At 31.6% G+C, this 72,089-nt stretch overlaps 4 protein-coding genes and 1 long non-coding RNA gene across 5 annotated transcripts; all 5 read left to right on the top strand.

The window, feature by feature from the left end:
- Window positions 1-29,773: 29,773 nt before the first annotated feature.
- Window positions 29,774-35,660, top strand: LOC132749763 (ras-related protein Rab-20-like). The gene is made up of 5 exons (XM_060739658.1): window positions 29,774-29,938; window positions 31,254-31,347; window positions 32,272-32,328; window positions 33,233-33,345; window positions 35,555-35,660. Exons 1-5 carry the CDS (start codon window positions 29,907-29,909, stop codon window positions 35,658-35,660), a joined length of 402 nt encoding a protein of 133 aa, XP_060595641.1. The 5' UTR covers window positions 29,774-29,906.
- A 9,452-nt stretch (window positions 35,661-45,112) lies between these two features.
- On the top strand, window positions 45,113-47,966 carry LOC132749757 (tenascin-like). The gene is made up of 3 exons (XM_060739651.1): window positions 45,113-45,272; window positions 46,166-46,282; window positions 47,773-47,966. The coding sequence occupies exons 1-3, from the start codon at window positions 45,233-45,235 to the stop codon at window positions 47,895-47,897; spliced, it is 282 nt and encodes a 93-aa protein (XP_060595634.1). The 5' UTR covers window positions 45,113-45,232; the 3' UTR covers window positions 47,898-47,966.
- A 5,020-nt stretch (window positions 47,967-52,986) lies between these two features.
- On the top strand, window positions 52,987-55,810 carry LOC132749756 (serine protease inhibitor Cvsi-2-like). The gene is made up of 3 exons (XM_060739650.1): window positions 52,987-53,075; window positions 54,155-54,283; window positions 55,673-55,810. Exons 1-3 carry the CDS (start codon window positions 53,033-53,035, stop codon window positions 55,759-55,761), a joined length of 261 nt encoding a protein of 86 aa, XP_060595633.1. The 5' UTR covers window positions 52,987-53,032; the 3' UTR covers window positions 55,762-55,810.
- A 5,947-nt stretch (window positions 55,811-61,757) lies between these two features.
- LOC132749755 (serine protease inhibitor Cvsi-2-like) lies at window positions 61,758-63,869 on the top strand. Its single transcript, XM_060739649.1, has 3 exons — window positions 61,758-61,877; window positions 63,277-63,402; window positions 63,715-63,869. Exons 1-3 carry the CDS (start codon window positions 61,838-61,840, stop codon window positions 63,801-63,803), a joined length of 255 nt encoding a protein of 84 aa, XP_060595632.1. The 5' UTR covers window positions 61,758-61,837; the 3' UTR covers window positions 63,804-63,869.
- Window positions 63,870-70,148: 6,279 nt separating this feature from the next.
- LOC132749754 (uncharacterized) lies at window positions 70,149-70,768 on the top strand. Its single transcript, XR_009628464.1, has 2 exons — window positions 70,149-70,275; window positions 70,612-70,768. It is a non-coding gene; the product is annotated as an uncharacterized LOC132749754 (long non-coding RNA).
- The last annotated feature ends 1,321 nt before the right edge of the window (window positions 70,769-72,089 follow it).

Below are 72,089 nucleotides of genomic sequence, written 5' to 3'. Positions count from 1 at the left end.
TTGTTTTATAAATTATATTTATCCTTGAGATATGCCTCCTTTCAAACCACAGTCCATTGTAACTTGCAGTTTCGTCGTCAGTTTTTTAAGATTTTTAACTTCCTCTAATTTAGTGTAAAAGAAATCATGGCATTTCCTTCTGAACAAACCTAAACATGGTTTGTTTATGTATTGTTTGATAAGTGATTTTGTTTTTCCTCGTTTATTTCTTATTTTCCTTGAAAATATGTTTGTTGTGATACGGAAGGGTTAGGGTACGATAAATACAGAACCAAATTATACTTGAAACGAAGAAGTACAAATGATGGAAAAGATTTTACGCAAAAAGAACCCGGGAAAAGGCGTTTTTTATTCTCATGCATTGTTTAAATTAAAAAAAATCTTCTGTATTCAGCTGTGAATCAACACAAATTGACTGTCAGTTTCAATGAACAGTATTCTTTTTAAGAATGAGACATATCCTTGACATATGTTTTATTATCAAACTCTGCTTATCTAATCTTTAATGAATAAACATTTTTAGAATATCTAGCGCCGTTCTGTTGTTGTGCCATGGCGATCGTAATTAAAGGAAAACGAAATGTCACGCGAAATGTAGTTGTCCAACTTTATAATATGTAGATTACATGTTACCTTGTTGATTCAATTTAAGTTTTTTTCTTATCTAGCCAGACGGAATAATAATTATGTTAGGAAACGCCATATATGTATTATATGAAAGCGCTAGAAATAGTTTATTAAATCAATTTGGTATTTTTTCCTAATACACAATAGATTATATACCATTTATAATTTAACAGGCGCGGATTTTAACAATGTGGTTGCACAGTGTCTATAAGAGTAATGGATATTCTATAAAAGGTTTGGCATTTTGCTTGTTTTCCTGGTATTGTAAAAGTTTTTGTGGCTTTTTCTTAACAAATATGTACATTGATATCCAAATTTTATATGACCCCCAACACACCCTCCCCGCTACAAACAAAAAATCTTTCCCTACTGAATTGATACAATGGAACTGTACTGCTTTAATTTTGTCATATTTCATTGGTTGAATTTGGGCTTTAACCTTAACATGATGAATTTCTTTTTGGTCTTGTCAGCCTTCTATCATTGGAACTGTCCATTATCAGTTTTAGTGATATCTATAATAAAGATTTCAGGTTGGTTAGCCAACATTACAAAGATTTGTCACACTGTATGAACTTGCGGGTTGGCCTGGTTCCATATCGTTGGCAAAGACTTTTCACTATTAGTTCAGGTAAATACTTATAGAAGTCTGCTTTCTTATGTTGAGATTAAATAGGTGGCTTTGGCAGGTTGTTTTCACCGTCCCGTGAGTTTTTAAATGGTTAAAACTGTGTGAAGATTGAGAAAGAAAATCTTAGATGAGTATAGAAAACTAGTTAAACTGTGCCTTTGACTATTTGAATATTTGGCAATAAACACTGAATGTAAAAACCTGTTGTAGCGCTGTAGATAATGCAAAATAGGAAATCATAAAAACCGACAAGGATGTTAAAGAAGATAAATAATCTAAAGGCAAACAAATGAATACGTCATACAACTCTCGTATTATTTGATAGTACGATGGTAAAGCAGTAAAAGAAGCGTATATTAACATAGGTTTCTTAAATTATTTTTAAAAAATGACTGTTTAAGTTATAAAGCGTAATATTATACCTCGTAATGAAGTCATGCGATAAATTACGTCTGAAATAAAATCATGCTTTGTTGAATAATGAATTTCAATTAACTCTCGATAATAGTGTCAAATGTGATTTTTCTGAAAACAAAATAATGCTCCATCATGAAATCTCTTCGTTCACTTTCTTCTTGTTTCTTTAATATTTTTTTTCTTTTCGGTTTTTAATTTTGAGATAATGTGCTTTTTTTCAGTTAGTTTGTCAGTCAGTTTTTATCAAACTAGTATGATTTCGATGTTTGATTGAAAGCATCACGAATTTAATTAAACAAGCACGTGCAATATCACATTTAATTCAATATTTTAATTGTATGGCTGTTATCTTATTTCTACTGATTCTGAATAACTGCCAACTCTTTACAAAATGAAAAACGTTTTCAGAATCGAACAAGATTACAAACATTAAAGTTGCATTCTAAATACAATTTCTTACTATATGCACATAAAACTGAGATATGGTTGAAATAAACATTTGAGAACATTAAAAATATACTATGCTCATCATTATGTAAAATATCTTTATTTGCAAAACTTTAAATAAATGTATGAAATTCTTACTAATTATGTTTAAATTTAAACACGAGAATGCACAAACTATGTTTGAAAAGTTGCATTTCATTAAACTGGTCCATTTAATCGGTCTCTTCTTTTAAAAAAGAAAAATGACACTATGTATTTATACTGAGTTTAGCTATAGTGTGTAGTGTTTAAAAACATAACAATCATATCTCTATGTGTGTATCCAAACGATGTTTATTTTACAACTAAAAAGAAACTAAAAAGAAACTGTATTGAAATCATATCAGTATCACTGCGGATGATCACTTGAGCAAAATCGTACATCGGGCTCATAAAATGGCGACATGAACGCTCGGTTAAAGCAGTAAAATTAAGGTAAGCATACAGTTAACATTAAATTTGTATGTTAAAGTAGGCCGCATGGAACCTCTGTATAAAAACCACGTACTGTTCTGTTATTAGTTACTTTGTTGCTCTCTCTGTTTAGGCCTGAAAGTGGAAAAAAGTTGTTTTGGGTGATGAGTTCACTGGGGGAACAGGTACTAAAATGCATTGTTTTTCAGTAAAAGAAAAGAATTTTGAGCAAAAACTGGCAATGACATATTGTGCACAATTGTAAGTTTGCCCGTGATGAACAATTTCGATCCTTTGTAAAGTTGCAGAACGAAGATGTACATATTTTTTAAAAAAAAACGAGTATAATGGTGGAACCAAATTTAACCAGAGCCATTTTAACATGGCCATCCCCAGCCGAAATGTGTTGCACATTGGAAGAATGTATGTTCCCTGACATATATCAAGGCCTTGAAATGCTTCAAGTTAAAGACAAGTGTTCGAAAATAACAACAAAAATGGGTAGCGAACAAAAATAAAAATAAAGAAAACAAGGCAACTAGTTTCATCAGGTAAAATACGTATTGCCCTAACCTGAGGCACAGAGAAAAACTGTATATATATACCATGTATACAGCCAAGTTGTAGAACACAAGTTGTAAGATATATTATTTGTATTTTTATGAACGTCAATTCAGAATTGCGCGAGTTATATCAAATGCCTATGCCCCCAAATCACCGGTTTACTCAAGAATGCACACAGTGTAACCTCGATTATTAGCAAAGGGTAGGCAATAGGTAATTATTCTACTGTTAAATGCAAGCATTCATTCTTTAAGAAGAAAGCTCTTCGAATTATAAAGATTTCCTAGTTCATGGTTTTTCTTTTTTAAAACAAATATCTCAAATGAAAATCGCTAAATAAAGATTTTAGTCCACGATGTCCGTTATTAATAAAAAAAAAGTTCCTGAAGTAAATCGAGAAAACGTTATCCCATTTGTATACTTTTCTCAATTATAGTCATTTTTGTAATAATTTCAGTGGTTGAAAAATTTTTGTAATTATTCAGAAATATTCTGTCTGTAATTAGAGTCAGATTTTTTGTCAAATATCTAAATTGTTTACATTATATGAAACAAAAATGCATGCATTCCATATAGATGTTTGGATTTAATCAAGGTTTTTTGTTTATCGGATGGAATTTCATTTGACAATCCTGTCTCAAAGACAAGCTCAAAATCTTTGTTTTTAAAGGCATGAAGATTCTCGCAATTCTTAGTAAAGTTTATCTTCTTTTTGTTTTTTTATTAAATTAACATTAAATAGTATATATTCCACCTCCCGATTTTACTTTGATCAAGAAATGACATTAAAAGCTCCAAAAGGTTAGAGATATTTTAAGAGGCTATATTAATGTTAGCAGAAGTTATCAAGAAAGTTCTATTTCTTTCAGGGCGAAAATTGCTTTTAGATACGACTTGTCGCTAACAAACAAGATGATTTGAAAGTAAAAATTTTCCGAAATGGTGAATAAAAAGTAAAAAGTTTGCAAAAATGCCACGTTTTTTTCCTTTTTTTTTTTTGAAAAATCAAAAGGGTATTTTTCTCAGAAATTTAAGAAACTGGACGTCCCCCCCTTTTGGAAAATTATTCCTTTTTGTATTAAAAAATATATCGATCTTTTTAAAAGGATACTTGTTATATCTTAATTTGATATTTTTTAAAAGTTAACAATTTTTTGAAAATTATAATTTCATAGAAAATGTTTAAAAAAGCTGTTGTTCGACAGCGAATATGAATGTTTATTTTGTAGAATCTTATTAACGATATTTTCACAAACAGAACATTAAATTGTTTTTTTTATCACCCATCCCCACGTAGTAGTAATGCATTTTAAAAGGTCTCGATGAATTCCAGTCAATGCAGGCAGAAAAAATATATTTTGATAACTTTCGTAAAAAAAGGAATAGGCACATTTTAATCAATTTGTAATGGCTCTTTTTACATAATCAAATTTTGAATTTAGATTCAATAAATATATGATAGTATGTAATTATGGTAAGTTTTCATTATTATTGTATTATTATTGTTGTTGTTGTTGTTGTTGATATTTTTGTTGAAAATATATTCATGAAAGGACGGAAATATATAAAAGACAAGAGCCCGGTTTGAGCCGGGTGATGCTCCCCGAATAGGTTTTGGACACAGGAAAGTACACCTCTTGTAGTTTTAGAGTTATGTCCCTGGAAAAGTTCAAAAGTGCAATAATTCCAAAAAATTAGGCAAGGCAGAGTTTAACTGTTCTTTGCAACTGCACTTCTAAACAAATGTGATTATCAACCAAAAGTTTCTTGATGATTCTTCTTATGATTTCCCGGAGTTATGTCCCGGACAACTTGTCAAAAAGTAAAAATAAAAACAAAGGGCAATAACTCCAGAATTAGGCCAAGGCAGAGTTAATGATTCTTAGTGGCATTGTACATCTACCGCTATCAAGATATATCTACTTACAAAGTTTTTCATGTTGATATCTCTTATAGTTTTTACAGCTATGTCCTGGACAAGATTTTTCTAAAAGGAGAGATAATTCAAAAATGAGGGCTTAACAGAGTTTATGGTTCTTTTGCACTGCACCTCTACTCAATGAGATCTATCTACCTACAATGTTTCATCTTGATATCTCTTATAGTTTTAGAGTTATGTTCCGGACAAAGTTCAAAGTGTTAAATTAACAAACGGCAATAACTTCCAAAATTAGGATCAAAAAGAGTTATTATTCTTATGCACTGCATATTTAAACCCATTGAGATCTATTCACCTACAAAGTTTCATGTTGATATCTCTTATAGTTTAGAATTATGCCCGGACAAGATTTTTCTATAAGGGGAGATAATTCAAAAAACCGGGCAAAAATAGAGTTATGGTTCTTTGCACACTGCACTCCCCTCAATGCCCTCTACCACTGTATGAAGTTTCAACAAATTTTATCTCCCAAGGGTTTCCAAGTTATGCTCCCGGACTCGACAACGGACGGACAGACAGACGTTCTCACAGGACAGTAATTATGTGGCTACTCTATTGTTTCTCTATATTGTTCTTTTTAGCCACCAAAAGAAAAATAGCCACATAAAAGCATTGCGGAATGAATGACATCAAAGAGAAAGAACAGTTACCTATTGTCCCTCATAGCCACATAATTTACTGTCCTGTGAGTGCGGACAGACGGAACGGGACGGACAGGCGGACAAGGCGCCGAACTATATGCTCCCCCGAAATTTTTCGGGGGGCATAAAAATAGTCAAATAATTTGTCACCAACGAAGATCTTAGTCTTTTAATATATGAAAGACGATAACTCGTGGCCTCTAATTCAAACCAGAAACCAAATGTAATCCGGATCTCAAAATATGAACTTTTCCAAGCTAATGCCCCGGTACAAACATAATTTTACCGTTGAAGCTGTTCACAACCCATCCCCACGTGGTAGTAAAATGCAAATTTAAAAAAGGGTCCTGCCGCGAATTCCAGTCAATGAAAAGGCACGGCAAAAATTACTCATTTTGAAAAAACTTTCGTATAAAAGGGAAATTAGGCACATTTAATCAAATTTGTAACTGGCTCTTTTTACATAATACAAATTTGATTTAGTTTCAATAAATATATTATAGTATGTAATTATGGTAAGTTTTCATTATTATTGTTGTTGTTGTTGTTGTTGTTGTTGATATTTTTTGTTGAAAATATTCATAGAAGGACGTAAATATATAAAAGAAAACAGTCAAATAATTTTGTCACCAACGAAGTTATTAGTCTAATTGATATATGACAGAGAATAACTCGTGGCCATCTCGCTTATACCAGAAACCAAATGTAGTCCGGATTTCAAAATATGAAAATTTTCCAAGCTAATCACCGGTACAAACAAACTTTACCGTTGACAACAAGATAAGTAAACATGTTGCGCTTATTTTCTGAGTTGTAAATATTAAAATTTCGTCGGTGCCCCCCCCCGGATTAGCTTAGAACCCCCCCCCCCCCCAAAAAAAAAAAAAAAAAAAAACCAGAAAAATCTTAGTTTGTGGAGCAATTCTATTCTGTAAATTAAAGTTAGGTTATTTGAAATTGGTTTAATATAATTCCAATAGACGAAATGCCGTTGAGATGACACAGAATACGTATGTACATTGGATATGGCGTTAAATTATTGAACTACACTAATGTATTACAATACTAAAAACATTGTGTTGTGTAAATGTGGGGTTTCAACAGCCAACCCGTAGGTACAAAAAAACATTTTACCTTTATAGCTGAAACGGTGTACTACCCTTCACAATAGATTTAGTCAACCTGTTGCGCTTTATTTTCCAAAAGCCTGTTTCATTAAGATCAATCAACTTCTTATTTCTTAATTCAATATCTTTAGAAACAAAATAATGCTCCATCATGAAATCTCTTCGTTCACTTTCTTCTTGTTTCTTTAATATTTTTTTTCTTTTCGGTTTTTAATTTTGAGATAATGTGCTTTTTTTCAGTTAGTTTGTCAGTCAGTTTTTATCAAACTAGTATGATTTCGATGTTTGATTGAAAGCATCACGAATTTAATTAAACAAGCACGTGCAATATCACATTTTAATTCAATATTTTAATTGTATGGCTGTTATCTTATTTCTACTGATTCTGAATAACTGCCAACTCTTTACAAAATGAAAACGTTTTCAGAATCGAACAAGATTACAAACATTAAAGTTGCATTCTAATACAATTTCTTACTATATGCACATAAAACTGAGATATGGTTGAAATAAACATTTGAGAACATTAAAAATATACTATGCTCATCATTATGTAAAATATCTTTATTTGCAAAACTTTAAATAAATGTATGAAATTCTTACTAATTATGTTTAATTTAAACACGAGAATGCACAAACTATGTTTGAAAAGTTGCATTTCATTAAACTGGTCCATTTAATCGGTCTCTTCTTTTAAAAAAGAACAATGACACTATGTATTTATACTGAGTTTAGCTATAGTGTGTAGTGTTTAAAACATAACAATCATATCTCTATGTGTGTATCCAAACGATGTTTATTTTACAACTAAAAAGAAACTAAAAAGAAACTGTATTGAAATCATATCAGTATCACTGCGGATGATCACTTGAGCAAAATCGTACATCGGGCTCATAAAATGGCGACATGAACGCTCGGTTAAAGCAGTAAAATTAAGGTAAGCATACAGTTAACATTAAATTTGTATGTTAAAGTAGGCCGCATGGAACCTCTGTATAAAAACCACGTACTGTTCTGTTATTAGTTACTTTGTTGCTCTCTCTGTTTAGGCCTGAAAGTGGAAAAAGTTGTTTTGGGTGATGAGTTCACTGGGGGAACAGGTACTAAAATGCATTGTTTTCAGTAAAAGAAAAGAATTTTGAGCAAAACTGGCAATGACATATTGTGCACAATTGTAAGTTTGCCCGTGATGAACAATTTCGATCCTTTGTAAAGTTGCAGAACGAAGTTGTACATATTTTTTAAAAAAAACGAGTATAATGGTGGAACCAAATTTAACCAGAGCCATTTTAACATGGCCATCCCCAGCCGAATGTGTTTGCACATTGGAAGAATGTATGTTCCCTGACATATATCAAGGCCTTGAAATGCTTCAAGTTAAAGACAAGTGTTCGAAAATAACAAAAAAATGGGTATAATGTCATAGGTGAGAACAAAATAAAAATAAAGAAAACAGGCAACTAGTTCATCGGGTAAAATACGTATTGCCTAACCTTAGGCACAGAGAAAAACTGTATATATATACCATGTATACAGCCAAGTTGTAGAACACAAGTTGTAAGATATATTATTTGTATTTTTATGAACGTCAATTCAGAATTGCGCGAGTTATATCAAATGCCTATGCCCCAAATCACCGGTTTACTCAAGAATGCACACAGTGTAACCTCGATTATTACCACAGGGTAGGCAATAGGTAATTTATTCTACTGTTAAATGCAAGCATTCATTCTTAAGAAGAAAGCTCTTCGATTATAAAGATTTCTAGTTCATGGTTTTCTTTTTAAAACAAATATCTCAAATGAATCGCTAAATAAAGATTTTTAGTCCACGATGTCCGTTATTATCAAAAAAAGTTCCTGAAGTAAATCGAGAAACGTTATCCCATTTGTATACTTTTCTCAATTATAGTCATTTTTGTAATAATTTCAGTGGTTGAAAAATTTGTAATTATTCAGAAATATTCTGTCTGTAATTAGAGTCAGATTTTGTCAAATATCTAAATTGTTTACATTATATGAAACACAAATGCATGCATTCCATATATATGTTGGATTTAATCAAGGTTTGTTTATCGGATGGAATTCATTTGACAATCCTGTCTCAGACAGCTCAAATCTGTTTTAAGGCATGAAGATCTCGCAATTCTTAGTAAAGTCTTATCTCTTTTTGTTGTTTATTACATTAACATTAATAGTAACATATTCCCTCCCGCATTATACTTGATCAGAAATGACATTAAGTCCAAAAGGTTACCGGGATATTTTAGGGGCTATATTAATGTAGCAGAAGTTATCAGAAAGTCTATTTCTCGGGGCGAAAATTGCTTTTAGATACAGACTGTCGCTAACAAACAAGGTGATTTGAAGTAAAAGTTCCGATGGTGAATAAAAAAGTATAAGTGCAAATAATGTTCACGTGCTTTTTACTTTGTTGAAAATCAAGTATTTCAGAAATTAAGAAACTGACGTCCTTTTGGAAATTATCCTTTTGTATTAAAAAATATATCGATCTTTTTAAAAGGATACTTGTTATATTCTTAATTTGATATTTTTTAAAGTTAACAATTTTTGAATTATAATTTCATAGAAATATGTTTAAAAAGCTGTTGTTCGACAGCGAATATGAATGTTTATTTTGTAGAATCTTATTAACGATATTTTCACAACAGAACATTAAATTGTTTGTTATCAACCCATCCCCACGTAGTAGTAATGCATTTTAAAAGGTCTCGATGAATTCCAGTCAATGCAGGCAGAAAAATATATTTTGATAACTTTCGTAAAAAGGAATAGGCACATTTAATCAAATTTGTAACTGGCTCTTTTTACATAATACAAATTTGATTTAGATTCAATAAATATATTATAGTATGTAATTATGGTAAGTTTTCATTATTATTGTATTATTATTGTTGTTGTTGTTGTTGTTGAAAAAAAAAAAAAAAAAAACCCCCCCAAAAAATTGATATATGACAGAGAATACTCGCTGCCTCTCCTTAAAAAAAAATGTATCCGGATTTCAAAATATGAAATTTTCCAAAGCTAATGCCACCGGTACAAACAACTTTAACCGTTGGACAACAGATAAGTAAAATGTTGCGCTTTATTTTCTGAGTTGGTAAATATTACAATTCGTAAAAAAAAAAAAAAAAAAAAAAAAACTCCAGAAAATCTTAGTTGTGGAGCAATTCTATTCTGTAAATTAAGTTAGGTTATTTGAAAATTGTTTAATATAATTCAATAAGACGAAATGCCGTTGAGATGACCACAGAATACGTATGTACATTGGATATGGCGTTAAATTATTGAACTACACTATGTATTACAATACTAAACATTGTGTTGTGTAAATGTGGGGTTTCAACAGCCAACCCGTAGGTACAAACAAACATTTACCTTTATAGCTGAACGGTGTACTACCCTTCACAATAGATTAGTCAACCTGTTGCGCTTATTTTCAAAGCTGTTTCATTAAGATCAATCAACTTCTTATTTCTTAATTCAATATCTTTAGAATATCATTTCATTGATAATTAGATTATGACTGCTTTGCTTGAAGTTCGGATTTACTGTCACTTTTCCAATTAAAGGACTTGGTGGCGGGAAACATTAAAGTCGCAGCAGCTGTTTAAGATAAATCGGATAAATCTTGGCAAATGTGTTATGTTTACAGAAACGGAGTCTGGTAAATTATTTTCGAGTATAATTACAGTTTGGAACATTATGATTCCGGGAAGGAAAGCAAGTAAATTAAACATTTTGTTATTTGTTATGCATAAAAGGGATATGTCAGATACCGACAATTAAACCTTTAAAAGTATAAAATGTATTTTCCAACTACAAATTTCCTTAATTATCTTAGTTTTAGTTTTATTAATTTTTTGTATACATTATGTTAATTTATCCCTCAATCCAAAATACACACGATTTATTTATTGGTAGTCAAAGGAAAATGATCTCGAAAAGCTCGCATTGCATCGTGGATTTTTGGGTCTCCTATTTGTTCTTTGGGCATAGAAAATGAATTAATGTTCATCAAAACATACCACTGTCTACAGCCAACCGTTAAAACACCATTTGTCTGATTCCGTTGCCGATTCATTTTTGCATTAGTCTGGACATTTTATAAGGCAATATAAAGCGCAAGGTTATTACGCAAGAAAAGAGGCCCATATATTTTTTATGATTATTATTTGGAGGGGTTAGTGGGTGACGATTTTTGTTTCTGTACATCCTAAAATCGTTTGAAACTTTCGCAAGCGTTCTCATGTAGACGGAATCTTTCTGAAACCAATACCTTATTACTTTTGAATTGGTACAAAACAGTTGTGTACTTCATGATACATGATTAAACGGTATGTGAAATAAACGTGCGCTCGATAGAGCATATTATTACGGGCATTGATGTAATGCACAGTGCCTCATGGTAAAATAGACGCCACGTGCTAAAAATTAATTAAGTAGTGATACAGTGCAATGTATTTTTGGCGGATTTTACAGCAATTTAAAACTTAAAGCTCTTACGGAAGGTAAAATTGCGCGTGAGTCCTACGTTGTACGATCACCTTTTGAACCGACAATTTGTAGATCCAACATTTATTAATTTTAGTTCCGTAGCTTCATTGCATTAGCTTTGAGGTTATTCTTTAACTCAATATAAGGCACAAAGCTGTTACCGACCCCCCTCCGCCAGGAAAATGGCTTAAAGATGTCCACGTGCCATGGTCATTCTTTTATCCTCGATTTGTTTTTCATCTACATAATTATATATAAAGTGTAAGAATTTTCGCAGAAACCATCATACTCTGATGACAACGTTAAAGCACGATTTGCCTTGTATTGTTGAGTATTAATTAGCCCTTGCATTAGTTTGGAGGTTAACCTTTACATCAATATAATGAACATAACTCTTACAAGAAGAGCCTCGAGAAGCCCACATTGAATGCCTCTTTGTGGTATATCTTTGTGTCTTATATTTCTGCAAAGACGAACTTTCAGCTATAATCCAAGAGAAATGGTACGAAACAGTGGTCTTACAACTGCATAAAATCGTGAGAAAATGGTTTGTGACATACGTAAACGAGCGCGTCAGGGCACTTATTAAAGTTATTTACGTCATGCAAAGTGCGTTATGGTAAAATGTTCGTTACGTATTTAAAAAATAGTTTCTCTTTAGATGAAAGCCACGTTTGTCACACATGATTTAATTTTATCCTGGTTCCGCAATACAAAGTCTCGGTAAAGTACCCTAATTACCTGAAATCAGACAGTTGTACAGCCCGTTATTTGTATAAATAAAAATTATACTTTAAAAAAATAATATATATATATATATTGAATTAGATCAGAAGAGACTCCTAAAATATCTGCCATACGAAGGTTTTGCGTTGTTTTGTTTTTGTTGTTTTTTACAGAAAGTTACATTTTGTCAACAAAATAAAATATTATGTCATCGCAAAACCTGGATGAATTTTAATGACTTAAACACGAAACAGAGACTTAATATGAAAATAAAGCATGCGCTTGAACGCCGTAAAACAGAGCCAACAAATCATCTTTTAGGAAACTTAATTCATGTAACGTCTTGAATAGTATCTCAAAAAAATCACTAGACTAGGTACAAATATCACGATCTTACACTATAGAGTATAGAGTATGAATAAGTGCCTTTAAGATGCGCGTTTTATGTCTATTTGTGTCAAAATCAATTAAATATTGTGTGCAAAGATAATAATTTGTTATATAATTATATTTATCTTGAGATATGCCTCATTTCAACCACAGTCATTGTACTTGCAATTCGTAGATAGTCGTCAGTTTTTTAAGATTTTAACTTCCTCTAATTTAGTGTAACAAGAATCATGGCATTTCTTTGACAAACCTAAATATGTTTGTTATGTATGTGTTTGATAAGTGATTTTGTTTTCCTCGTTATTTCTTATTTCCTTGAAATATGTTGTTGTGATACGGAACAATAATTGTGAGGTAAGATAGAATACAGACCATTATACTGGACAAGAAGTAGTACAAATAGATGGAAATGATTTTACGAAAAAGAACCGGGAAAGAGCAATGTTTATTCATTGCATTGGAGTTTTAAAATTCAGCTGTCAATCAACACAAATTGACTGTCAGTTTCAATGAACAGTATTCTTTAAGATGAGACATATCCTTGACATATGTTATTATCAAACTGCAATCTAATCTTAATGTATAAACATTTTTAGAATATCTAGCGCCGTTCTGTTGTTGTGCCATGGCAAATGCAATTAAAGGAAAACGAAATGTCACGCGAAATGTAGTTGTTCAACTTTATAATATGTAGATTACATGTTACTTTGTTGATTCAATTTAAGTTTTTCTTATCTAGCCAGACGGAATAATAATTGTGTTAGCAAACGCCATATTAGTATCATATGAAAGAGCTAGAAATAGTTAATTAAATCAATTTGGCTTTTTTTCCTAATACACAATAGATTATATACCATTTATAATTTAACAGGCGCGGATTTTAACAATGTGGTTGCACAGTGTCTATAAGAGTAATGGATATTCTATAAAAGGTTTGGCATTTTGCTTGTTTTCCTGGTATTGTAAAACTTTTTGTGGCTTTCACTAAACAAATATGTACATTGATATCCAAATTTCACAGGAAGTTATCTTTCTTGTCAGAGCCTAAGAGGGTCATATGACCGCTTAACAAGCCCTTCCCCGTTACAAACGAAATCTCGTTCACTGCTGAATTGATACAACGGACGGACTTGTACTGCTTTAACTTTGTCATATTTCATTGGTAGTATTTGGGCTTTATCCTTGCATGATGAATTTCTTGATTGGACTTGTCAGCCTTCTATCATTGGAACTGTCCATTATCAATTTTAGTGATTTCAGGTTGGACTACCAATATTTTAAAGCTTGGTCACACTGTATGGACTTGCAGGTTGGTCTCGTTCCATACTGGTGGCAAAGGCTTACCACTATTGGTTCCATCAGGTTTAGACTTATACAAGTCTACTTTCTTATGTAGAGATTGAATGGGTGACTTTTGCTGCTTATTATTACCGTATAACAAGTTGTTTTTTTAAATGGTTAAAATTGTGTAAAGATTGAAAAGAATCTTAGTTGGGTAAAGCAAAACCAGTTGAGCTGTGACTTTGATTATTTGAATATTTGGCAATAAACACTGAATGACAAAACCAGTTGTAGCGATCCTCTAATAGAATGGATTTTACTCATTAGCAATCAATGAACGCAGCTGTCCAGCTCCAAATGTTTAATGCATTTAGAAGGGTGATTAACTTAATTGTAGACAAAATATGAAAACAAAAGATGAACAAGGATGAGCGACATTCAGTAATCGCATCCTTCATCACCAAGTAACGCAGGATTACGGGCAAGGAGCCCAGCAGGACACTAAATAAAAACAGAAGACGGCAAAAGGGCACACAACTTTATATAATACAAAATAGGAAATCATAAAAACCGACAAGGATATTGAATAAGATAAATAATCTAAAGGCAAACAAAAGAGTACGTCGTACTAGACTCGTATTATTTGATAGTATGATGGTAAAGCAGTAAAAGAAGCTTACATTATCATAAGTTTCTTGGAGAATAACTAAGGTATATCTCGTAATGTAATATCATTGCGATAAATTACGCCTGAACTAAAATCATGCTTTGTTGAATAATGAATTTCAATTAACTCTCGATAATAGTATCAAACATGATTTTTCTGAAAACAAAATGGAAATGGAAGTAATATTTCATCATGAAATTTCTCCGCTCACTTTCTTCATGTTCGTTCTTCTTTTTTTCCTTTTCTTTTTTTAATTTTGAGATAATGTGCTTTTTTCAGTTAGTTTGTCAGCCAGTTTTTATCAAACGAGTATGATTTTCGCTGTTTGATTAAAAACATCACGAATTTAATTAAACAAGCACGTGCAATATCACATTTTAATTCAATATTTTAATTGTAAAGTGCTCTCTTTTTTCTACAGATTCTGAATAACTGTCAACGGATTACGAAATGAAAACGTTTCTTTTTTTGGAGAAATTTATTAAAATGTGTGTTTGAATATGTTTAATTTAAATTAGACAATGCACAAACTAAGTTTGAAAAATTGCATTTTCTATAACTGGTCAAATTCATCGGGTTTTTTTTTTAAAAAGAAGCGCGAGTTTTTTAATGGCACTGTGTATTTAGACACAGACACTTGGGGTTTGGAGCTCAAAACGCCTTTAAAATCCAAATAAAATGCATATTTGTCAATCCCAGCACATGTACTGATCATATATATCAAAAAAAACTTAAAATAAGCGGATTTTTTCCGGCGAAATTTTTATCTTGTGTATTATTATAGATGTTGAAATATGAATTTTTTTCAAAACGGCTTATTTTAATATTTTATTGTATATTTTGTACATGATAAATTTACACAATCTAATAGCATTATCTAAAGCATACATATAATGTACATACAAAAGGATTGGACCAAAAGTTTTACCAACATTATCTAGGGTCCTCCCCTATAGGTCTTTCTTGTTGGCTTAATTGTAACATAGTAACTGTGTTTTTTAGAAATTTTGAGATATTTATATGATAAGCGATACGAGTTATTATATCTTAACTGGTAAAAAAGAAATCGCTTATTATATAACCTAAAAAAAAACAAAGAAAATTACAAAATGATTTAATGAGATTAAATGGAAAAAAAATATGCCATTAACAATTTGCCACTAGAATAAACGCACCAAACCTTGATTTGTAACAGTATTTTAATAAAAATAAATATGAAAATAAATAAAGTATATGTGTAAGCAAAATTAGGTAAATCTTTTACTACTTTTGATGAAATTTTGCACTTCTCGATATGGTCTTATGTTTTCGGCTGCTGCAAGTCCATCAATACCGTGTAATAATTGTCTTACTACTGAGGGGATGGCATGACCTGGTATTCAAAATAGTATACGTCTTTGCATAGTATATAATTTACATCGGAAAAAAAATATCAATAAAATTGATATCTTAAATGAATTGGTAAATAAAGATTGAATAAGTCTTAAATATTCGTTATTATTAAAATAGATTTCTCAAATAAATCGACAAACGAGAAACGTTATCTAAGATATGACCTTTTTGAACCCGAGCCATTTTTGTTATAATTTCAGTGTTTGAAGGGCTTTCAATTATTCGAAAATGTTCTACCAGATATATATTCTAATATCACATTGAATGTTGTGTTGTTTACATTTTATTAAACAAAAATGCATGATTTCCGTATAGATGTTGGATTAAGTCAAGGTTTGTTTATCGGATGGTATTCATTTGACAATCCTGTCTTAGACAGCTCAAATCTGTTTTTAAGGCATGAAAATCTCGCAATTTTCAGTAAAGTCTCATCTCTTTTTGTTGTTTATTACATTAACATTACTAATACACATGATATTCCCTCCCGTATTAAGCTTGATCAGAAATGGCAATAAGTCCAAAAGGTTACCGAGATATTTTAGAGGCTACATTAATGTAGGAGGAGTTATCAGAAAGTCTATTTCCCAGGGCGAAAATTGCTTTTAGATAAAGACTGTCGCTAACAAACAAGATGATTTGAAGTAAAGAGTTCCGATGGTGAATAGAAAAGTATAAGTGCAAATAATGCTCACCTGCTTTTTAATTTGTTGAAAAACAAGTATTTCAGAAATTAAGAAACTGACATCCTTTTTGGAAATTATCCTTTTGTAATAAAATATATTGATATTTTTTAAAGGATAATTGTTATATTCTTAATTTGATATTTTTTAAAGTTAATAATTTTCGAATTATAATTTTATAAAAATATGTTTAAAAGGCTGTTGTTCGACAGCGAAAAATGAATGTTTATTTTGTAGAATCTTACTAACGATATTTTCACCACAGAACATTAATTTTTTTGTTATCAACCAATCCCCACGTGGAAGTAATGCATTTTAAAAGGTCTCGACGAATTCAAGTCAATATCCGTAGGTACAAACAAACCTTTACCTTTAAAGCTTAACGGTGCACTACCCGTCGCAATATATTAGTCAACCTGTTGCGCTAATTTTCAAAGCTGTAGCTGTAAAAGTTTATTAATTGTTCCTACGGATTAGCTGGGAAAACCCAAAATATTCTTAATTCCTGAGCTAGTCTATTTTAAAGTTCTGTCATAAACATGACTTAATAATTTCATTAAGATCACTCAACTTCTATTTCTTAATTGAATATCTTTAGAATATCATTTCATTAATAATTAGATTATGTCTGCTCCGCTTGAAAATTCGGATTAACTGTCACTCCTGAAATTAAAGACCTTGGTGGCGGGAAATAGTTATGTCGCAGCAGCTGCTAAAGATTAATCGAATAAATCTTGGCAAATTTGTAATGTTTACGGAAACGGAGCCTGGTAAACTATTTTCAAGTATAATTACAGTTAAGAACATTATAATACCCGGAAGAAAGTAAATTAAGAGTTGTGTTATTTGTTATGAACAAAGGGATCTGTCAGATACCGACAATTTAACCTTTTAAAGTATAAAATGTATTTTCCAACTACAAAATTACCTAAATTATCGATGTTATACATCAAACATCTCCTAGATGATGATGATGATAGTGACGATGATGATGATGATGATGATGATGATGTTAATGATTATTATTATTATTATTATTATTATTATTATTATTATTATTATTATTATTATTATTATTATTATTATTATTATTATTATTATTAAAAAGCCGAATTTTTAGCTTGATTTGAATTTCGAGCCAACTCGAATTCAAAATTTAAAAAACTGAATTTCGAGCTGTCGTTAAATTTCGAGACAGCTCGAAGATCGAAATTCAGAATTTTCAAAACCGAATTTCGAATTGGAGTTGAATTTCGAGCCAGCTCGAAGACTTATATTCAAAATTTTCAAAACCCGAATTTTGAGCTAGAGTTGAATTTCGAGCCAGCTCGAAGATCGAAATTCAAAATTTTCAACACCCGAATTTCGAGCTGGAGTTGAATTTCGAGCCAGCTCGAAGATTGAAATTCATGATTTTCAACACCCGAATTTCGAGCTGGAGTTGAATTTCGAGCCAGCTCGAAGACTGATATTCAAAATTTCCAAAACCCGAATTTCGAGCTGGAGTTGAATTTCGAGCCAGCTCGAAGATCGAAATTCAAAATTTTCAAAAGGCGAATTTCGAGCAGGATATGAATTTCGAGCCAGCTTTAAGCTGGCAGTTCGTGTCTTTTGCGTAAATTATTTACTATTTTCTCTTCCATTTCTGAAGTTTCTCTTGTTATAAGTTATGAAAATGTGTGGCAGTTAATATGATTCCATATTGGATACTTGCATACATTATCCGCTAGGCTTGGATAACTTGTACACAAACGTTTATTTCCTGTAATATAACATGTCAACAGTCTTCATTTTACCCCCCCCCCCCCAAAAAAAAAAGATAGATAAAATAAAGATATAAATAAAACACATGGCTTATTTTATTGATTGACAAAAGTCATTAGACTTCTTTTTTCCTATGAACTAATAGCCGCCCGGTCAGCTCGCTAGGTAGAGCTTTTCATTTTAAATCAGGCGACCCGGGTTCGATTCCCGGGCGGCGCACTCTCGTTTTGATCCGTATCGATATTTCCAATCAAATTTCATTTCATTTATATCATTAGTAATCATAAAATACCCTGTCTTGAATATGTGATATATTGTCCTAGTGTTTATAGTACCCCTGTTGTATATTGTTTTAGTGATACATGTATATACAATGTTTTAATACATGCCTAAAGTTTCCTTGTTAATCTTAATGTGCTCTGATCTGATCAATCACACACCATTATATTACACCCATTCTTTAGACTGTGGAACATTTTTTTTGCATTTTATTATATCTCAATTCTTTTACTTCTGTTTTTTTAAGTGTTTTTAATATGATTAGCAAGGATACTTTGAGTTATATTATCTGTATCATATCATTATATATATATAAAAGGGAAATACATATTTTTCTTGTTGTGTAGTTAAAGGGGGACAAATCTACAGTGCATGAAATACTCCTGTTTTATGGTCTAGAGAGTTGTCACCCTTAGAAGTGAAAAAACAGTCTCCTGTAATTCTATTTTAGAATGGTTATACATGTATTTTATGTTCGTATTGTGTATTTTTAATAAAATGTTTACATTGATAGATGAAACTCAAATAAATAAATAAATAAATAAATAAATAAATAAATAAATAAATAAATAAATAAATAAATAAATAAATAAATAAATAAAAAATAAATAAATAAATAAATAAATAAAATATATATATCTGATGCAAAATGTGCCATAAATCTGTTTAAATCGTTTAATATCTTTTTTTATTATGCTTTATATCTAATCACCTTTATGTCCCCGTTCACATTCCTTACAAGTATGTGTTCAAATACTTGTTACATTTCAGAGAAATCTGATATTCACAGACAATATCAAAATAATACAATAATCAGGAAATAAGAATTCTATACAACTAGCAAACATATTTGCACCTGTGCAGCTCACGTTATGAATAACGTCGTGAACGATACAAGATATGGTACCAACGTATCACTTATAACGAGAGCAATACCGTGGCCCATATCAACTCCGGGCAAATTTCTTATAGTGCAGCACCATTCTGCATCAAGAACGAAGGGAATGGCTTAATTTAATATTGTAATAACTTGTTGCCTTACCCATTTGCATTTTGATATATACTCATTATTTTTATGATACATGTATGATGGTAAACATGTATTTAATGCTATAAAACTTATTTAAACTAACGCACGAATTTGACAAGTTCAACTGCCAATGGCACGAGATATACGACCTCTTCCATCATTGCTGCAAACGGTTAATCTTCCCTCTTTTTATAAATTATACATTTTGTATCTTTCGGTGCTATTTACACTCATCAACAAAATATGTCTGTTGTTCAAACAGTAAAAAACTGGGGGGGGGGGGGAAGCTGAAAAACTACCAATGCACATTTTAAAGCATTTTACGTCGTCATAGAAAAGTGACATACTGATATAATATTTACGTTTTCTACACATTTATAGATACAATTATATTTATTAAGAATATAAACGATTTTGATGTCCTGTGCTACTATAAAGTCAAGTACGACTTAACAGATAGGATACTAATCATATATATAGAAAATATCTTTAAAAAAATACAAGTTCCCAAAATATCAGGAAATATTAAAACGAACCTTTTCTCGTTTATCAAGCAAGGGTTATATAAACTCATTTGGTAGATTAAAAAAAAGCCATGTGACTTTATTTTTATTTAAAAACTGAGATTGATATTACAAAAGAAATCTTCAAAGCCTATAATGAAAAAGAAAGAAAATGTCATGTTTGCACTAATAAACCTAGTCCTGAGGTAAAAGTCAGATTTTTAAATTTGGGCTTTTCAATGCCCTGTTATGAACACAGCGACTGTATATATCTTGGGCAATTGTGGTGTTTGGATAAAAGTAAACCATCGACTCATGAGAAACGGTGCACCGTCAAAATGACACAGTCGTAAAAAATAAAAATGACATACGCCTTTAGCTTTTATGAAAGTTAAATGGGCATTACGTTTTTCTGTTTAAAGTCATAGAGAGTTTCAAATAAATATCTTAGAATATATTATATTAAGTTAAGAGATTGTCGGTCTTTCCTTTAAATACTGTAAATGATACGAACAAGCGCTCATCGTTAGTAGGATTTCTTATCGGAATGTACTAGTAACAGGGGATAAAACGTCTAAATTGTGTCTGTGCTAATCAAGTCTTCCTGAAAGCTTCCATACTGTAAAGGTAATAATGAACGGAAGTAGCAGTTGCTTGTTATTGTATAACATGGTATACATTGAAGTATATATGCTTGCAGGACAAGATACAAAAATTGTCTTTATCCACAGAAAAATAGCTTTGAAATTCGATCAAGCTTTAATATTTTGGTCCAACAACTTCAAGCTTGATTTGAATTTCTATTTAACTTAAAATCAAAGGTCACGATTTTTCCAACTGGATTGATTATTGTTAATATTATAACTATAAGCTGATTAAATGATAATATAAATAAATTTCTCGGGCTGTGTTCCGTTTATACAGTGGAGAACGGAAACGCGCACACATAACATGACTTCCTACATTGTAGACTGTTAAAACTAGATTATTGCATTTTCTTATTTTTATGTCAAAATTACGGTATATTCCGGAGGTTTCAGCGGGTTTATACATGACTCGTTGGTTATGTTTATGTCCCAAAATATACATGAACATTTCCTTCTTGTTTGAATGCCATTACAAAATACAGAGTTAGCTTGATGAAAACAAAATTTATTCCATATATTTTTCAACACTTCTTGTATTTCTGAATTACTCTAAGTCTTACCTATTGATACCAGCCGGGACAGAGGGGAATTTAGCGCAATTACTCTGAAGTCGCTTTCATTTGCTATTGGGGGGAAAACCCGAAGAGAAAAAATAATAGTATCTAAAATAAATTATACGCGGTCTTAGATAACATGTATGACGTGTATAAGTTAAATTGAAATCACATTAAAACCAAGTAAAAAATATAATGTCTAATTCTAACATGTTAGAAAAAAAGCCTTAGTTAGCTGGACGCCAATTTGAAACTCTTGGACTGGTTCTATTTTTGATCTGTAATTAGATTTCAAGACCATTTTGAAAAAAAAACATGTTGTAAAGCGCCAACAAAATTCAGACTGTTGCTAGTGGCATTCTTCTGTCCTGAAGAAGACTTCCGGTAGAAGTATAATGTAGAAAATCAGTAAATAAATATTATAATCATTTAGAAGAACTGGAGTAACGATGATGAACATAAGAAATTACTTTTTAAAATCCATTTTAATAAATCATCACGTTTAAATAAATGTAAATAAAAAACTACTATGCTTAGAGGTTAACAAAAAATGGCGGATGAGATATTCGGAAACACTCGGAATACTTCCATGATAGGTTGAACATCAACTATTTATTCGTATCTTAACATTTACTCATTATTTGACAGGTCTTGTGTATATATTGAACACTTTATGCTCGATATTAAATCACAAGGGCTTTTTCGCGTCATAGGTAGCTCCTTATTTCATATTACAATTGTATGAGTGTCACGGTTCAGAACTGTTCACTAATTAGGGAAAAAAGATGTGTAAGCGGCCGGATAGCTCAGTCGGAAGAGCCGCGGAACGGTATTCCGAGGGTCCCGGGTTCGAGTCCAGGTCATTCTGCACATTTTCTCACCGTGTGACATTTGAAGATAATTTGAAGATAATTAATGACATAACGTGTCAATAAATCAACAACAGCAACTTACACTGACCAAAAAAAAATAATATTAAGGGTACTTTGTTACTTGAAATGCTATTCCAAATGAAAATAGATAAACTCAAAGTAATACTTATGCGCAAGATGCCATACATTGTACACCATACACTAATATGGCAACTCTAGTTTGTAATGGTAATAAGTATATCCAGCGGAATTTGCACGCCAGATGACTTTAATTTACCAAAGACGATTTAGGCCTTCGGTAAATGAATAATTAAATCACACCAAAATGATGTCCCATATTGTACACCATAGAAATTACAAACAAAATAAATAACACATAAATTAAACTTTCAAATTTGCAGCTTTTATGTGCACCAATTAAATGTCTGTAAATGCAATCACTAAACCAATATTTAATGCTGGTAATTTCTTTACACTGTACTAACTTCTATAGTTTTCCAATGTGAGAATGTATGCACTATATAAATATCAAGTGCAGTACTGTATTTAACTTGTAATAAAATTATATGGATTACAACTTCCAAACAATTTACAAGGGAAATTAAAAAACAATGAAGACAATTATAAGCACACGCTACTTTCATATGACTGCTATACCCAAATGTCTTCAATAATCACTTGGTTTAATTCAAACTAGAGCACAATGTTTCATGTACTTTCCAGGCTAAACCAGTACTGTATTATTCACAACAACAAGTACCACACTATAATACCTGATCCAAAATAGTTGCAGAAAATTACTTCAATTTCCAATCTTCTCTCGTTAACTGCATTCAAAATCCCGAGTAAAGTCTAAACAAAATACAATTGTCACTGCACGTACACCGCAATTGTAAAATGTTTTTGTTTTTATTTCAAAAACAGTTCACTTTTAAACAAACTGATTAATTTTTATGCTCGGTCAAGAATATTTAAGTAAAATAAGGAATTTTATCAAAGGAGTATATATTCCCTGTGATAAAATGTCAAGTACTTTCAGTATTTCTTGTATTTAAATATTAATTAGGCTTTCACTGTCATGACAGAAGAACCAACAGTTGATCTAAATTATCATTACACTACAAGACTACATTACTGGTTCTTTCATATTCAGGCACCTACATGTACTATAAATACTACAAAATATTTTCCAAAGTCACAAATAAATTTTATGAATATTGTAAGAGAGCCGCCAAAAAGATTAATAAATTAATAGAGCTGTCAAAATTAAATTTCTTCCAAAGATATTTTTTTTTTCAATTATAGGAGAGTAATTAAAATAATTTGAAAACATACGAGATACACGTATAAGAAAAGATCTATTTCAGATACTTTAGGTAGATATTTATGGAATATATGATTGGTTTCGAGCTTTATCGAGCCAAGACTCACTTTCGTAAGGACCAGGACAAACCTCCGATCCGCAACATTAACCATATATTCGAATAATCCTTTTAGCCTAGTTTTATCATGTTTTTTATATAATTTTGATGGTACTGGTCAGACAAAACAGTTTCAATTTGTAATTTAAGTTTGTCGCATTATCGCCCATATTTAAAGAAGATATTGCTCCGCGAAAGAAAAGAGTTCAAGTAATTTCCTTAAATAAACATTTTTTCTTCCACAAATACTAAAATTAATTTCAACCAAACAATTTATTTTCACATTATAATATAAACTACAGCCAACAAGTAACACAAGAAACAATTAAGGTAGAACGTGACACTTTGTGAACTTTAAGTAGCGTCTTGAAATTTGACATGTAATATAACGACGTATTTCAAATTAGATTCCGTTGATTTTTTAATAGTTTTAGCCTTTTTTTGTACACGACCTCAAAGTTGACCAACAAAGACCGTTCGCTGCGTATCTTTGGCAACTGTTACGGGTACAACCACACTACCGGCTAACACATTATCTAAAATGCTACTGTATTCGACGGACATTGTTTTTTTTTTCTCTTCTTTATGCTGATATAAATTTTTGTGTAAAAATTCCTCTATAAATGACATTATGACCACTGCAGATACACGGAAATGTACGGAATTCTACATAAATAATTATAATTACGTCGGAATAGGTGTCAGGGCAATACGTACATGACTAATATTCCGTAGTTCGTACATTTACGGCATATATAATATACGGCAACTTTGTTGTATACGAAGTCCGTACTTTACTTAGATACGGTTCTTTTTATTTAAAAAATGTTCACTCGTGTTGGACGCTGGACGGCAAGATCTTCTATAAAGAGTACGAAGAAGGTAAACGTAGACCAGTGAAATAGAGAACTTTGTGCCTGACCCAGACTCAGAAAACCATTTTCAGGTGATGGTTGAAAATTCCTGGAAGGATTTGTGAAAATCAATGTGCCCACAAGTAAGTGATTGAAACTATAAAGTGCAGACAACTAACGCCGCAGAATTCTTGAACATACTGATCATACATAAGTTATTTGGAATGAACAGCAAGTACTTCTTTTGCACAAATTTATGTGACTTTTCCATCTTGCCTTTTAAACTTTAACCGATAAAGGGACATGACGGGACTTGAAATATTTTTTTGTGATTATTACTCCATTTGATGTAGATCTACACTAATAACTTATGTGCAAAATTTCAGATCATTCGCTCAGAATAATTATTATAATAGTGAAAAATGACCCAAAATTGAAAAGCGTTTATACTCGGACTAAGAATAGCACAAACATATGAATTTCAATGTATTTTTTATATATTTCTTTGTTATATTTAGTTTCTATTTCTGTTTAAAGTGCTTATGTTTATCTATGTGAAAAATTAAATTGTTATGTTTTTAGACTTATAATCCTCAGTGGAGTTCCTTTAACAACATATTGTAATTAAGTGCTAATGCACTCACCTTGTCAATCTCCAACGCAGTGATCTCCCCTTACAGGATTAGAGGCCGTAGCGTAACCGGTGCGAGGTGTTTGTCACGTTGTGTGTTCCTATAAGCCCTGTTTATAATCCATATACATGTAACCCTTGATATTTCACTACAACTTCGCGCAGCAATGTTATTTTACTCTACAATCCAATACTTTTTTCCCCAACAAAATTCATTAAAACACTATTTCGGGAAACACACCTTGTAAAAATTTGTCAACAAATCAAAATTATTGTTGCAAACTACTAAGCCATTCAAACAGAAGTTGTACACTTTAAAACACTTAAAAAATTACTATGGAATTTCAATGATAAAATCCCAATTGACACGTGCAAATCGTGACTGTGCATGGTATTCAAATCAGTCTACTAATTTGTTATTTTTAGAAATGTGTATTGATTTCGATTGTATACAGTGTTTATATGTTTGTGTACATGGAACGTTTTCATTTTATTATATTAAAATGTAATAATGTTAATCTTACAATGCTATTTCATCTTTGAAATAAAGATATTTTATAGCAATAAGATATACTCCAATATATGCGTTTATTATATACTTAATATCTTATTTTTCGTTTATTATATACTTATCTTTTTTTCGAAATACGTACGTCTAAAATAACATAACAACAATAGCATAATTTTTATTCGACATTAAAATTGTAAAAACAAAATTATAGTCGATTTACATCAAATAGTGTTAAAGTAAGACACATTATTTCCTAACCTAGAAAATTAGAAATATATATATATGTTTACCGAGAAGTTCACAACAATATGTATTTGGTAATTATATGTAGATGCACAATTATCACAAATGTATTGTCGGGGCGAGAACTCTGCAAGTGTAAATAGGTTATTTTTGTGCGAGTTGCCTCCCTTTCCTTGCAACCGCTTATAATGTAAAGTCAAAACATGCGCCAAATTAGTACCACTAAGTATTGTGATTTTCAGCTATAAACATTACCTTTACTGCTTTTATTTACTTTATCTAAAGCCATACAGAGCTTATTGATACAATTCTTATGATTCACTCAGGAGCATGTTATCTTGACGAAAACAGTTCGAAAGTCAAGGTATTTTAAGATATGAAAAATTGGTTCTATATCTCGAGATGATCGACCAATCTATGTCAGCCTTTCGAAGATTTCAAAACTAAAGACTGACAATATAGGTCTATGGTGATTGTTACTATATGTTACCTGCTTATTGCTAATATTACGACTAGCTTTACACATGTTTCACAGATTAAGATTAAGTCACATACAAAAACAATGTGCATGATTAAACAGTACAAATTATTATAAGGCATGTAACATACAATTACAATGTACAACATCATACAAATGATACAAAGCAGGTCTATGCTGTAACCCTTCAAAATTAACCTCGCTCTATACTGTAACATTGTTTATTTTTTCAAACGCATTTAACGAACAGGAAAATAGGTTCAACTGGTCATTTACTTTTAAAAACGTTTCCTAACACAAAGGACTAACGTTTTGTAGATTTACTTTATCAAAGCATGCTTAAATAATGTCGAAATGGGAGAAAAACTCGTTGGTCTCTCGATTCAAATTTTTAAACCGTCAAATCTTCACATTTATGAGACAATATAGAGATAAATCTGCGGTGCAGGGTCTGGAGAAATATATGACTAGATACCGGATTCTGTTCCTTACAAGCAAAGCACAAAAACATCTTTTAGAAACTAAACTACTAGTAGTATGGACCTAAATAAAAATCACCTACCTCTCTTCCCATAAATAATCCTCCATCTTGAAAATTCTATACTGTAACCGAAAAACGCGATACTGTAACATGTTCCCTACGGTGTTATATTATTATTAGTTACTCGTGGCCACGACAAAGTATCTCGTGCGCACGAGATTAATAAAAACGCACAAATGTCACCTTGTTATATTAAGATAAGGTCAATATGGTGCGATAAAAGCGGGAAATATACCGTTCGTCGGGTAAATTCTACAACCCCGTAACTCGATTTTTGGCAAAATTGAGATTTTTATATCATTATTTTCGTCTCTGTGAGCTCTTCACAGTGAATATACTTATGTAGTTGTAGAACTAACATAAATATGTTTATTTCCAATTCCACAAACCCGTAACTCGCTTTTTACATCAAACTTTAATTCTAGACTCCAGTAACTTCTCGTCCAATCAAACAGTCTGATTTTGTACCACGTGATACATGACACATCTGTAATGGCTGCCTACTTTATCACAACCAACTATTTCAACAACCTTTAGATAGTGATTTATTTAAAGATAATCATAGTATATTGCCCGACTGTAATAAACATATATTGATGATTTGGTTTTTATAGCTCTAGCATCATTTTGAATTATATAGTAAATGTCTTGAAAAGATAAATATGTAAATACTACATTTATTCGGATGATTACCATTTCGGACAGCCTTGATGAGTTCTATATTTTTTTTGTTTCCCGAAAGGTTCTTATTTTCAAGTTCATACACTTTTTGAAAGGGTACTCATTAATTGGCTTTATAACTGAACCCTTTTTTCCATTTGCATTTTGATCATCCATGAAGTTTTAGTTATTAGATATTCTTGAATGGAAGACAAAATATCACTTTGTTTACATCTAGATGCTATCAGGACAAATTGTTTCAGATTCAACGCTGTTTTCTAAAGCACGAAAAGCATCTACTTGATGTACACTCTAAATCAAAAATTGAAACATTATTCCCTGCGGTCTGGAGACCGCAGGGTATTGGTACGCGTTTAACTTTTGACATGTTTGAGGCATGGAGGAGCACGTGACCTGTTTTCGGTACATGGAGGAGCATGTGATCTGTAAACCGTACACGATTGGTTAATTGACCTTTTCGAAAACCTGGCTGAATACCGTTTGTCGGTACGTTACGGAATTACCTCTAGGGAATTAGTCAGAATTACACCTAATTAAGAACCAAAAACTATTACGTGATATTTCTAATTTTCTATAATTATTTTACCGTTTAAGGTGGAAAAACTTGAATGATGTATTTTAAAATTATCATTGTTTCTTTAATATATGTATCTCAAATTTTACAAACAATAAATTGTTTATACTGAAAATCTACAAAATTAAAATATTCGTAGTGGCATCAGTCATAATAAATAGAGATATTTTCTGCGTAAACTTGTGTGTTTACTTTATTTATTTTTTTTGCTTGGAATTATTCATAAAATGGTAGGCCTATTTAATCATTTTCTTAAAAAGAAATAATTGTTTTATGTTCGACCTTCTCCGGTCATCAACGGTCACCAGTTTCCAAAGACCTTCTTCTATATTGATCGATTATTGTCAACTATATTCCTGATACAAACGTTTATTTATTCCCCTCTCCCAAATAGTTAAATGAAATATCTTTATATCATTAAAAATGTTCCCCGCAGGAAACCATTTTACTTGTACAACATAGGTATGTGACAGAAACGCATCGTTGGATACCCACGGTTGATAAACATGTTGCATAACAAGTGCATACTTTTGAAAAATTGATGTTGATATCATTTGATAGTAGCATTGATTTTCAAACAGACGTGTAAAATTTTACACAGTAGGAGAAGTTAATGAGATTTTTTTCTTGAATTGTTGCTATGTTTCTAGCCGAAAATTATTACAATTTTGCTTATTTAAAATGTTTCACTAAGAACCCCGTATGTCGCTTTAATGGTGTAGAAATGACCTGAATGTTTTACCAACAACCCAGTATCTCCTGAATGGGGTTTTAGAATTCAGAATATGTATGTGTTTTCTTATTTATTATGAAAAATTGAAATAAATTATTTGAGATTTTAGCTTTAAAATTGTATGCACAGAAATAAAATTTGGTATATATGTATAACATACAGATTCCTAAATTCACTGAAAATTTTATCTTGATACGGTTTATCATTTCAAAGTTATTACAGTTCAAACTTTCAAATGCGATTTTCTAAAAATGACAAAAAATGACATACGGGTTTGTAGTATTAAGCCAACGCGTTGGAACCAGTAATTTGAAAATCTTGAACATGGTGTATTTATTATTCAAATATTGCAAGATTAGCGGTGATCAGGTGGATATCATTGAATTTTATTTATACTCAGATCATATTTTTGTAAGTTAACAAAAATTGTTAGGCTTTATTATAAAACTTTGATGTAATCTACGTATAAAGATGAACTATTTAAATAAATACGACCACCTTTTATTCGAAATTGAGTAGGCCTATAGATATATATATATATAAGTATACATTCATATCGTATAAAATATTGATTATGAATATATGGTTTTTATGTATTATTTCGATTGTACCCTTTACAAAATTTAATACAAACATTGTATAATGCATATGCATATGTGTTTACCGAGAAAATCAGCGTGTATTTAGCCATTTAAGTTGAAAATACTCGATTAATGTTTCCACTCAATTTATTTTTTGTAATGTTTAGGTACTGTAGACACTATTGCAAATTCAATTGCGAAGATATCATCATTTAGCGGTTAGTTGTCATAGCCATACAGAGCATGCTGTGAGAATTAGACTAAGAATGGATTATTTAGTTACATTTTAACAAATTAATATATAGTTTTGTGTCGGTAAATAAAAAAAGAACATATTCTTTGTCCAGATCAAAATTTTAATCGAGTAAACTGTTTTGTTTACAATTACTTCCGGGTTGTGGGTGGAGTGGATGACGAATTTTGTTGTGATTATTAGCGAATTATTTTACCTATAAATAATGTTAGAATAATTTCATAATTACATTTTGGACCTGTCCTTTCTCTTAAATAATGTCAGGCTCAGCTGCCAATAAGAGGAAAGCGTAAGAATCATATTTTATATTTTGTTTTGACTTTTTTTTCAAAATATTATGCACTTCTTTGTACGAATTTGACATTTTTAGAAATTTATTATTATAACATGTTTTATGGATTATTTAGAAATCCACTTGTATTCAGTAACCTTTAATAATAAGTTTTTTGGTTATTAATTGAATGTCCAATTGAAGGCTAAGAAAAAAAATGGTTTTAAAAAATGAGGTGAGTAAATTAAAAATTATGAGTTTGTACATGTACTGTAGCTACTGGAAGATACTTAGACTTAAGTTGAGTTAAAAACTAGATTAATAATCATGAAGGGAATTGCAAATCATGAGCAGTAACAACTGACAAGTGTATAATGATGATAAAAATTTGACTTTAACATAAATGTGTGCATACATGTATACATATTTTTGACGCGCAGACATGTTTACGTCCGCGCGACTGGTTTGACATAACTGGAAGATATATACATAGTGTACTATACTTAGAAGTTAGATTGTCTGTTGAAAGTAAAGTTTATCGAGCTTTTACTTCTTTTTCAACATGATTAAATAATTTACAAATCATTTATGAATGTAATTTAAATTGTTGTTAATAATAATATGAAATAAGGCAAAGCCAATGAACGCATTGAACGGGAAGTCAGTAAAAAAAATGTTGCGATTGTTCGTTAATGGAATACCCCCCCCCCCCCCCACCCCCTCTCCCCCACCTGCCCTATTATCATTAAATTACATTGAAAATGGCAGCACAAGATTAATTAGAACTGACACTGAAAATTTCATTGATAGATATAGAATTCTATATATTCTTTAATTGTCTTTATTTGATTTTCTTTTAAATATACATGTGTAGTCTATAGCTTGGCAAGCCAAAGCCTGGGCCAGCTTGGCAGTCCCGGTCTATGACTTCCCTGTATTAATATATTATTAAAATACACAATGTAGGATTTATTGGTAAAAATTACCAATTGTAATTTTTAAACATGTGTAAAATTCTTGTTTACAAATGACCAATTGACAACCTGTCTACAACCAATATCACCAATAAGCAAGAGATCAGTTAAGAGTAACTTTAGATTTATCACCTTCAGAAAAAAATAAACACAATTAAAATGTGCCATTTCTTCTGTTGAACACTTGTCAATAACCAATTGCTGTTTCTGATCAAAACAGCCAGTGAATTTAAAATTAAATAACAAATTGCAGACCGACTGCCTGTGTAACTGGGGTATAATGACCTTTGATACAGATGTATACCACAGCTCTACTTTGCATTGTTTGTATGATGATTGTTGTTGTTGTTTATTTACAGTGATGCCAAGGTGATTATATTAGGAGATTACAATGTTGGTAAAACGTGTCTCATCAGTAGATACATTGATGGTACGTTCGGACCACATGAATCAGTATGTATCAATATCTATGTTTTATTGTGTACTTACTGTTTGTTTGTAATGTTGCTGTTTGTAACATTGCTTTTCATTGGATAATCATAACATTTATATAATTGATATACCTGTACAGGGCTGCTGTAATGTTACTGTATTATAAGTAAAGACTTTTTGACAGGCAATATGGCCCGCGACATATAGTACAGTTGTTTGGATTGTAACCCTCACCAAAATGCTTGGATTGTATCAACTTACAACTCTTTACCAGGTCATATAAAGATGTCAAAAATATACTGCTAATAATGCTTAGCAAACCTTCACTTTTTTAAAATCTGTGTGCGTGTTTTATATCTTAAATTCATTCAAATAATATAAAATATTTAAGTTTATGGCTTAAGTAAAATTTTCCTATTTTCATCCACCCTGTTTGTTTGGGGGTGGGGGGAGGGGGATATTGAACACAATGCCCATTAGAAGACTGACAAAATAGTGGAATGTTAGGGCATCCATGTTTCTAGTTCCTCATCATAGTAAGGCAATGTTTTGTTAAGTCCAGGGTTTCCATTAAATTTCAAAATTTGAAAGTCAGAGACTGAAAAAACCTTGGACATAATGGATGCTGTATTATAAAGGAAAACAAGAAAATGTATTACATTTTTGAAGTCACAAGCCAAAATCAAGGAGTAAATGACTCCCAAATATCGACTAATGGAAGCACTGACACAAGTTAGCTTACATCAAAGTTACATGTCTTATTTTAAATAAGAAGTCAGCTTTATTACAATCTATATCTTATATGATTAGAAGTATTTCCATATTGATGTGTACTATCTCTTTCATTGTATTCAATAATAAGCAAAGTGAACATTTTTATTTATTATACCTGATGAAAGTCATTTCCATCTCACTCAAACAAAATTTGTTGTTGTTTTTTTTTAGACAATAGGTGCTGCTTTTTTCCTGAAACAGTGGGGACCATATAATGTGGCAGTATGGGTAATATATTTTTGTTTTAAAATTTTGAAAATGCTTAAGGCATTTAAATAATACACTGCTGCCAACATTAAAGATGATTAAAGCCAGAACAGGATGAACAATCTTAATGTTGGCTTTGATATAGTAAACCCCCAAGGTAACAAAGCGTGATTAAGATCTTTATTGTCATGGTTAGATGGAGGCTTGCTGCCAATGAGCTATGATTTTGACATCAACATTTGATTTAAATAAATTTCTATGTGTTTGTTATGGTACCCCTATGCATAACACTGTGTTAAGAAAGCATCTGCAAATCTGTTAGTAACGGTGCTATAACCTATATATGTAAAATAAATACACGATGAAAGCAGTGGGTTAGTAAATAAAATGTTTGCCGATATGCCAAGAAGATGTGGGTTTGAGCTCAATTATCATGTTTCCTCATATATTGACACCATTGCTAATTAGTCTTGGCAAAGGACTTGAAACTTAAGTGATTAATCAATGTTAAAGCAACACGCCTCCAGATTCATACTAATTTTTATGAATTTTTTGAATATTTATTTGAATGTATAATATTGTGAAGTTACCAAAAGGAAGCAATATACACTTTATCAATGGCTCTTACAATCCACGTTAATTACCAAAAAGCGGTCAAAATATACATAAATAGCCCTTACTGCTTTAGTAAATCAGTAGAAATAAAGTTGTAAATACTGAAAAATCAATCATTAATCACACATAAAATGTAAAATATTACTTGAATCTTGAATCTTTTTACTATTCCTAATATCCTAGTACATTTTTTTTCAATTTTGACTCATCAGGAGGCATTAGCTTTAAAAGTGTGCCCTTCACATTTCATTATATGTTTGAACGTTGTTGTATAAAGAAACACATTTGAATATTGTTTTACTTATTACAGGATACAGCAGGTGATGAGAGGTACACAGGACTGTCCTCATTTTACTGTAGGAACGCTGGCGCTGCGATCCTGGCATTTGATCTCACAACTTCATCAAGTTATGAATCCCTGTGGTAAGACCTTTACCTGTTGGAATACTGTGATGGAATAACTTACATGACTTATGTACATGAAAGCCACCAGTATAGATAGGGATAAATCTTCATTGAAAAAAAAATAAACAAAAGACACAAAAATATTAGCAATTTGACACTGCCATAATTGGTCACTAAGATCTAACTTTTTGATCTTCAAATTCAAATTAATTCTTTAATGACATACTTATAGCATACATATGTGCAGCTGTGGTGAAACTGTCAGATGTTATCTCACATGATAATGGTCTCTCACATGATAATGATAATGGTCTCTCACATGATAATGATAATGGTCTCTCACATGATAATGATAGTGGTCTCTCACATGATAATGGTCTCTCACATGATAATGATAATGGTCTCTCACATGATAGTGATAGTGGTCTCTCACATGATAATGATAGCGGTCTCTCACATGATAATAATAGTGGTCTCTCACATGATAATGATAATGGTCTCTCACATGATAATGATAATGGTCTCTCACATGATAATGATAGTGGTCTCTCACATGATAGTGATAGTGGTCTCTCACATGATAATGATAGTGGTCTCTCACATGATAATGGTCTCTCACATGATAATGATAATGGTCTCTCACATGATAATGATAGTGGTCTCTCACATGATAATGATAGTGGTCTCTCACATGATAGTGATAGTGGTCTCTCACATGATAATGATAATGGTCTCTCACATGATAATGATAATGGTCTCTCACATGATAATGATAGTGGTCTCTCACATGATAATGATAGTGGTCTCTCACATGATAATGATAATGGTCTCTCACATGATAATGATAGTGGTCTCTCACATGATAATGATAGTGGTCTCTCACATGATAATGATAGTGGTCTCTCACATGATAATGATAATGGTCTCTCACATGATAATGGTCTCTCACATGATAATGATAGCGGTCTCTCACATGATAATGATAGCGGTCTCTCACATGATAGTTATAGCGGTCTCTCACATGATAATGATAGTGGTCTCTCACATGATAATGATAGTGGTCTCTCACATGATAATGATAGTGGTCTCTCACATGATAATGGTAGTGGTCTCTCACATGATAATGATAGTGGTCTCTCACATGATAATGATAGTGGTCTCTCACATGATAATGGTAGTGGTCTCTCACATGATAATGATAGTGGTCTTTCACATGATAATGATAGTGGTCTCTCACATAACAATAATAGTGGTCTCTCACATGATAATGATAGTGGTCCCCTCACATGATAATGATAGTTGTCTCTCACATAACACTCTCACATGATAATGATAGTGGTGGGTAAAATAACAATGATAATTGTCTCTCATAGCTCCCAATTTTTAAAAGTGGGGGTTCCAAAATGGGGAAAAGGATAGGGGTTCTTTAAATTTTAAGTGATTATTTTCCAGGAAAACAAAACTCATGTTTAAAATAAATTTTTTTTAAAACCAATTTTAAACTGAAATATTTAGTCTGTTAAATAACAGTAAAAAAACAGGAGTGTTTCTTTTAAAAGAAATTTATTACTGTTTGAAAAGGCAAGCTGAAGTAAATAAACGTGCAAATTTTTTGGCAGTGTGAACGCCCCCTTTTTAAACTTTTGGGTTGTCTTTTATTCCCTCTGCATTTTTGGGAGAGGCCCAATACTATAAATCACTTTGTCATTTCTGGGGCCCAGTCCGTCTCCAAAATTTTCCTGTTCTAATACACCCTATCCCATTTTGTTTTGGGGAAATTTGCTCAAATGTTTATTCAGACCCCCTTTACTGTTTTTGGCTGTTGCTGGGAAAAAGGGTCACTATTGAATTTTTTAAATTTTAGACATTATTTTGTCTGCACTGTTAATCCTATAACTCTTGGATGATTTCATTAAATTTGATTGTTCTCTGTCAAAAATAATTATAAATAGACTTGCAGATGTTTCTAAATTCATAATTTCACCATTTTTCATGTTTAAATAATGAAGTCTGCTTAAGCCGGATTGGTAACTTGCGTTTCCATTACAATCCATGAACAGACTTAATCTAACCGAGCCTGCAACATTTTCAATTTTGTCATTAATGGGTATTCTTTACAGATTCAGTTTTTCTCTATTTCATAAAATTCTGTGTCAAAGAGATTGTGGTGGTATTTATCACTCCTAAGGCAGCTCTAGTTTATAAGTGTTTTTTCTTTACTTTTCAGGGCTAGATTTTTACCACTTCTGGAACATGCAAAAGAAGATTGTTTAAAGGTTGTAGTGGGGACCAAGCGTGATGTTATAAAAGGAGGGGGATATTTAAAAGAATGACTTTTTGATAAAAGTTTGTGGGAATTTGCTAAAAAAAATTTAAAACAAAGAATTTTAAAATCTTACAAAACTTAAAAAGGGGCCCCTTTATTTTAAAACCTCAGCAAAAAATTTTTTATAATGCTCCAGTGGTTTTTTTGGGGTATATTTTTTTCATACTGTCTCCCCTTAGACCAAGTGGCCACAAAACCACACCCAAAAAAAGGAAACCCCAAAAATCATCAGTTCAGCAAAACTGTTTTATTTAAAAACCAAAATTTTTTCATGTTGTTTTAATTCACATGACAATTGTTAAATGTCTTCTTTTTGGAAATGAAAAACAACTTTTTGCCCTTTTTTAAAGGCCGGGAATAAAATGCCATTGTAACTGTTAAAAAATGATTATGAAATTTAGATGAGGGTTTTTAAAGCTCAGATGATTTAAAAATTTTCCTGTAAAAACAATTTTTTATGGTTTTTATATTTTAAAAAATGATTCTCAAATTAAGTTTTTACCCAATTTTAAAAAGGTTTCCCCAAAAAGAAATTTTTTTAAAAAGATATTAGTTTAAACATTTAAATTAAATTTAAAAATTTTAAATTTGGAAAGGTTTAAAAAAAAAAATATTTTTTTATAAAAAGTTTTAAACCCAAATTTTATTTTAAATTTTTATTAAGAAAAAACCCCCAATATTTTTAAATTTGATTACTTTAAAAATAATTTTCAAAATATTTCCCAAAACCAATTTTTTTTAAAATTTTTCAAATTCAAATTTGTTTTAAAAAATTTTTGTTTTTATAAGTTTAAATTTTTTTAAATAATAAGTTAAAAAAATATATAATTTTCCAAAAAAGGGTTTGGTTTTTAAAACCCCCTTAAAATTTAAAAAATTTACGGGATCTTTAAAGGGGTTTCAGTTCTTCATTTTTGTAAGGATTTTTATAAACACTGGAGTCTCTATAACAGTGTATGATTTTAAACCACCTTTTGTAAAGATGATCTTAAGATCTCTAATGACCTGTCTTGTTCATTTTGTCTTATTACCAAATGCCTTTGATGAAATACTAATTCCTTATTTACAACTGTTTAAATGAACCGCTGAAATCCTACATGCATGCACAATGATGAAATGAACTGTTGACCAGTTAACATTTTTAACTGTGAAACCCCTTTCATTGGGTATTTCAATTAACGTTGCCCGCTAGTATTCTATTTTTGAATGTCTGTTGGATTCAGTTGTAATAATGTGATTAGTATGTTGTTGCAATATTTATAGTTTGATTATAAAGTATTAGGTAATAAAACAGTTATTACATGGATGTTTGCCGAACAACAAACTGTTGTCTTCCGTATCAAGGATGACATTAGGAACTTTTGCCCACTGACTTTGGCCTCTGGCAACAGTTTAAAAAATGTCATCCCTGATACTGAGGGGCAACAGTTTTGACTGTTCCACAGACACCCATGAAATAAGTGTATATTGTTTATTTTGATCTGATTTAACACTAATAATGCTGGAAAATAAAACTACAAAGTGTAATATTAGGGCCAGTCTGTTCATCAGAGTAATCAGACAAGCTATATAATCTTAAGGGACCAGCTTTCAAAATTTCATCATAGTTAATTATTCATTATAGATCTATCCCAAAATTTGATAATTAACTGCTTCAAAATGGAATTTGGACATTTGTTTTTCTTCAGAAAGTTCAACAGCTAAAGGGTAAAGATCTAAATGTGTCACAGGGTTAGTAAAATGTGCAGCCTGACTTGGACTTGAACACAGGACCCTGGGATACCATTCCGTGGCTCTACAGAGCTATCCGGCCGCTGACACATCTACTCACCTGGTAATGAACAGTTCTAAACCATTACACATTGTAGCTTATTGCCACAAATCTGGCCAGCATTTGAGCCGCGTCAAGACAAAACCAACATAGTTGGTTTGCGACCAGCATGGATCCAGACCAGCATGCGCATCTGCGCAGTCTGATCAGGATCCATGCTGTTCCCTATCAGTTTCTCTACTTGTAATACAGTTGGTAAGCGAACAGCATGGATCCTGATCAGACTGCGCGGATGCGCAGGCTGGTCTGGATCCATGCTGGTTGCAAACGCACTATGTAGGTTTTGTCGTGACGCGGCTCATTTATGTTCACAAGATGTGCAATTATGATAAGGTCTGACCGAGTAGTTTTGAAAGTGTGCTGTTTTATAATGACACAGTTCTTTTTATTTGTGATTAATGACACAAGTTTCATAATTTTACTACAAATCTGTTTGATTTAGTATTAAGCATTGCGCATATAGAGGATATTGAATTAGTGTACGATTAATAACTTATATATTGAACAAGTTGATTATTATTGTTTTATTCAACAAGTTCAATAAATCTAGTTTTGAAATCTACACGAATATTATATTTTTTTTATCACATTTTTAGAATAAGAACGATTTACTATTTAAAAGAGCCATTTTTCATTTTGCTGTGATTTAAGTGTTACACTAACATTAGCATGTTGATTAACACTATGTTTTGTATTTAACACAAAATTATTTATGTCACATCAAAGTGTTATTACACTTGTGTAATATGGTTTTTATTACTATATGGCTTTGTTACACTCCTGCGGCATAGTTTATGTGATAAAGTAATTTAAATAGTTCAGATTTTGTTCTGATATTTTTCTGTTGAAATAAAGCTTTAAGGCTTTTATGATTGAATATGAAAACATAAAAAAACTGCTGCTGTTTTTAGTCAGTTAAAAGATTATTTTATGCATTGCACACCTGCTTCAATCCAAATTTACAAACCACATTCTTACATAAAGATAGACTTGTTTCCGAGCAGTTTCCAGCCCCAAATCACTTTTTTTTTCAAAATAAAATAGGAATCTATCAACAGACAAGTTTAAAACTTTGACAGAACACAGACAGGTACCTGCCCAGCATTATCATGTTTTCAATTTTACTCTAAAATTATACTTTACTTTTCAATTAGAAAATGGGCCAGAAATGTAACACCTTTTATCACTTTTATTCACTATTTCATTGCAGGCTTCCTGATGTTTTTCATTTTTGTTAAGGTGATTTTATAAAAGAAATTTAAATTTTCCAACCTTTTTCATGTTGTCTGCACTTATATTGGTAAAAAGAACTGATTTACCTGGAATCGAGCCTCAGATATTTTGCATGAACATTCAAACTGAAATTTCTCAGGTGTTCCTTTTTTTAAATGTATCAAGTTATCTAAGGTAACTTATAACAACAGGCAAAACTTCTAAATATATAAACTGTTGCACTATTTTAACTGCTTTGTTGCCCAGAAAACAAATATCTCTCTAAATTTGATGAAGCAACACAGATGCTTTATGGGTAAAAATAGATCAATGATAAAAGACAGGAAACTGCTAGGAAACCAGTATACAATTTTTTATTTTTTTATAACACAACTGATTGTAGTAATTTTTTAGTTAAATCCACTAATCATGATATTGTATTAAATTTCTGCATGTAGTATAAATCTCTTTGAAATGTAACTTGATAAAAAATGAACTTGTTTTAAAGTAAACTTTTATTATTCAAATAACGGACAGTCAGATATAGCTTTGTCTGTTTTAAGATAAAAATGATGAAGTAATGTTTGCAGACTTATCACTTCTTTATATTTTTTTTTACTTAATGTGTTTGTAAATTGTGTTTTAAAGTGGATTGGCCTGCCATAGGCTCGTTTTACTATAAGTGGTTTAATTATAAGTACATGTACAATTGAAATACATTATTTGGATATTCTAATAAAATATTACTTGTAAAAAAACTGTTGATAAAGTTCTTAAATGATTTAGTATGATCATTTTTATGATGAATATTTTATCAGCTGCTATACAAATTAATGTAATACTAAAATCAGAACATATATCTCAGACATGCCAACAACATCCAATATATATAATTCTTTCAAGGTTTTTGTTATGTCTGATAGTAAATAAAAGTAGCATAATTGTATTTTGTATTACAGACCTTCCATTATAGACCAATACACTTTAAAGAGTGTCATATTTATTTGTAATTCTAGAGTTTTCCTTCCACTCTGACCAGTTTGTTTCAATATTTGAACCTTTAGCCTGCTGGTCGGCAACTGAATCCACCCATATGATTAGTGCAGACCAAGAGCAGCCAGCACATACTTGCCATCCAATCATGGTCTGCACTATACACTATACAGTCACTCAGTACTTATTTTGAAATTTTCCCTAACCATTTAGCATGAGGACAGATTGAATCATACACAAGTACATCTAAGAAATTAAATCTGGCATTTATTTTGTATAATCAAGCTTAAGAAAAATATATAGAGAGATTGTAGAACACATAATTGTTTATATTACAAGTTACATATCCCTGTTTTATACAAATCTGAGATGCATTTTCATATCTTAACACCTCTTTAATTCTGTTTTACTTAATAGAGAAAGGGCTTTTTCTTAATATTTGAACACATAACAGGTAATTAAAATGTATCACATCATCTTAATTTATTTACTTATATATAAGATATCTAAACTACAGTCTCTTGTCTAACAGATTCTCAATGTTGATGTCCTTGGATGTTTATTTACCATACTGCAATAGTCATCAGTATGGTTAGGAAACTTATCTATTGTCAAAACTGAGGGGATAACAATTGTCTAGTGACCCCCCCCCCTGCTTTCTCTAGTGACCCCCTTTTTCTAGTGACTTTATTTCTCTCTCTAATCGAAGGTCACTGAAGGCATACTCCACAGTATAAATTTGACTGTTTCATTTTCTTTTGAACATTATGAGTAAATAAAACGTTTAGTTCCTCTGGATCAAGAAGGTCCTTGGTTTTCACTTTATATGACACGGAAGAAGTGAACAATACTGAAAAAAACATGACCTTATAAAACAAGTATTGTGCTCATTGATATTTGTGATTTAGTTTTAAATACAAACTAATGTATATGCATATTATTAGTTTGTTATAAAGATTTTTGACAAGTTATATGACCATATATAGAGGGTTATTTGTATATATAACCTTAGACATAGGATGATGATTATATTGCAAACAGCTGTTTATATATGGCCATATAACCTGTCAAGAGTCTATGTCTATATATAACGTATTTATAATACAGCAAACTTCATATTTTAGAGAATTTTTTGGATCATAAATTAACTGCAATATAGAACTATATAAACATGAAAAGTGATGTTACAAACGTGAAGTGTTGTAAAGACACGTGATTGCTGTCATTCACTTTTTTTGCATTGTATAGGTTTAAAATTTCTCAGAAGTTTTACGGAATAAAAATGAAATAGTACTTCTGACGTACTTGAATGTACTAAAAATAAAATTGTAATTTAGAAAGAAAAGAAATTCTCTTCAGAATTGTGAATGAGTCAATTTTAACAAGTATTTGTGCAATAGATTTACTAGACATGTATTGTTTTTAAGTTGTACATTTAATGTTTAAGAGTTTTTTTTTTACCAGGCATATAAATTATATACAATTGTATATGAAATAATTGATATATTAAAGACATACAAAAAATTTAGTTTGTTGATATAAGCTACACCATACAAAGTATCTCTGGCTGGGTGGGGGCTTTACTTGCAACATTAAATAAGTTGTTCCTTTTACATCACAGCATTTATATTTTATTAACAAGGTTCATAACTCTGGACAATGTATTGAAAGAAGAATCTCCCTTTTGAAATGAGAATTTTGAATTATTTTCATGTTTGAAACACAATATTTTGTACTATATCTTTAGATTAAATGTTGACTCAATGTTCATAGAGTGAACAATATGGTGAATTATACAATAGAGGTTAATTTTGTCTAAATGGTAAATTATATCAAAATAGTGAATTTGTGTGGATTTTATGTATAAAAAAAGTATGTTTTGGGAAATGCAGAGTACAAACGTATAAAAAATTAACGAACTTTGTACTCTGCATTTCCCAAAACATACTTTTTTATATATTACACTGTATATACAAAAATGGTGAATTATGTCCAAATGGTGTATATTTGTACCAAAGTGAATTATGTCCAAATGGTGAATTATGTCCAAATGTTGTCTATATATATTACAATGTATACACAAAAATGGTGAATTATGTCCAAATAATGTTTTATGTCTAAATGGTGTGTATGTGTATTAAAATGTATATGCCAAAATGAATTATGTCCGAATGGTGTACTTGTGTATTACAATGTATATATCAAAATGGTGAATTATGTCCAAATGGTGTGTTATGTCTGAATGGTTAGTTATACATTTCTTTTTAATCACATGCAACATAATCTTATTTCCTGCTCTTGGGTAAATGTTTTGCGAGATAATTCTAAACTCAGACTTCCTTCGGTACTTTCATCATAAAGTTTCCTCATAGAAATTTGCTGATAAATACCTTAGAACTTTGATGTTATGCTAGTATGTCTGAATATTAACTATTGAATGGAATATTAAACCTGACAAGGTTTTCGAACACACGTAGGCATACCTGAAGGACAGGGGTAACACTATATGCGCCTTGGCATTATCATGGCGGCGGCATAACTATAAATTTTGACAACCTTCACATTATATGTATACAGACAGAACAGTCGAGTGCATTATTGAACGATATGTAAATCCGGCATGCAAAGGACACGTTTACACGTCATATGACGTCCGATTTGACGTCAATAAATCAATTACCTCTATTGTTTAATGGGGTTCAACGCGATTTAAATCAATTTTTTTATTAGCATATGTTAGAATGGAAACGGATATTATTTTTCCTGTATTGAATTATAATAGCGCACGGTTTATCGTTTAAATGCTTGTAAACTACTCGCTCAGGCCTACCGGCCATCATAATAACATTCTCAAATGGTGCAATAATCTTCAATAACGTTACGCACTCAAAATTGCTATCTATTTCTTAAATGAAACCTATAAAGCCCTTATAACTACTATTGTGACCCTAATAACCGAATTTGTGTTTCTAAAATTATATTTGACTGAAACATGTAAAGAGGCCATGAGAGTTTTAACAACTGACTGTCATCTTTGCTGCATGTTATCTTTGACCTTAAAAGGTCAAGATCGTTACATTTAAATTCTCCTATTTTGTTTCAGTGTTTAAAATGGTAACACGTTACATGCCCCAGTGACATTGTCTGTACTTAATTCATTTGAATTTAGCTATAACAGTGAATATTTATAATTTAGGTCACGTCGTAGAGAAAAAAGAAAGTCACAGACTGCCAAATCTCTCCCCTGAACATTACAGGAGTAAAGTAGTTCACTTGCACTGACATTTAAATCCAAACAATTCCTTTCAAAGCTGTAGCGCAAAGCTAAAATATGGGCAGGCTATTCACTACGTTTTAAGTTTCAAGCCGATATCTCTAAAACGTTTTGACAAATAAATAAATACCATAAAAATTAATTCATTTGTAAAAGTAACAAAGGATAATAATGCCAAAATCATTAAGTAGAGAGTTGTCATTCTTGTCGCAACTTTTCGGCCTTTTTCACCTGAAACACAATACATTTAAAGTATGAATGTATCTTTAATAATAACAATTTAAAAGAATACATTTGACCTATGTGCAGAGAATAGGTCTCGATTGTTCTAAATTTTATAAACAGTTAAAATGTGTGCCGATATTCTGTTTCGTCATCAACTTTGTCAAATAGCTTCTTATTATTCTGATAGTTTGATAATATTTAATTCACTGGCGGAACGCGCTATCATATTTAAAGGAACCCCTCTGAGGTCCAATAGACTAAAAACATAAAATTTGAAATTTTTACATAGGTCAGCTTTGGTACTTAAAACAGAAATAATTTCAAAACTGATACAGAATAAAAACAATCTGAAAAATAGATTGAATATCGGGTTTTTGTGTCCTTTTCATAGCCTGACTTGAGTGAAAAGCTTTGCAACGCTTTAAAGCTGCACGCCTCCAGATGGGCCGAAACATTTCAAGAAAACCAATATTGAGAACAGTGCACTAAACTTTTAAGAAAGGTTAAAACAGTCAAGATTCAAGCTATATTTTGCATGTTATGTATGCTTAAGACTTACTTTGCAGTATTTTATCACCATATTTCTACTGCGTAAGTAACGCAGTAAGCGCTGTTTTTGCATATGCTGAACACTTTTTGGTATTTTTTGTTGATTGTAGGTGCCGATTGCAATATGCACATTACATTATTTGTTTACCTCACATTATTTTACTTTTAAATACATTTCCAAAATATTTTATGAAAATTAACATGAATCTGAAGGCAGGCTGCTTTAAAATTATTCTAGAAAAAAATGAGTGACCGAATGTTCATAAATTTTGTACACAACTTTTTTGGTTTAGACCTTCATCAAATTGAACATTAATCTTGGAAAATATTTCCAGCCCCGTCAAGTCAAAAATAAAAAAAACAAACTCAGTGGAGTCCTTTCGCCTCTATGTGAGTGTGCAGTTTATGCTTAATCAAGGTTCCTCCGCCTGTAGGATACAAAATGCAAAATGCAGCTTTCGCTGTCTAGTACGGACACCGTACATGTCACCAGTCATGCCCTTAAAGGGTTAATAGGAAATTCATTCCAATTAAAAAATTGAACATGTATTTCAAGCTTGAAATTTTAATTTACTTTGACAGTTTCGGAGACATTGACATTAGAAGAAAAAAATATGAAGTAAAAAAGGGGCATAACTTTGCAAAATATTTTTATTTGCCCGTATGAAATGGAATTATATTTTAAAAGTGAATATGTGTATCAAGTTTGAAGTGAATAACAGATAGTTTCTGAGAAAATAGACCTAAAACAGAAAGGTTACCTTACCAGGGCAAAAACATGTTAGTTAAATAAAAAGTGGGCATAAATTTAGGGGAAAAAAAACTATATGCCTTTATTAAATTTGGCATGATTTTATGACATTCACATGTATACGAAGTTTGAAATGAATGTTTTTTTAATATTTTTTGGAAAAATGACCCTTACTAAAAAGGTAAAACTAACGCCGACACCAACGAGATGGTGATCGCAATCGTAATAAGTTATAAAAACGATAATTACATTCATTATGATTTAAATTATCATTAATTTCTAAAAAAAAATGTGCTGGTTATATCATGACATGTGTTTAATTTACTTTTTATATATGAGCCGCGTCACGACAAAACCAACATAGTGCGTTTGCGACCAGCATGGACACAGACCAGCCTGCGCATCCGCGCAGTCTGATCAGGATCCATGCTGTTCGCTATCAGTTTCTCTACTTGTAATAGGGTTGGTAAGCGAACAGCATGGATCCTGATCAGACTGCGCGGATGCGCAGGCTGGTCTGGATCCATGCTGGTCGCAAACCCAATATGTTGGTTTTGTCGTGACGCGGCTCATATATATTTTATTTGAACAATATAGTTCGTTCGTTCGTTCCCCTCGAACCCCAATAGACTGACGTCACGATTTTACTGATATTGTCCGACCTTGAAGCTACGTATATAAACTCGCTGTACAAACACACTGAACCATTGTTTTATCTAGACATCATTTGAGATAGCAGAAGTTATGAAACTTTTAATTGCCTTCGCCCTGGTTGTCCTTGCTGGTAAGTAAATTATTCATATTTCTGTGACAAGATGTTAAGACAATTCATAATTAACTATAGAACTGATTGCAACCAATTATTGTTTTACTTACTTTGGGGTAGAAATGAGACTTGACGACTTGTGTAAATAAAACAAAAGAAAAACAAATAGCGTTCAGATTAGACTTAACACGAAACGCAGCAAAAAGTGCCATTCAAAATATAGATGAAAGTAGAATTAAATTAGTTTGGTAAAAAAAGAACTGATATCCTATTTATTTTTAATTTTTTTTTGGGGGGGGGGGGATTGAGATTACATTTATCGTAATTATTTATTATTTTATGAACATTATTAAACACAAAGTCCAGTGAAGACATATTTAGCAATCACACCTTGTGTGCTTGTTATGGCTTTTAAAAAGTTTAAGAAATTTGCGACCAAACGGCATTACCCGGAACATTTGCATGACCGTGATTTTTTTTATTTGACAATAAAAAATATTCCTGCAGAAAAAAAAATCAATGTAGTAAAAGAGACCTTGTGGTGTATCAGCAATCAAAATATAGGAAAGTAGTTCAGCGGAAAATATCACTGCGCACTTGTAATTATTTTTTCCATTCAATCACTGCTAATATGTAAATAACGCTTGGTTTTCTCACCCAAACTCTGCAAATTTCTAAATTACTCATATTTTTGTATTCAAACTCTGCCAATATCTGAACAACTCATTGTTTTCTCATCCAAACTCTGCCAACATCTGAATTACTCATGGTTTTAGCAACCGAACTCTGCCAGCTATTTTGTTAACATATTAACCTTTACTACGCATAACTTCACGTTCAGTGCTTGTTTCTTGAAATGATTTCTAATGTGCCTTCATATTACTAATACCGTATCTACACTTCTATTTTAGTGTACAGCATAGACGCTTGCACACATCACGACGATTGTAACTCATATGGATCGAGTTGTCCGACGGGCCATTTCACTTGCATTCTCCGCCAATGCCATTGTACCATGGGAAGTACAGGTTAGCTATTTTATATGGTGGCTGATTTGGAATCTTTTTTTGTGGATCGTGTTGTCGCTAGCGACAGCACAACAAAGCGCCAAGCTTTCGTCTTGTCGTCCTGTCGCTAACGATGCACGTCAAACGGCGCGTTGTCGAGCGGCGTGTTATTGCGATGTCACTTTTTCGCTCGGCTTAAATCGAAGGACTGGCTATCTGTATATGTATAAGCCAAGCGACAGGGGAAACAGGGCGACATCGCGTCAACGCGCCGCACGACCACGCGCCGTTTGGCGCGCTTCGCTAGCGACAAGACGAAAAGGCGAGAACAATATAGGTTGTTTTGTCGCTATCGAAAACGCAACGCGCAAAGTGTACCAAATCAGCCACCATAATTTTATTTTCTTTTTCTTTTATAATATACGTTTCTTTGATACCACATAACAGAGAACGTCGATGCAACTAAAATTAACCGAATTATTACATACTTATAAATTAGATATTGAAAATATTGATGAAGAAATTGCGCATATTCAATTTCCGTAATTTCACTGCAAAAGAAAAAAAATCACTACAGTGAAACATTTTTTACGTATTTTCACTGGTGTCTTGCCGGACTTTTTTCTAAATTCAGCCAGAACAAAAGTACTTAAGGGGAATCTTTTCAAATAATAAGATTAAAAAGGAGAAAAGTATAGAATAAACAGAAAATTCAAGATTTTTCCTTAAAATACAGGACTCACTATGAAAATTATTATATTTCACTCGTGGCTACTGCCATTTATGAGATATTCATGTTCATACCACTAGATGAAAATAAATCCTGCATTTAAAGAAAAAAAACTTGAACAACCTCTATGTATTATAACATTATTTAAGAAATTCTTACCCAGTTATCTTCTTATGTTATGCATGCAAATGCGATTCTTCCTTGCATTTTGACCAGACGGTTAAACAGTAAAGAAGTTATATTTATTTTACTTCAACTGAATAAATTATCTTTATAAATTGATAAATTTTCAAGCCTTTGATTCAGACATTTTGTCATATAACCCATTTCCTTACCAAACAATTAGTGAAATTGACCATATAGATTCTGATTTTATTCTGATTCTGATTTTATTAATAATAGGTTAACCAAAGATGTGCACACTTATTCCTTTAAACACATGATTTATTTTGTACAACGTTATTAGTGCTTTTTCCATTGCATTAATTAAAATAATATATAATATTATATCATAAACAAGGTTTGGGACTGACAGCCACAAATAATATAACATGAAAAACACTAACCACTTATAAAACAAAAAGTTTAATGTATAACAATGTATATGTATCTATTAATTGAATTTCAAATTTCGTTTGATTTGTTCCCCTCCCTTTTTTAAATGTCATGTCCGAAAAAAAAACCCGCAACCACAACATCTAAAACACATACTTTATTATAAGAGTGCATAGATAACATTTAAATTTCCTGACATATATTTATACAATATTCTTAATTTCAGGTGATTCTTGCACTGACTCAGGTGACTGCCCTGATTGTCATGACAGATTTTTGTCTAAACATTGCGTCGACGGCGGCTGCCGATGTACCATCCATTTAGGCGGCATTGGTGGAATTGGCAAATAATCTGATGTTTCATTTTAATTGTAAAAAATATTTGTAGCTGCATGCTTTCAAATAAATTTGAAAAATAAGGACACTTTTCAGTTATATTGACTTCCAATTTAAACGCATGAAATGCATTATTTGTCTGACGTGGTATCTCAACGATCACATGGCACTCTAATGGTAATTTTAAGACAGATTCCTGCAAGCAAATCATGTTACATATATCTTTGTATTATAGTTTGGGGACATTTCTGTTGAAAATGTGTCAGAGTTAAATTGTATACATACATGTATACATGCACAGTGCGTTAAATGGAGTGCAGGTATTAGTTACCCGTTTTCCAGAGCATGTCCATTGATTGCCTCATTTTTTCTGGGGTTTACTTACTGTGACGGCAGAGAAAGGGATAGCTATAGAAGTATTATATTCAGATGCTTGTTCATTGGTTACTTTTTTCTGGGGTTTCATATTGTGACAACAGGGAACGTGTTTTTATGTTTGCCTACGATACAAAAGATTGAGAAAGAACATCAAAACACTCGGCAACTATGTATAAAACAAAAAGAAAAAATGCACTAAACAACAAACTATGTCAATCGTTTTAACAGTAACACTCATCCTTATTCAGAGTTTTTCTTGTTTCATCAGACCAATCTAATTATTAATATAATTTGTATGCATCCAATTTTCCAATCACTAAGTAATTGCATGCGTTCCTATAAAGACTAGTGTTGGAAACTCCCTTCTAAAAGAATGGTTCAAAAAAGAAAAACTCTGAAGCCGTACCAATTAAAGAAATGAGCCGCGCAGTCTGATCAGAATCTATGCTGTTCGCTTACCAACTCTATAACAAGTAGAGAAACTGATAGCAAACAGCATGTATCCTGATCAGACTGCGCGGATGCGCAGGCTGGTCTGAATCCATGCTGGTCGCAAACGCACTATGTTGGTTTTGTAATGACGCGGCTCAAATACTTTCACGCAATTTCCCTTTTCAATAACATTGACCTCTGGCGGCCAGAAAAGAAACGAAAAAGAAATAAACATCAAGAAACTGTATTCTCTCTTAATGAAAAATCTAAAACATCATGAATTTGGAGCAAAATATCTTAAAACGTTTAGTTTTTTTAATATAATTATCTTTAAAACTTTCAAAAACAAATGTAACAAATAAATCAATTGTTTATGTGGCATAACCATAAATACTTGGATGTGTTTGAAAACACGTGTTGCAAATTCCCTTCTAAAAGCATGGCTCAAAAAAGTTCTGAATCCATACCAGTTTAAGAATTACGTTCACGCAAGTTCCTTTGAAACATGAAAATTAAACATGAAATCTAAGAATGTCAAGAGACAGAGAAAACAATCTTTACTTTATTTACTATTAAATTTGATTAAAACTTTCATATGCAACATCAGGATAAATTCTCATATCTTTCAGTCTAAACAAAAGACACATGAGCTGCTTCTCCCCAAAATGAATTTGTCTTAGGCCAGGTTAATGTACAAAAAAAGAGAAATTAATATAATAATAAACATATATGGCATTGTACTTCCTTATAAATACATGTATAATTATGAAGAAGCAAGAACTAGGTTTAATTTTCTTTCATCTAGAAAGGAGATGGAAAGAAGTAAACGTTCAGAAACTGTATTACATGAAAAATCTAAAACATCGCGAATTTTGAACAAAATATCTTTAAAGGCTTTTTTAATATGATAAACATTTAGTCTCTGCATAACTTTGTCAAAGACATATTTAATAAATAAGATTAGTATGATCTATACTATAACCTAAAATTAAATGCAATGTTTTTATTCCATTTTATAGTTCCGAGTACAACAGACTTGAATGTTCTACGTAAAAGCCAATTAGGGATCGGATATGTTTTTATTTTGTATTTATTCAAAGATTTTTTTTTTATCTTTGGTGTCCTATTATGGTTTCCACTTGCCAATTACCTGAACCAATCTTTGCTTGTGTAGCTTTTTTGCAATGAGTACAGTTATAGTGATTTAGTATTTGTATAGATTTACTACTATTAGAACTACTGTTACATTTTGTTACTTTTAGCGCTATTTTTTTCGGATGAAGAGCATCTAACATACACATGTTATTTAATGTTATCCACATTATGTTTTCTTTTCTTATATGAAAACTATTAATTGTTTATTTGACACAATCATTGTGTTTCTAAAGCATAATGTGCCTTTAAAAATGAGCATAAAGTCTTAATATACCAGTAGAAAGAGATAAAAAACTAAAGGTAAACATATAAGCAGATAATAATAAAACTCTCCCACTGAAATCTTCTTTGAACTTTCAGCAAAGGCAGAAGCTGTAGTGTGCCTGAGATTATTTCTCAATATTTATATCTTTGGCTTTGAAATACAATAATATTTTAGCCTTGTTTGAGAATAAATTCTGGAACACGCTGTGAAAAAAAAGTTATTTCAACAAATACTTCCGCATCCTGTCAAACAATTAAAGACACTTGTGGTTTGGACCTCAAAACGCCTTTAAAATCCAAATAAAATGCATATGTTTTTTTGAAGATGGAAACCATTAGGCTATGAACGAAGCCATCCGATTATGTTGGTTCCCAAACTTAAAAGCGCTACGCATTTTGCACACGGCAAAGCTTGGGCCACGTTTGAATTCATCGAAAGATTTTTTAAATGGAAGAAAACGGCGATAATCTTGATGTTTATTTCGGCTGTTGCGTTGTTTATATTACCGTTGAAGTTTTAAATTGACCATCATCGTGAAGAATTATATCTTCTGTGTCGATGGACCAAAGGATTATGTGAAAATATTGGAAATGGAATAAAATACATGGTAATTATGACGGCAGGGGTGCGGATTTTTTCCGGCGAACATTTTTATCTTGTGTATTATTATAGATGTTAAAATATGATTTTTTTTCAAAACGGCTTATATTAAGTTTTTTGATATATATGATCAGTACATGTGATGGGATTGACAAATATGCATTTTATTTGGATTTTAAAGGCGTTTTGAGCTCCAAACCCCAAGTGTCTGTGAAACAATTGTCAGAACTGAAAATTTCAAACGGTTGCTTTAATATATATAATCCGAGCCGCAGGAAAAGAAAAATAAAATAAAATTTCTTCATAAACTGAAAGCCTAAGTGTAATTATATAAAACTTTATAATCATTACAAACAAGCATTATTATAAAAAGGATGATACCTGCACCAAAAAAGTAAATCTTTTCTTCTTCTTAACCTGTAAAGAAAGCAATTGACTACTAGCATTACTAGATTAAAAATCTATTGACCAATTTAAAATACGATTAACAAACATCCTGCTTGATCTGGCACATGCAGCAACAATACAAATGTAGTAAGTTTTCGCAAGAATTTCTGAATATTCTCCAGCGTAGCTTTATCTTTAGTTATACAAATATCTGTAAATGCACTTAACTCATCAAGCCTCTTCTCCGTAACTTCCATAGTCATCTTTTCACTACTAGCATTTAATCGAGCCCTTTAATAGATAATAACTTCTAAAGGGGAACAAGCCTTTTTAAAGGCCTCCTCAATCACACTTTTGGACAATACACGTCCAAGCAGGGAAATGCAACAAAGGTATCTGTCTTATATTCAGCTCTACCAAAAATCATCTATATACAATGTAGTTCAATGTTCATCATAACGTCATTGGTGACGCACAGATTAAAGCAGCTGAATTGAAAAACCTGGAAAGTACTGAAGTCAACCAACAAGAATATGACTTGAAGGGTGTAAAATATTTATTTGTCTTTAGGCCAGAGTTAGGTACTGTAACAACCTATATAAAGACATCCGGGATCTTTAGCCTGAATCTAGGTTGCAGTATTCCAATATTTGGAAAAATCAAATCAACTTGTTCACAAAGATGCAAATCCTTAGAAATAAAATTATTTGCTCAATTATCTTCCTTGGGACATTGTCAGACAAGAATAACTATTTCTTGAATTGGATTTGATTTGGATATAAAATCCAAATGAGAAATAACCATATACTATCTGACAAAGGGAATCACTTAAATGGGCCAGTTATAGCATTATTTAACTCCCTTTTCGAAATTTTGACAATTTCCTTCGGACAATTTTTGCTACCCTAAGTAATTGTTAATAAAAATAAAGATAATTATTTCGATCTTTCCTAAAATAATTCCAAATCTCAAAAAAAAAAAAAATAAATAAACACACACACGCACGCACGCACACACGCACATACACACACTACCAAGTCATTATTTACATGTAACATTCTATTCATAAATTCCAAATTTGTTTTAGAAACATAAATTATGGAATGGAGTCGCTAAAATTTAGCTCATCACGAAGATGGCCCGAGTTTGAACTATTCGTCATAATTGCGTTATAAACGTCTTGTATATATAGAAATTTAATCTCTAAATAACATTAAACAGTGGTTACAAACTTACCTAGTTAAAATAAGAAATGTAAAATCATACTTTTTAGTCAAAACGATTTTTGCAAACGTTCTGTTCAAAACGGCATTGTTTTAAAGATCCTGTAACACATTTTTTCATGGTTTTATTTCATAAATATGATGCTCAAATTAAGATTTGTCAATATTGTTAGTTCCAATAAGCATTATTTATAAACTTAAGATATTACCGAATTTAACATTTCATGTAAATAAAGGGAGGTAATTAGAAATTTATTTTCTATAAATTCTAAGTCGAATTGAAATGAATGCATATAATTTATTGCTTAAACATAATGTGCACAAATAATTGCAGTACATATTTAACATATTCTTCGATGTTTGAAAATTGTTTTATTTGCATAATTATATACATATACAATTTTTTGCAAGTGTGGTATACACACAGTAACAATATCAATCTTTAAAAGATGTTGCTACCGGTATGCATGTATACAGAACATTTCTATGATGTCCCTCAACAATAAAACTGTTTTTTTTTTATCATAATTACGAATGTTTTAGTTAGCTAAATAAGTTTGACATGATCACTTGAATTTACAGTATCTATACATACGGACCATACTAGGGTTGTTACCCAAGAATACATAAGTATGTTTTGAGTATTTAATCAACGATTTCTGAAGTAGTGAAACAGTCAAATACTAGTAGTCACCTTTGTAACTGTAGTTATGAGAGTACTTGTAGTAGCTGTGTTAGTGGCCCTTTCCGTTGGTGAGTAATTTATTTTTTTTGTGTCTTTTTTGTGTGTTTTTTTTCCAACAAGTCATCCATTGGTGTTTTTGTTAATTCATAATCACATTGAAAATGTCATTTGTTGATTTGTTACTTTAAGGTCCAAAATATGACGTTATTATGTCATTTGGTGATCATTCACAACACTTGACTCTTGAACCAGCATGGGGGCTTGATCAGCTTCAGAATTGTTGTTTTTGTGTGCGTTTTCCCCCAAAAGTTTTTAGATTTTGGTGTACTTTTATTTTATCCAAAAACTTACTCATTGGCCAATGCAATTCCCTAAGCCATTTTTCATCTGTTGCTTGTAGCAATAAGTACACTTATAGTAAATAAGTATTTTGTATGAAAGAAGAATTTACCGCTCTGTTTACATTTTGCTACCTTTACGACAATTTATGTCACATTTACCGTTACTTTTTTCAAGAAACAATCATTTGACATTCTCTAAAACCATTACTTAAACATGATAAAATTCATGTTTGCCCTTTCTATAGAAGTACGAATTTATTTGTTTCTGAGGCATAACGGCCTACTAACAATAAATTTTCCGAGCAATATTTGATCTAAAGGTAACCTACAGGATAGTACTTAAAGTAAATGGATCTTTTGTTGTTTGCTTTGGGTTTTTTTGTTGTTGTTTTTGTTTTGTTTTGTTTTTGTTTTATTCCTTTAATGTTGATCTCCATTCTGTAATTTCTATTTCAAAAGCAATGACTTGTTCAAACATAAAATTAAAAAGAGAAAAATATATGAACAAACTTGAAATTCAAGAGGTAGTTTTGTGGAAAAGAATGCTTCAGAGAAGTTGAGTGGTTTACATGACATAAGCCGATTACATACGTTTTAAACATGTTATTGATACGCATGACTTATTCATTATCCATCATGTACAGACTCAATCAAACCAAGTCTGCAATTTTCATGTAATTTTGTTGTGATTAATATTTCCGAGGGATCACTTTGTTTCCAGATTTTCAATTGTGTAATTAAAACACGTGTCCTAGAGGTCGAATGTTTATTCCCAGTATTTGAAATCTTGTGACTTTATATTTTAGTATACGTGAGTGGTGAGCCATGTAAAACCAACCAAGATTGTGTGAACCACGGAATTACAACATGTAGTGGCGGTACTCATGTTGTCTGTCATAATCAACATTGCGAATGCCTAAGGACTGATGTTATTGGTAAATTCTTTAATACAATTGTTTTAATACAAATTTATTCATGTTACCGTTGTTATGCGGCAGCTCATGCCTCCAGATGAGCCAAAATATTTAAAGAAAATCATACTTGACAAAAATGACTGCGATTTTAAGAAAGTAACAAAATCAAGATAAATGTAATAATCTTCATGTAATGTGCTGTCTATGACCAATTTTGCAGGGGTTCTTTCACAATGATCTTTTTTCTGCGTTACTAACGCAGTTAGAGGAAATCTTGCATATTTTGACCTCTTTTCTGTATTTTCTTATGGTTTGTTAGTGCCGTTAGCAATTTGAAAATTATTTACTTTGTTCACTTTGCAATATTTTATATTTTAATACATTTTCAAAATTTTCATGAAAATAAGCATGAATCTGGAGGCGTGCTGCTTTATGTGGCAATAGTTAGTTAATATACAAATATGAGAAAATTCTCACGAAGAAAGGGACTCAAAGGAAGATCTTGACTAAGCAGGATTAGAATATTTTTTCGATTATTTTATACTATTCATGTAGCTTTTACCAATTACTTATATGAGAAGATGAATTTAAATCATTTACTTTGTCCCTTTTTCTTAAATAATCATTTTTATTGTGGAAAATGTCCTTAAAATGAAGAGCTTTTTTTCTCAATCAAACCGGCACAAAGTCACCAAATTTCCATTTTCACCTCCATTTGTTATTTTGAGTATATTTCTTTATTATGTTTTTCATAACTTTCAGTTTAAGGTGCCCCTGTTGATCTTTTGAAGAACTTCAAATATTATGTTTTAAGGCTTTTGGGCCTTAAGGGAGTTTCTTTAACAATAATATGTGTGAGAATAGAATTTCTGTCTCATTGTGGCATATTTGAATGTCATCAAAGGCAAGTTAAGCCTTATAATATACTATCATTCTAATGCCTTAAGAGGTGTTTTCCCCCAATATTCGGTTACTTGTTAAAGTAGAGATCTAGATGCGTTGCAGTCACGTGTTTAATGATACTTGTAAACAGCAATATACAGCTTAACAATGCATCAACAGAAAATAATATCGTTGTAACTGAACATTGAAAAGTCATTCGACAAATTCATTTTATCTAAAATTGATCAGTATTTTTATATAGGTTAGTGGAATAAGTCAAACAACAACCTGGTAATATTTTGGTGCCAACTAAACATTGTTCCTATATAGGATTGTCGTGTGATTTATATACTTTGAGTTTTTTCTATATTAAGGAGTTACTAGCTACATAAACATTTCTTGCTAGGGTTACATACCATATCTCTACATAGAATATGTAAAGAAAATAAGAAAAGAAAAACAAAACAAATACAGCATTCAAATGTATGTTATATTGTTACGTATTTACTTTCTTTCTTTCCTTTGCAGGTAAGGCTTGCACACAACAATCAGATTGTACATGTGACCGTGGTCATCCTCACTGTATTGACAATCATTGCCGCTGTACAAAATTTTAAACATATTGTTATACCGTTATAAAATAGTAAGCTGAATTAAAATAAATGCTTAAATAATTATTTATATCTTGCTTATTTTCTTATAAAAGTCAGTGAGTTTTGGCAAAAAGTAGTGAAACAGGGCATTCGATTTTTCAATGTCGACATGGAATTTTCTGCTAACACATTATTCCAACACCATTTTATGCCCAAGGCGTTATCAAACATAACTTTGATAATAATTATACCGAAATATTTTAGCATTTCAGCAGGACATTCGATATCTCAATGTCGACATGGAATTTTCTGCTTACACTTTATTCCAACACCATTTTATACCCATGACTTTATCAAACATAACTTTGATAATAATTATGCCGAAATATTTTAGCATTTCAGCAGGACATTCGATATCTAAATGTCGACATGGAATTTTCTGCTTACACTTTATTCCAACACCATTTTATACCCATGACTTTATCAAACATAACAATTATGCCGAAATATTTTAGCATTTCAGCAGGACATTCGATTTCTCAATGTCTGCTATCATAACATTCCAACACCATATTATGCCAATGACGTTATCAAACCTATTTTTAATCATAATTATACCGAAATATACTTTATTCATACGGCAGATGTCAAATTAATACATGTAACTCATTTTTCAAAGATTCCACCCTCTGTTTACTTCGAGATGATTATGAATAAACAGCGAGGTGTTCCGAATGCATTTGTATTCCTAATGCGCGGCGGCTAAAGTATGACTGTATGTCGTTTTAGATGCAATTCGTTTTAAGTCGGCTGCATTTTATGAAAAATATTAAACGTGCCAAGAAAGACAATTAAGACCTCAAAACTGTCGGCATCTTATTTTCATGCCGGTGTCATTGTAAGACTTACGCCGTTGTTGGAGTTACACTAATCGTATTCATTAAAACATTATTGCAAAACATTATTGCAAAACGTTGAGGTAATCATGATTTTATCAAATTGAGTGGAAAATGCTCGTAAATAATTGCATAATTGGTCAATTTTACGATACATGTGTAATATCGAATGAGACGCAATAAATCCATAGTCTGTGCTCATCTACCACAACAAAATGTCAGGCACATATGGCGTGTAATTCATCAGATGAAAGCATTTATTCCACAATACTGTTTCCAAAGAAACATTCAAACATTGTTCCACTGAGGACTTAATGCCATGCCGTATTTGATACAGCGGATTGATATAACTTCATTCTTCTTTTAAGAGTGACCAGGTTTACTCGCTCTGTTATGTTTCTCTAAATACTATTGTGTTTTAAATTAACATATGGGCAAAAAAATCATATTAAACGCGTATTTAGTTATTTATATTTTGAGACAACTATTTTTAGCTATGATAAAAAGTAGCTGGTCAAGTAGAAATTCGTTAAAGTGTACATATTTTGTCGATGTTAATCCGGTGCATTCTTCACTATAAATGTATTCACACAGATTCTTGTCAACTTGAAAAAGAAAGCTCCTAATCCAAAATATTTCTACACTTATTTCATATAACTATTTGCTTGTATCTTTATTTGTTTTATCAATCCTTTATTCTCATTTGTCAAACTTTCACTATCGTTATTCTATTTCCCCTTATTTATTTATGATTACAATTGCAGTTTAAAAATACGAATCTGATGCCAATAAGATTTAATTTATATGTAACAGTCTATGATTGCTTCCGGCCTTCTTCAAAATCTTTACACTCCACTTTTAAATATGTTTACTCTTCCACCTCCACCATGCGGCATTACCTATCCTGTTTTTTTAACAACGAGTATGCTGAAGACCGTAGACTAGCCAAGTCATATAAATTCTGGTTCAAAGGTCATTGTCATTTTGGAAATTAATACTACATATTTTCCTTGAACATAGGAACATCTATACGGACTTTGATCGCTTTGCTTTGTGTGCAATTAGTATAATAAGATACAAGAAAAGCATTGATGCAAAGCATCAAAGGCGACGCCAAAAAAATTTGATCAAGTTTTGCACCTAAATACTTAACAAAAGATGTGTACTTTATAGCAGTACCATTACATGTGACCTGGAGGCTAGGCCCAGTTTAAGTTGAAACTTAAACCAAAAAGAATAGACTCTGTCTTGCCAAGATGCAAAGACAATTTATAGTCAATTAACCAATCTTATAAGACTCATGCCATAAGAGAGAATTTCTTCAGATTTATTTTACCAGATACAAGGATACCTGAGTCATCAGCATATAATAAAAGCTTATTGCTTAGGGTTGCAGACATGTCATTGACATATATTAGACATAAAAGAGGACCTAAAATGAACCTCAGGGGGACACCATAGGTACTCGGAGCAGTAGTAGAATGAGTACCAGCCACATCCACCAGCTGCTGTCTATCAGAGATAAGACTTGAACCATGTAAGAATGTCATTACCTATGGCAGATGCTTGAAGTTTCATGAAGAAGAAGAAGAAGAAGAACTTCTTCATGTGCAGTATAGTGTGATCAACTGTATCAAATGCCTTTTGTAGATCTAAAAGTATCATGCAATACTGCCTTTGTCCATTTCAAATTTAATACAATCTGTTAAATGAATCAAACATGTGTCAGTTGAAAAACCACTTCTAAACCCTGACTGAAACTGCCTGACCATGACTCGAACCCATGACTGTCAGAAGACCAACTGAGCTATCCGGCCGGCTACACATTTTCTCTTTAATAATGAAACAGTTCTAAACCACAACATATTTCCCCACTATATTGATTTGTGTCCTTGAATTTCTGATGTTTACAGAGCATAGTGAATTAAACTCAGGGTTATATGCAGTCACAGGATGAGAAAAACTTTCAGCTTGACCAGAACTCGAACCTGTGACCCACAGAATAATGTACCACGGCTGTAGCGATTGAGCTATCTGGCCGCTTACACATTTTCTCCCCTAAATAGTGAACAGTTCTAAACCGTGACAGATACTTTTAGATTTTTAAATTAACAGGTAGATTAATTCTTTTTTAAATTAACAGGTAGATTAATTCTTAATTAAACAAATAAGAAAAAATATCTTACATACTCATAGTCTTAATCAAAATCACAATTTATATATTGTATAATTATTTTTACTAATAAGGGCTTAGACCGTTATTGGTTGTGCCATTTTTTATAACAGGTCAATTTGAAAGTGAACACAACTGTTCTTATACATGTACAATACCTATTTTTTTGTACAGATAAAAAACTAACCTTTTTTCTATGATAAGAAATTTTATGAAGGCTGATTTGTATTTTGCATCAGGGGCACCGGGCAAAAACATGAAAATGCAACAAAGGAACCTATTTGTGGTAGATTGTATTTTCATGTTTTCATCTGGCGCCCGGTTACTTTTTGTACTTTGTTGGTTTCATGTGGCACCCACTATATAATTTAGTGCAAAAATTTATTCAAGGGCAAGTAACAATCTACTCTATGAAAAGTCTGTTGTCATCAGGTTAACTCTGCCGGAGACCTTGAAGTTGAGACAGGTGTCCCTCCACTACAATAGATAAGACAGAGACTGTCCTTTTCAAACTACAGTATGCACATGTTAGAAATAAAATTAGAATAACTTTTCAGAATATGATTTTTTGAGACTTTATTAATTATATTGCTTGATCCAAGTTTAAGTACGATCGTGTTGGAGACATACGTTTACATCACGATTCTATCAGTTGTGAAAACGTGTCAATTCTTTAATGAAAAATATCTTTATATGGTCCTTCGATGACATGTCGTTTGATCCCGTAATAAAGTTTTACTAAACGTCTAGGGAACTGTAGGCTAAGGAAGGTTTGAGGTCGATTTGTGTTCGTATTTTAAGAAAATGCTTTCACTTTAGCTGATATTAACCTTATATTGACGCAGCCAAATATCGGATTCTGTTTTAAAAAGCATCTATGTGATAGCATTTTCGTTATCTTAGTTAAATCAATGCTTTACATCTTTAATGAAATCATAACAAATAGTATCATATTTGTTTTATACCAAAATTCGTATATATATACGTAAATATTTTGAAAGTATTTTAAGAGTGTTTTCAAAACAAAGGCGCTAAATTATCAATATATTAATACAAGTTTGTTTTAGCCTATTTATTGCCGTCAGTAAGACACCAAAGTATTTTTTATTGATTAAGAAGTTATGAAAAAATCGCATGATGAAAACGGTTATCAAAAAATCCAAAGTTACGCTTTGGCCTTCTAGTTAAAAGATTGTTACTGTAAAAATAACAAGCTTTATTGTTGCTTTTAAAACTGTAACATTCTTTCGTACGGTAGATTTTTTCATTTAAGTCATGTTTTCCCTACAATGGAATATAATTTTTGTATTTTCTGACCGAAGATCAGTAAATACATAGCTGGCATTCAATCTCTGACACAGAATTTCCCGACAAACCTAACAACAAGTAGTTCCCAAAACAGCTTAAAACTAGCGATTTAAAAGAAAGAAATATTTTTATTTTGTTACAAGTATCCAACAAATTACAACGCATTCAAACTTTAAAATTAGCGTTGTCTTATAGAATTGTCAATAAATGCACAATCACAAATTACGCGGATGAATTTGATTTTAATCAATGAAAATGCTATTTTTAGCGATGTCGATTACCGAATACTACACAAATAAATCTGACTGCCGAGTAGTGGAATATATAGATTCTACATGTCGGACTGTTTGGGCGAGAAAATTTTCGATAAATTATTTACTTCAATTTTAAACAACAGGTTTATCCTGAACCAAATACCTCGAAATTAATAAGGATTACAAACCTGGAATGCAATGGAAGTTCTAAATTTAGAATGACTAGATTTTATTCAGACAATGTTTATATAACTTCTCCGTGGTGCAGGGGTAACGCGCTCGTCTAGTGTGTGAGAGGTCTGGAGTTCAAATCCAAGTCGAGGCAACTTTTTTCAAATTCTTTTTTAAGTGTCTTGTAAAGGAAGCAGCCATGATATGCAATGATAAAGTGTGGCTGTCATAAAAAAATGAACATAAATGATTTTTTGATCCAACTCTACTGTAGTTACGCAAAATTCCGTATGTATCAAACTCTGGTGCTTTGCAAGATGAATGATAGTACATAAAATAAACTTATACAGGAAAATACATACAGATATACAGTACGATTTAGATTGCAAAGATCAGAAAATACCACAGAGCTTGCAACCTTTGATTATACATGTATGTGAAATGGACATTGGTCAGTATCATACTCTGAAAAAAAAATATGCAAAGTTTAATTTAGAATGATTTTGAATTTCTTATCTTGTAAAGAATAGAAGTTTAATACATTATAAAACACCCAGGGTATCAAAGCTGGTTGAGATAAATAATAATACAAACAGGTGTGTTATCAACACGCCAACGTTTTTGTTTAATTTTTTTTGTCCGTTGGCTTTATCGGCGCTATTATTGCTTCGCAAGAACTAGCCAGCGTGACATTGCGCCAAGATCTCAGTTACGATTACAACAAATTGATTGACAACCTGTCTCGGGTACCCAAAAACAATATCTCGACTCCAAAATTCCGATGATCCAATGACTCCTTTTTTACAATTTCGCTGCCGATATTAAAACGCTGGTCATCCAAAGGGTCATGTATGAATTTTACACCTCATGTTTTAACGGGCTCGTGTAAATACGCTTTTTGACGTTTTTTTTAGAATCTTCATTTGTCAAGCAAATGTTTAATTAAGGAGATAAATGATACACATCTGGTGGAATCCTTTTTTAAATTTTATTCAGGTATAAAGGTCCATATAATAGAAGCATGCGTTTTGTTTCCTAGTACATGTATATTATAAGATACCAATTTAGTTCAATTCGGTCCTCTCGTATAGGTTCATTAATTTTTGTTAAAGAAAAGAAATTTATCTCTCTAAAGAAAAACAAATCCTCGTAAGATTAACATTGTTTACATTATTTAAATTTCAATTCACACACAACTATGTTATCTAACCATCACGTGATGGTTTGAGTAACTATAATTACAGATCTGATGTGACATTTATACCAGTGTTTCTGTAATCGACGTAATAACAATAGCCATGCGTGTTTTACTTTTAGCTGTTCTTGTAGCATTGACAGGTCAGTATTTAAGATCTTATTTCTCTTTATTGCACCGAAGGTAAATAATAAAGCTGCTGTTTCCTTTGTCTGTAAAGTAATTAATATTTTTTTCATGGATTGTCGGAATACGATACTCTTTTTAATTGCGCTAAATGCTCTGACAGCATGACAGTATGCGAATGAAAAGAAAATGTATGGTATTTTTGTAAGATGTACTGTCGTGAATTCATTTTGATGTCAACTGACAGAAGGTAACGTAAATAATGATTTTTTTATGTTACTATTCTCTCAAAAGAGCCAAAGGTATGTTAGAATTTCAAGACCGACTAAAATTCAGTGTAAATAATTTATGTCAGATCCCCAGAGATCTGTCTGTACGACTTGGAAAGACCGAGAACAGAAAATGTTCAGAAATGACACTCCAATGTTTCTACAACGTTGTAGCCAGTCCAAAAAAAGTATATGTGCCGCGCCATGACAACACCAACGTAATGCGTTTGCGACCAACATGGATCCAGACCAGCCTGCGCATCCGCGCAGTCTGATCAGGATCCATGCTGTTCGCTTAGAAACCCTATTAAAAGTAAAGAAACTGATAGCGAACAACATGGATCCTGATCAGACTGCGCGGATGCACAGGCTGGCCTGGATCCATGCTGGTTGCAAACGCACTAAGTTGGTTTCATCATGACGCGGCTCATATAAAGATTGTATTTCTGATAGACGATTTATGCGTGATGGTTTAGACAGGAGTAGGTATTTAAAAGTACATTTTTATAATCTTTTTCGTCAGTACCCTCAATACGTGCACGTTCATAGTGGCACAAGACATTGACAAAATATATTAAGAGCTCATGTTAAAAATCTGATCGTTATATATCCGGGAAGAGGGGGGATACGAGAGGTAAAACTATCGACTTATCTCGTGTATGACAAACTAGCTGCCCGATTACAGCTTAGTGAAATATCCCTATAATGTATGTAGGGACGACCATGAAGTATACTAGGGTACGTGAGCATTAAGACTACGTGTTACAGTATGTTAAGGTTCCTTATTGACCGCTGTACAGTAATTGCAGGGCGGCGGTAAACTATTGCCAATTTGTGCTGCAAAAGAAACTCGTTAGGGAGGCATACTCGTGATATGTACTATTTAGCGAAATCTACTTTTTAATCCTTAACGATCGTTAACCCAAAATCGTTTTAAGCAATTCTATTATGACATCCTTTTGCATATGGGCATTGTAACAAAGCTGGTAAAGCAATGATTGCTTATAAACCTGGCCCGATAGGTTATCATAATCCGTTAAACGGCACGGGTAATTATATTAGTTTACAAACTTCTACTGGGATATATAACATGTCAAAACATTTCAAACATAACCTAATTTTTATGCGATATCTACATTAATTTAAGTGCATGTGAGTGGTGAGCCCTGTTCAACCACACAACAATGTGTGAGTCACGGAATAACAACATGTGGAGGCGGCGCTAATGTGGTCTGTCAAAATCACCAATGTGTATGTCTAACGTCCTCCTCCGGTAAATGCTTCAATTGTTTTCTTGCAAAATTATTTGTAGTAAACTTTTTTCCGATGAAACGCTTATTTTGGTAGTCAATGTCCAAAAATTATATATAAGTTCAAAAACCTTCACTACATTTGATAAACATTTTTTAAAATTCTATCAAATATTCAATCTTTCACGTAAAAATAAAAAGAATTGGAAATATTTGAGCGTACGGACAATGCGTTCGCATGGTTTGTTATACACTGTATATAAAAATATCAATATAAGCACTGATAACTTGATATACAGTTTATCATTTTGTCTTTAAAATATTTCTTGTTACAGGTACTTCCTGCACTATGGTTAGTCAGTGTCACTGTGACCATGGCAATCCACATTGTATTGATGGCCGTTGTAGATGTACACGATTCTAGACTGAATTGAAAACACTGAAATAATTTAGACAAATGTGAAATAAAAATAAAAGAAATTAATGAAAATGTGTTCAATCTTTTTTCACACATACAGTGCGCGCTGGTATGACAGCGAGCGAGTAAATAATTTGCTTGCGTTAGTGTTGATTGTGAGTCGTAAATTGATATAAACTAGCTGCTTATTTTTATGAAACTATTTTTGGTATGTGGCATAAAAAACTCAAATCCATTTTCCCCTGGGGAGGTTATTTGTATCACATGTAGCATAATTATTTATGTGCGTAAGTAGTTTATTTTCATTCATGTTTTTTATTAGAAGCCAACATATTTATGTGTAAACTTGTCTGTCGCCTAAGAATATCCACTGCGGTCCAAACGGCATCAAAATCTTTGAAAGTCTTACACAGATAAACTCTGTTTCTTAAAACTGAAACAGACACCTTTTTTGTTTTGGATTTACGTCGCACCAACACAGTATGAGTCATATGGCGACTGTCCGCCTTTTATAGAGAATGAAGGCCTTAAGTGCCATATTTCAGGCCCGGACTGGCACCTGTGTAGAACTACAAACGTTTTGTAAGCTTGCCAGATAGTTTCTTCACACGAAAGAATCCAATGTTTCGGTCGGAATTCGAACCCAAAGCGGTGAGGGGCAAGTGGTTCCGAAAAAAAATATAAATATATATATATATACTCAGCATTGATGAGTGCGATTCTTAGTCAGAGTTTTTAACCTTTGAACCTCTTTAAATTCAGGGTCAGTTTGTACTGAAACCATAATCATTCAAAACATAAAATAAAGTGAGCGAATGATCTGAAATTATGCACACAATTTATGTGTATGGTCATACATCGAATGCTATAAAAAATCTCGAAAGTAATTTTCCAGTCCCATCATGTCAAAAAGTAAAGATATACATCTTTACTTTTTTGACATGATGGGACTTTTCACGAAAATTAAAAAAATATCATTTAAAAAAAATATTGTGACAGGAATAAAGAAAGTACATATTGCAATCCTGAAATTTTCCAAGAATATATTCAAATTTTAAAAATAAAGAATATGAAGATTTATATATCGGAATTTATAAAGACGACTCAAAGAAGGTGCAGCCGTCTTTGAAAATCAATTTGCATCTGGACTACCTGATAATGCATCTATATTTACTTAAATTGAATAAGCATTGTCATACATTTTACAGCATAATGGTAATTTCTTTCATATTCAGTTTCAGTGCTTTTATCAACTGAAAATCGAAAATCCAATAATATTATGGTTCTGGATGTCCTTTTCGATTTCATGATAATTAAAGAACTAAGTAAGTCAAATTATGATATGAGGAAATGAAAATGTAGATTCTTTTGCTCAATAATCCTTAAATTCCAAACCAGAAGACTGACCGTTTTTAAATAATAATTTTAAACCCATAAGAAGTAAAATGGAAATCAAATTGGGACAAATTTGAATTTGAATTTATCAACATTTGTCTTTATAAATCACTTTTTCTATCATTAACAAGTTGTTTTTCTACTAAGATGTTAGAAATGGACATACTAAAGTTACACATTCTTATCTTTAAACAGAAGACAATGCTTCGTTTTGTATAGTTTGCAATGAATATTTTATTGTCAAACATTTCCTTCATAGATTCTTAGAATTCCTTCTTTGATCTTGCAAATATTCGTGAAAGATTTTATCGGGCCAATTCCCTTTGAGAACTTTTAGCTTCAGTTCCATCGATCACCCTCGTCAATAACTTACAGGAAGTAAATTGTTATTCAAGGATTTAACTAATTTACTTGTACCAACTCTTTTTCAATCAATCCTACTTATACTATTGTCAGGCAAGGTATGACCAGTAATGTGTCAGTGTCATCAATCACGGTTTCAATCAATTGTGTTTCATAAAACAAGTATGTGGGCAATTCACCAATGACATGTTATTTGCTTAGGCCTGACTTGGCATCATATCATGTAAGACGATTTTAGGCTTTGACCTCCAAGTTAGACCTTGACCTTTAAGGTATGTGTCTAGGTGTTGCGCATAACATGTCGCCTTATTATTGTTTAAATTTGTGCCAAGTTATTTAAAAAAACAGTGAACAATAAAAAAAATTTGGACTGCACACAGACTATACCCTTTGACCTCAAAATGTGGCCATTACTTTGAATATAAGAGCCAGGGTATTGTGCATGCCACATCGTCTTATTTTTGCCAACATTTCTGTCAAGTATTTTCAGAATCCCTTGATGGATGAGAAAGTTATGCATTGGAAACAAAATATACCCTATAAAAACTATGTTAATAATTGACCTCTAACATTGACCTTGACCTTAAAGCTAGGCAACTGGATTAATGCATGACACATTGTCTTATTATTGTGGACACTTGTGCCAAATAATTCCAAATTTCTTGATCAATAAAAAAGGAATGGACCGGACACAAAATATACCCTCAAACATACTATGCTTATCTTTGAGCTCAAACTGTGACCTTGGCCTTGGAGATAAGCGACTGATTTTTGCGCATGACAAATGACATGACATAAACCATCAAATAGACAATGTTGACCTTAGTCACCAAGTGTGACCTTGACCTTTGAGGTAGGAATCCGGTTGTTGACTCATTTTCTTACTATAACAAATATTTATGAAAGCTATTTCAAATTCCTTTGACAAATGACGTAGTTATGGACTGGATGGAAAATGTGACGGACGGACAGAGGAGCGGACGGAAAAACGGACGGAGCCTATTTTTATATCCTCCTGTTTTCATCGAAAAGGCGGGAGACAATTATCATCTAGCAATTCTTAAAACGTAAATAAGTGTACATGTTTTGTCTAATATAATCAAATCTTTAATTTATCTTTTCATTAAACATTATAAAGCAAATGATATTCATCTTCAATATCAAGTCTTCTGCTTATAAAAGATGTGCAATAAAATTGATTTGTCAATTTGTCAGAATTGTAAAACTATTTGCGTGTAGGTATCTTTTTCTTTTTTCTTTTTATAGCTCCTAGATATTTGTCACAGCCAACGTAAAGTATAAAGACAAAAAGGGAGAAAAACAACGAAAATCACATGCAAAGTAAATAAAAGCATACAAAGAGACAAGGACGTGCATTCACACTTGCACTCATACTTATTACCGTATTCAAAATTAATTAGTTTCAAAAGCATTAAGCCTAAATAAAATCTAATGCATGCTATTTCGGTTTTAATTATTCCTAAAGTACATAAATTTTAAGCAATCCTGTTAAGTGTAGTGATAGGATTTTCCCAGCTGGAAAAAAAGCTGGCGAAAAAGGTGAATTTCATTTTTCTTTATAAGACAAAGACACAAATTTGCGAGAAAGACTGAAATTTTTATCAAACTTCGGTAACCTTTTATTTATGATCGCTTTATCAGTTTTGAGCTTTTTTGTTATAAAATATTTGGCTCCAAAAATGATAAAGAAAGATCAAGCATATAACACAGATAAACATACATTTTAAAGTATACTATAATAAGTATTATTGCGTTGGATAGACAATCGTTTGCATTATAGCCAATCATCATTTCTTTATACCCAAAGATAAAAGAGGTTTTTCAATTATCATAAGAAATTCGTTTATAAACTTTTTGACAGTAGGAAACAGCAAAAATAGATGCTCAATGCTTTCAACATCACTACTACATAAAGAACATAAAAAAAATTCTTTGTATTTAATTTTGTATAAAAGATGATTGATTCCAATAATGCTGTGTAAAATTCTTGTTTGGAACCATTGAAACTTGGTATATTTTATAATTCTATAAGGAATTTCAAATATAATTTTCCATTCATTTTCACTTAAAGCTAAGTGAAGGGGTTTTTTTGTCCATTTTTTGATACTTGTGGGATTTGATCTGTTTTTATTTACAATATAATAGAAAGGTTTTGCTCCATTTATATCTGATATAATATCTTTCAATCTTATAGCGGTATGTCTGGGCCAATGCTTTTCTGTGGGATGTCAGAGATTACAATTATCATATTTACTTAGAAATTTCTTTATTCAAGTTGATAAAATCATACCGCTGAAAATTAAGATACTTAATTGAACATTGTATTTATAAAAAAAATTCATTATGTGATAGGAATTTTCCATCAGATGCTATCAGGTGTTCTATACGTTAAACACCAGCATTGAGCCCCGATTTTTAATACACACTTTTTGAACTTTGTTATAAAGTTAAACATGTTTACCGAAAGAATGATTTACTTTTGGACTTACTTTTATATATCTGTAAAGAAGTCCTTCCAAAAATAAGATTTGATGTTTCTTTTGCAAGTTTATCTAAGTAATGGTTTCAACAAGGAAAAAGTTTTGTGCATATCTATTTTGTCGTAAAGAATGTTTATTTTTTAAACGAAGAAATCTTAAATGCCATGATAAAGGCAAAAGTATTTGTCATCTGCAAGCCGCCCTCTGCATAGTTTTTACAATAACAGAATACACTTAATTTTCACATTTCCTTGCCATATACAATCATAAAACATTTAATTTAATACACTGATGACATCTTCAGTAGGGTTTGTAAGTGAAATGAATAAACGATTTAGAGATGAAATCTATCAGTCATTATAGAGATATATCATCGAAATGGTGATAATATTAAACTGATTGTTAAATGGTTGGCAAACACAATCCTATTTGTGAAACAAAATGAAACCTTTAAGTTGATATTCATACATATTGTGTTGAACACTGATTAAAGTTTGTAAATATGTGAATTTATGTTTGAGTTAACATGTACATATTTCAAACTTTAGCAAATTGTGAAAGCTGTCATTTCCCTTATGGAAACATGTGCCTTAAAAAGGCCCAGTTGTAGACCTCTTGTTTGATCCCTTTATCATTTTTATGGAACATTTAGGAAACTGTAGACAAAGGCGATTGTGTGTAAAATTTGTGTTCGTATTTTCAATGAAAGGTAATCTCACGAAGTCAAATTTTGTCAATTCCATGTCTGATTCTGCTTTAAAAGCGTCAATTTAGTGTCTTTTATTGATATCTTAGTCAAATCAATCAAATCAATGCTAAACGTACTGAACATGTCTGTATTATACATGTAGTATACCGTTGTAGTTGAATTCAATCCTCTGGCATCACTTCATTAATGTGGCTGAAGTAACGAACTTTCATTTTCTCGCTAGATTAATACTGTATACATTATGTTAATTTAAATTCACAAAAATGTTATCTAACGATCGCGTCATAGTTTGAGTACATATAATGAAATAACTGATGCGGCATTTATTTCAGTGTCACTTTAATCGCCGTGCTAACAAAAATCATGCGTGTTCTACTTTTAGCAGTTCTTGTAGCATTGACTGGTTAGTATTTCATACCTTACTTCTCTTCTTTACCGACAGTAAGTAATTAAGATGCTGTTTTCGTGAGTCAGTTTTCTTAATTAAACTTTATTTATTAAAGGAAGTGCACATAAATGACATTTACAAACATTGGACAACTATATTATTTTGACTGGATTGGAAAACAAGTAAAAGAATATTTATATCAATTCCTCTGCAGTAAAAATAATGTTCAAGATAAAGATACAAAATGTTGCAGTTAGATGAAAGCTCATTGAATGTACAACAAAGAAAAGGAGAATAATTGATTGTTGAATTATCACTTAAGAGAATTATTGTAATTTCTGCATGACGAAACGTAATGAATTAATTTCTATACAGCACTTACTTGTAATCTAAGTTTTGTTTTCTTATTATATGTTACTCTTCCCCCAAGTGAGTTGTCGATTTGTTTAAATAACAAGATCGGCGCAAAATAAAGTATAATTGATTTATGTCTGTTGGAGTTCTATCTTTATGACTTGAACATACCTAGATACAAACTGTTTCAACAACATGGTAGCTAGCCTATAAAATAATCATAACGCTTGCATTTCTGATAGACGCTGTAGGCGTCGGGACTTGGACATAAAGTGGTACTATTGGTTTAGGACATTTTAGAATATTTTGGAATCAATATGTTAATGTACGTTTAGGTTCAGTGACCGCTGTACAGTGATCCACTTCCTACTCAGAATTCTCGTTGATAATTCTTATTTGCACGGCAGTAAATGACTCTGTAGTGAAAGTTAATTTTAAGCCTTAACAATCTTAGCCCCAAGAAGGTATTAAGCAATACCATGTCTACATCCTTTTTGCTAATAGACATGGGAAGAAAGTAAAAATGCTGATCACAAATCTTGTAATAATTATGCCTACAGTCAAAGTATTTCCTAGCTAAAAGATATATTACATAATACGAAACATTTCCTTATTCTCATGCGATACCTCCATGAATTTTAGTGTATGTCAGTGGTGAGAACTGTGTAAGCACCCAGCAATGCGTCAGTCACGGAATAACTAAATGTGGAGGTGGCGCTCACGTGGTATGTCATGATCACGAATGTGAATGTCTAACACCCTCTAAAGGTAAACGCTCAAAATAGTATTTCCAGCATTTTATAGTAAAATTTATTCCAATAAACTAGAAATTTTGGTATTTAATTTCCAAACATTAGACATAGGTATAAAACGGTGACTAAATTTGAAACACTTTTATATAACTTTATAAAGTAATTATACAATAGTCTGTCTTTTACGGCTAACATGCTGTCCCAAGGACTAATATTAAACGAACCTAGGTAAAGATACCGACTTTATATATTGAACATCAAGACATGTGCTGATATACTTTTATATACAGTCTTTTAATTTCCTTGCCGAATGGAACATTAAACATATGTTTAAAAATATTTGTTGTTACAGGAAATGCCTGCACTGGTGTCAGTGAATGTCACTGTGACCATGGACATCCACATTGTATTGATGGCCATTGTAGATGTACAAGATTCTAGACAGAATTGCAAAATTCTGTATGAAAAAAAAGACAAATGTACAATATTGAATAAATTACTGTAAATTGTTTTGCCCTTACATTTTGCCACTCTATTTGTGTCCGTTATGCAAGCTTGTAGGCGCGCTTGCGTGCGTGTGAGCAACGTTTATGCTTGCGTACGTATTGTTTTAGCATTCCTAGTTATATTTGAATCTAAATTGAACTAAACGCCGTGAAGATTTTAGCTTTCTGCTTTTCAAATTAGCTAGCTGATGAGGCACAAATGTCATTTGTCACACTCATTCGATTCATGATGAGAGATAAGATAGGAAAGGTACCTAGCACAATTTCCAGTTGGAAATAGAGCTCGAGTAGAACATATATCGAATGCTTATTCCCATTCATTTTGTTTTGGATCATTAACAAAACCCATTTATGACATATTTCTTGGCCGTTAAAGGAGCTTCGATGAAAAATCTTACATATTCTGGGACACTTAAGACCGGCCGAAAAAATAAATAAGAAATATACTTGCAGTTAATTGTAATCGGCAATTTGTGCGATTCTAAGACCGATTTAAGTTTATATTTTTTAAAAATTTTCCTTTGTAGGTCGTATTTGCGCTATAACAATGACTTTTCTAGCAACACGAAGTGATCGAAGGATTTCAAATTGTGCACACACGTACATAAATTTGAATAACAAAACTGTTTTATTCTGAGACAATTAAAATGGAATATATTTTATGTAACAAAACATTATGAATAATTATGTAATTTTTAGTAATTGCAATATTTAAATTCCCCATATTTCTGTATTTGTTAATTTAAATCTTGCAATTATTAATATAGTTAATTTTACATATTAAAATCAAACACTTTTATTCAATTGTCAGTTTCAATTTCAAGCCAGGTAAAAGTTCATTTTGTAACTATTGGTTAATGAAATCTAAAATTAAATGATAAAGTTTAATTTTGATAATTATATACAATACAATACAAATAACTTTATTGCGAATAAAACATTATTACAATGTTTATAGCAAAACAAAACATATATATACATTCATGAAATTGAGATCTGACATGGAATGAAAAAAATAACAACACTACTTCCTGAAAGGTCTTAAATACTGAGGAAATAGCAGGTTGCACAAAATTTCTTAAATATGATATTGATAGTACATCAAGATGTTAATATGATATTAATTGATACTACATCATCAAGATATTCTCTCTTTATTTGCAAAATATGAAAACTTCGAAAGGTTGTATAGCTCTATTTTCGATTTAGAATTTTATGAAGACTCAAATTTATTAATTGTCGGCCGCCTACAGAAATATCCCTTTAAAAACCTTTTTCTAAGCTCTCTTTATCTAGGACACACCATCAAAAAGTGAAACTCTGT

This window comes from Ruditapes philippinarum, unplaced genomic scaffold (assembly GCF_026571515.1).
Source record: "Ruditapes philippinarum isolate M1 unplaced genomic scaffold, ASM2657151v2 ctg2034_1_1_1_1, whole genome shotgun sequence".
NCBI classification, from domain to species: domain Eukaryota; kingdom Metazoa; phylum Mollusca; class Bivalvia; order Venerida; family Veneridae; genus Ruditapes; species Ruditapes philippinarum.
This window is presented reverse-complemented; position numbering and strand designations above follow the sequence as displayed.

What these genes read in the sequence shown, in the direction of transcription:
- LOC132749757 (XM_060739651.1), top strand. Translation starts at nt 45,233, where the DNA reads ATGAAACTTTTAATTGCCTTCGCCCTGGTTGTCCTTGCTG. An exon ending in CGCCCTGGTTGTCCTTGCTG is followed by an intron (nt 45,273 to 46,165) that starts GTAAGTAAATTA and finishes CTTCTATTTTAG; the next exon opens with TGTACAGCATAGACGCTTGC. An exon ending in TTGTACCATGGGAAGTACAG is followed by an intron (nt 46,283 to 47,772) that starts GTTAGCTATTTT and finishes TCTTAATTTCAG; the next exon opens with GTGATTCTTGCACTGACTCA.
- LOC132749756 (XM_060739650.1), top strand. Translation starts at nt 53,033, where the DNA reads ATGAGAGTACTTGTAGTAGCTGTGTTAGTGGCCCTTTCCGTTG. An exon ending in GTTAGTGGCCCTTTCCGTTG is followed by an intron (nt 53,076 to 54,154) that starts GTGAGTAATTTA and finishes TTTATATTTTAG; the next exon opens with TATACGTGAGTGGTGAGCCA. An exon ending in CCTAAGGACTGATGTTATTG is followed by an intron (nt 54,284 to 55,672) that starts GTAAATTCTTTA and finishes TTTCCTTTGCAG; the next exon opens with GTAAGGCTTGCACACAACAA.
- LOC132749755 (XM_060739649.1), top strand. Translation starts at nt 61,838, where the DNA reads ATGCGTGTTTTACTTTTAGCTGTTCTTGTAGCATTGACAG. An exon ending in TGTTCTTGTAGCATTGACAG is followed by an intron (nt 61,878 to 63,276) that starts GTCAGTATTTAA and finishes CATTAATTTAAG; the next exon opens with TGCATGTGAGTGGTGAGCCC. An exon ending in ATGTCTAACGTCCTCCTCCG is followed by an intron (nt 63,403 to 63,714) that starts GTAAATGCTTCA and finishes TTCTTGTTACAG; the next exon opens with GTACTTCCTGCACTATGGTT.
- LOC132749763 (XM_060739658.1), top strand. Translation starts at nt 29,907, where the DNA reads ATGTCAGGCTCAGCTGCCAATAAGAGGAAAGC. An exon ending in GCTGCCAATAAGAGGAAAGC is followed by an intron (nt 29,939 to 31,253) that starts GTAAGAATCATA and finishes GTTTATTTACAG; the next exon opens with TGATGCCAAGGTGATTATAT. An exon ending in TCAAGTTATGAATCCCTGTG is followed by an intron (nt 33,346 to 35,554) that starts GTAAGACCTTTA and finishes TTTACTTTTCAG; the next exon opens with GGCTAGATTTTTACCACTTC.